Below are 72,089 nucleotides of genomic sequence, written 5' to 3'. Positions count from 1 at the left end.
TAACCAAGCAAGAAAGAAGGAAATTGAAGCACATTTCAATCAAGAAAGAAAAGAGCACAATATTCTTCTCTGGTGTGTTCTTGAGTTTTATAAGAGAACAAATTTCTTCTCTTAAAAGTTGATGAGTTTTAGAGTGAATTTTAGTGAGAGCTTGTCATCCAACGACATGTTGCAGCCTCAACTTCCTCGTTTTGAAGGAAAGAACTATAGACGGTGGAGTCAACAAATGAAGGTTCTTTATGGATCTCAAGAGCTTTGAGAAAGTCATCACTTGGAATATTGATGCCTGTGAAGGAAGATTTTAAGAGGTTCATATTCAGGTCAGATGCAAGCTCAAAAGAATATAGCAAGTCATAAAGGTTGCAGAGCTTTGTTTCATCTGCACTTGAGAAAATAAGGATATCATCAGCAAATAAAAGGTGGGAGGCATGAAAGTTACCTAGCCGAATATGGAATGCTTCGATGAGGCCTTTATCATACGCTTTATCTAACAGGCGACTAAGATAATCCATGGCCAAGACAAAAAGAAACAGCGATAATGGATCGCCCTGTCAAGGGCCTCTCAAGGCACTGATTTTGCCTCTCGACTTGCCATTTAGGAGTATGGAGTATGTAACCGAGGTAATGCAGCCTTTGATCCACCGGATCCACTTTTTAGGATAGCCTTTCTGTTTGAGCACCATGAAGAGGTAGTTCCAAGTCAATTTGTCAAAAGCCTTTTCGAGATCCAATTTTATAAGAATGCCAGCCATTTTCGAACATCTCCAATGGTCCATCATTTCATTGGCCATAATAATAGCATCGGTAATTTGTCTGCAATAAAAAAAAGCAGATTGTTGGTGAGCAATGGTGGAAGGAAGAGTTTGTTTAAAGCGATCTGCAAGGACTCCAGATCTGTGAATGGTTGCACTAGCCTGTTAGATTGATCCAAAGTTATAGGCGCCCATTCAAGATTTGTGATAAAAGAACCCACATCATTATTCACGTGATAAATTCCTTTGAAGTGTCTAATTGCTTCAGCCTTAATAGAAGAGTCAGAACCAAGCTTACTCCAAATTGATCAGTAATCTCTGATATAAAACTACGCCTCCTTCGAGCAGTGCAAATTTTGTGGAAAAAAACTGAGTTTTCGTCCCCCTCGAGTAACCATAGCTTCTTTTATTTTTGGCTCCATAGTCTTGTCTCGGCTAGAGCTAACGACTGCAAATCATTTTTTAAGGATGTTCGTAGATGGCAGTCAGCTTCATCAATTTGACCGGATTCCTCTTTTTGATCAATTAGAGAGATTCTTTTGTGATGCGAGCCTTTTCTATAGGGAAATTTGGGCCGCAAGTCTTTTTCCACCTTTTTATGTTCTGAGCCAAAATATAAAGCTTTTTAATAATGGCATGACCAGGATATCCATGGGAGGTGATTGAACTCCACTGAGTAGATATGAGCTGCTGGAAATTTTTATCTTGAATCCATAGATTTTCTAATCGAAATGGGCAAGGTCTCCATTTATGAGTCGGAGATTCAAGGAGAAGAGGGTAGTGATCCGAACAAATTCGTGGGAAGTGTCTGGTGTTATGGAAGGAGGGCTTTTCAGACCAGCTTTGTGAGAAGAGAAAATGGTCAATGCGCGAGAGAACTAGTCTATGGCGGAGATTTGACCATGTATAAGGCCCATTTTCGAGACTAGGATCGATAAGCCCTGCAAAATCAGTAAACTTGTTAAAATGTCTCATACCAGCTCGATGGGGGTTTGCCGAGGATGTTTCATGGCTCCATCTATAGATATTGAAATCGCCCCCTAATAACCACAAAGGACTACATAGCCCGTTTCGAGCATAAAGCTCTTGCCATAAAAGTTCTCGTTTCCTTCGTCGAACAGGCCCGTAGACCCCTGTTAACCACCAATGTGTGTTGTCAGCAAGTTTGAAAAGGACAGAAATCGTGTATGTGCCACAAATGACTTCCTCAGCCTCAATAGAGAGTCTTTCCCAAAGGATTATAATGCCACCAGATGAACCCGATGCATCAAGAGAGGCCCAAGCTATGCTTATGGAGCTCCATATAGATTTAATAAAGCGACTAGAGATACAGGAAGCTTTCGATTTCGATAAGATAACAATGTCGGGGCAGATAGTAGAAATAGTATCCTTTATGGCGCCTCGTTTAAAGGCCGAACCCAGCCCTCTAACATTCCAAGCCAAAATCTTCATTGCATGTCGTATTGACCTCTGGAAGAAGAAGGCGTTGTAGTATCCCCCTGATTAAATCCCTTTTCTTGTCTGCTATGAATGGGAAGTGGTTGGGCGTTGGAGATGGGCATTATACAGAAGGCATTTTCAATCAGCCATTCGTTTAACTGTTTTTTGAAACTCTCTTTCCCTGTGTCATTTTGAGGATTTTTGTCTTTCTGTGCTTCATTAAATAATGTTAGAAGGCTGCCGTCCAAGATTTCTTCTGTGGCAATGAGGTTTGTATGGTTTTTCTGCTTGAGGTTTGAGTTTGGTGGGCTATCTTGATATGAATTCGGGATAGACACAACGGTATTAGAGATGGGCGATAATGGGCCAAGGTCCACCGTGAGATAGAAATCTAGAGAATGGTTAGCTGTTTGGTGTATGGTTATGGGTCTAAAGTTTGTGGTTTGGATGGGTGTGGGATGGTGGGCTTTGGTAACTGTGGGCTTGTTTTGGGTGATGAAGGTGGTCTTTTGGGTGGGTTTGTGGGCTTCAACAGCTTTATTTGTGGTGGCCTCTTTTTGGGTGATAGGGCTGGCTTGTATTGGAGTGGACTGTTGGGGGGCGGTGGTTTTGTATGGTCGAGGAGTTGTGTCAGGATTGAAATGATAGGAGCATTTTTTTGGGATGGGAAAATGACTTTCTTTGATTTAGGTAAAATTGGGTTCGGATGAGACGCTTTCCTTTCTTTGCAGATTTCCTTCCCTTTGGTTCTTATTTGGGTTTGTTCAGATTGGACTGGATGGATGCTGCTGTTTCCAATGTGAGAAGATGAAATAAAAACGGAAGTATTCGAGATCTGCATTTGATTTGATATAGCAGGTATGGGAGGAGGGATGGCAGAGTTACCTTGAAAATAGTAATTTTCTGACGAAGGATCGAATTCATCGAATTGAGCAGCTGCCTCTCTCGTGAAAGTTCCATGAATTTGTGGGTGTATGATAATTAGTCATTTCTCCTTCGCCGAAGCTACAGTATTCACGATGAAAATTTTCTCGGTGGCATCTTTGATTTCAATGGAGGCTGGGATGAAACCAAAAAAATTATCTTTGACTTTAATGGCGGCTTCCATGATATCTATTTTTCTCAGGGTGTTTATTCCAGCAAGCTCAAATCCCCCACATGCATCCCCAATATGTTTCGAAGTTTTTAGGTTCCATAAATGAAGGGGGATACCTCTAAATCTCAACCATCCACCATAGCTTGGAATAAATTTAGGGGTTGAGTGTTGTTCTGAAACCCAGTGTTCGAATTTGACATAGAAGGGACCTACTGTTACCCATCCCTTATTCATGCACATTAGTCTTGCTTGTTCTGGGTCCCGAACATGGAGTATAGCTTTGTCGGCTTGGAATGGGTTGAAAGTTGCCACAGATTCGTTTATCTCCTACAAAGCTTCTATTATTTTAGTCCAGTCATAGTGAAAACACCAACAGGTGAGAACTACCGTGTTTTCCCATGATATGGGGGTGTCTTCTTCTCCTTGATTAATCACAGAACGTTGAGAATGAGAGTTACCCAAGGTGAATTGAGAGTCTAAGTGCGGGATGATGTGTCACTCACCGAGGAGCTTGATGGGGCCTTGCTTTGTGGCTTTTTGGGGGGTTGCATGATCTGTTTTGGTTTCACATCATTAAAAGTAATCATATTATGAAAATCTTTCCAGCCACTTTTGTCGTAACCTTCTGGAACTATAATACAACATTTGTGGCCTTTTTCGTCTACTCGATAAATTTCTGCTATGCAACCTCTTCGGTTCGACGTTTTTTCAATCCATATACAGTAGTCACTGTATCTCCCCTCTTGGAAGAAGCGGTTTGTTCTCGGGGTAGCTATGAGTGTTCGGAAAGATCCTTGAAGCCATGTTATGGTGTCCAATAGCAACAACATGGAAAAAGATTTGTAGGATCCGATTTCTGAGAGGAGGACATTATGGCCATGGGTTCTCTCGTCGGTTTGAAGCTGGAACTCTTTCTTCTCTATGATGCATGAACGGGGAAGATGTCGTTGTTGGGACATTCCCTCGGAGGTAGAGAGAATCTCTCTCTACTTTCTCTCTCTTTAATTGTTAATCAAATGTAATTGTGGAAATTTCTAAAATTGTTTTCATATTTAATTTGAAACCTTAAAAGACAATTATATTTAAAAAAAATAAAAACAAACTCATTTCACTTTCATCCAAATTAAAACAGGTAAAATATATTAAAATTAAAACAGGTAAAATATATTATTTTAGTAGAATCATAATTAATCGGACACTAACTCCACTTAAAATCAAGGTTAAAAATGTCGATATCGATAGAAATGTCGAGATCCCGATTTTACGGACATGTCGATGTCGACGAATATTTCTAAAAAAATCACAGAAATTGTGGATATCAATGCAAATTTTTTGAATGAGTAAATAAGTAGCTGAATTAGCCTATCACTCTTTTAACCATAATATGTAAAATGTATGAATAATTTATCTTAGAAATATCGACGGAACAAGATAATCAATTGATGGAAATTATTTGAATTAGTAAATTAATTTTCAATATTGCTTAATTATGTTTTATTAATAGTTTATAATCAAATCTAGTAGTTACATACTTGAACAAGATATAAAATATCTATATATATAGGATGAAATCATGGTAAGATATTTGAAATATAAAATTTTGTTATATAATTACCAATTATATATTATTTGAAATATAAAATAAAATCTGACTTTTTGAATTTTGATATCCTGATGGCTGCTGCTATCAAATAGTTTTAAAAAATATTAAAAGAAAAAAAGAAAAAAAAAATTTAAACACCTAAGGTTTCTGATTTACTTTCTTCTTTTCCTTTTTTTTCTCATGCTGCTCATAACTTCCCTCTCTCTCATTATTTCTGTTATCTCTCATTATTTCAGTCACATAACAGAGCAGCCCAACCTTCCTTCTCCAACTACCTTCGCCGCATCGGCTCTCCACGACTCCGGTAAGTTCGACAGAACCAAAATCACCATCTCCAACTCTCCTCCTTCATTTCATTCCCTCGTCAATATGTCAAGACATAACTTCATCTGCTCTACTTTGTGTACTTATAGTTACGGTAGAAGTCAGTAAAGAATAGTTAACCTACTCCTTGTTAAATCTTTTCATTCCTTTATTTCTTTCCTCCTCATTGGAGTGTATTTATTCTCCTCTGCCTCTTCTTGTCTTTCAATGTAATTGGGAACAACTTTTCCTAAACCTCTCTCTGCTCTTTCTCTCATGAACTTCAACTTGGTATCAGAGCACCAATGGCTGACACCATCAAAAAGACCAACCCCACTCCTAATCCAAAAATTAATCCCACCAATGTTCAAGTTCAATTTCCCAAACCACAGGGAGTGGTAGAAGTTCGATCTGGAACAACACTTGTCCATACCCCTGCATTTGTTAATCTTCTAAACCAAGCCACATCGATCAAGCTGGACCGCAACAACTTCAAGCTATGGCAGAATATTATACTGCCGATTCTAAGGAGCTACAAACTTGAAGTCGATCTCACAGGGAAGAGTGTTGCCCCTGAAATGTCCATTGTGATTCCTCCATCTAAAGAAGAACCCCAAGGTTTGCTAATGCCCAACCCTGAATATGATGTTTGGAGCACTGCAGATCAATTTTTTCTCGGCTGGCTTTATAACTCGATGACCCCTGAGGTTGCATCTCAAGTCACAATCTGTGAAACCGCTCATGAGCTCTAGACAGCGCTTCAAGACTTCTATGGCATTCAAGCTACCTCTCAAAAGGACTATATCAAGAGCATGATGCAACAAACTCGTAAAGGAGGTATGAAAATGGCCGATTATCTAAGCTTAATGAAAGGATATGCTGATAGTTTGCATTTGGCAGGTTCTCCGATGGACATCAAAGATCTCATTTCATGTGTTATTGCTGGACTTGATGAGGAGTATACACCTATTGTGGTGGTTATACAAAATATGAAGATGAATTGGAATGAAGTTCAATCACAACTCTTAACCTTTGAAATGCGCCAAGCCTAGTTCCAAGCCCTAAAGAATGTAGTTTCTATCAACCAACCCTCAGCTCATCTTGTTGCAAACAACTTCCAGATGCATCAGAATCAGTCTCACTTCAAGAATTACAATGGCAACTGCAACTAAAACACTCGTGTTAGCAACAAGAACACTCGGTTCTCCAATTCCAGCTCCTCTAAGCCTATCTGTCAAGTCTGTGGGAAGGTAGGACACACTGTTGTTGTGTGTTACTATCGTTATGAGAGGAACTTTAACAACAATCAAAGCCACAATAAAGGGGGTGACAACCCTTATCCCAAACAGTCATCAAGAAACCCCACTACCATGATTGCCACACCAGAGAATCTCAATGATACAGCCTGGTATTTAGACAGTGGGGTAAGCAACTATGTCACAACTAATCTTGGCAATCTGTCTATCAAGAGTGACTACACAGGTATGACATGTATTATCGTTTGGAATGGCTGTCAACTCCCTATCCAATCTGTTGGTAGTTCTTTTATACTGTCCAATGCTAAACACTTGATTCTAAAGGATCTTTTGCATGTACCTCAGATTAGAAAAAACTTGATTAGTATTTCCCGTTTAACCTTGTATAATAATGCAGTGGTTGAATTTCATGATTCTTTTTGTGCTATTAAGGACAAAGTCACGGGGAAGGTTCTTCTGGAAGGAATGCTTAAGGATGGACGGTACCAGATTCCTCTTTTTTCAGCCTCCTCTGCTTTTGGTCAAGAGTTCTCAAGGAATAAGTTCACTTTTGTTGCTTTTGTATCCCAAATGACACGGAAATGTCAAAATGAGGCTTTGTTAGTTACCTCCCCTGGCAGTCATCATATTTTGTATTGTACCAAGGATGTTTGGCATAACAGACTTGGTCATCCCTCTTCTCGTACTCTAAATCACATCTTGACTACTTGTAACTTGAAAAGTAAATCTAACGAGAAACTCTCTTTTTGTGAGTCTTGTCAATATGGGAAATCACATAAGTTGCCTTTCTCTATTTCACAATCTCGAGCAACTAAACCTTTGGAACTGATTCATACTGATCTCTGGGGACCCGCCCTTATTGCCTCCTTAGATGGATATCTATATTATATCAGCTTCCTTGATGACTTCTCTCGCTTCACATGGATATTTCCTCTTAAAAGCAAAAGTGATGCTATAGTCATTTTTAAGCAATTCAAGTCCCAAGTTGAGAACTTGTTTGAGACCACAATCAAAACCATTCGATGTGATGAAGGGGGAGAGTTCAAACCTTTGTCTCGATATGCTTCAGATATTGGAATAAAAATTCAGCTTACTTGTCCCTATACCTCCCCTCAAAATGGGAGAGTTGAAAGGAAGCATAGGAAAATTGTTGAAACCGGCTTATCATTGTTAGCTCAAGCCAAGATGACATTAAATTTCTGGTGGGATGCTTTTAACACTGTTGTTTACCTAATAAACCGGCTTCCTACTACTGCACTCGATGGCGAAGTACCCTTTGTAGCTCTTTACAACCAGCAACCTGATTACAACTTCTTACGAGTGTTTGGATCTGCTTGTTACCCCTGCCTACGATCATATCAGAAGCACAAGTTTGACTTTCACACAACCAAGTGTGTCTTTTTGGGATACAACAGCAATCACCGGGGTTATAGGTGCCTCAGTCCCTCAGGGATAATCTATGTGTCTAGGCATGTGTGCTTTAATGAAGATGAATTTCCATTTGCTAATACTTTTATGGAACAACCTACCTCTACTGACCAACCAAGCTATAACACCATTCTATCCTGGCTCCTTGTGCAAGTTACTGCCCCTGTAACCTCATTATCCGACGCTACCCAACCTCAGGCATCCTCACCGAGCCCTGCTGACCATCCTCATCGAGACTTGAACCACCTTCCCCATCTCTATCCCCACCGTCTTCAAATCATCCCAATACCAACTCACCTATTCCTCATCCTCAATCCGAAACCTCACCCTCTCAGTCACCAATTCCCCAATTACCTCCCTCCCTAATTCCCTCATCCACCAGCCTTCATCCAATGCTTACTTGCAGCAAGGCTGGCATCAGCAAACCAAAGCACTTCTATGGCTGCTATACTCATTCTCCATCCAATATTAATTGGTCATTAACTGAGCCTACAAAGTTCTCAGATGCTATCTCTATCACTTCTTGGAAGGATGCAGTGGATGATGAATTTAATGCTCTCCAACGCAATAAAACCTGGGATTTGGTTCCCTCTACCGAAGCATCTCATCTCATAGGTAACAAGTGGATTTACAAGCTCAAACGCCGTGCCGATGGGAGCATTGAGCGTTACAAAGCTCGTCTTGTTGCCAAAGCTTCTCTCAAACCCCCGGCATTGATTTCCATGAGACCTATAGCCCCGTCATTAAGCCTGTTTCAATTCGGCTGGTTTTTACCCTTGCTGCTACATGGAATTGGCCCGTGCGGCAACTAGATGTTAGCAACGCCTTTCTAAATGGTGGCCTTACCGAGACATTATTTATGCCACAACCGCAAGGCTATGTTGATCCTTTGCGTCCTAATCATGTCTGTCGGTTAAGAAAGGCTCTCTATGGCCTCAAGCAGGCTCCACGAGCCTGGTATGATAAGCTCCGTCAAGCTCTTCAAGACTGGAAATTCTGTCAAGCTCAAACTAATCCGTCCTTGTTCTACTGTCGTACTTCAACCAGTCTTCTTATTATTCTTGTTTATGTTGATGATATTCTCATCACTGGTTCAGACAGCAAGCTCATTAACACTATCATCCATCAGCTTAACCGCCAGTTTACTCTTCGGTATCTTGGCCCTATACACTACTTTGTGGGAGTCCAAGTTGCAAGAACATCTACTGGTTTTATGCTTTCTCAAGGTAATTACATTTGTGATATTCTTCACCGTCTACAAATGCAGAAGATCAAGGTTACTCCCACACCTATGATCACAACTTCACTTCCAACTTTGGCTGGAAGTGCAGTATTTCATGATCCTTCTCTATATCGAAGTGTTCTTGGTTCACTGGATTATGTTCTTCTCACTCGTCCAGATATTGCCTTTGCTGTCAACCGGTTGAGTCAGTTCTCACAAGCTCCTACCGTCTCCAATTGGTAGTCCCTTAAGCGAATCCTTCGCTACCTCAGTGGATCTCTGCACATTGGTCTTGCTATCCAACCGGCCTCATCTCTCACTCTCACTGCTTACTCCGATGCAGATTAGACAGCTTGCCCCATTGATCGCAAATATGTGGGCGGTTATTGTATATTTCTTGGCTCTACTTTGATCTCCTAGTCCTCCAAGAAACAGCAAGTTGTAGCTCGATCCAGCACAGAATCTGAGTACCGTTCTCTTGCTCATGCCTCTTGTGAATTGAAGTGGATTCGATCCCTTTTGTCCGAGCTCCATGTTCCTCTTTCGTCCGCACCAATTCTTTGGTGTGACAATGTCTCTGCTGCTGCTATAGCTCGCAATCCCGTTACTCATGCTCGCACCAAACACATTGAGATTGATATCCATTTCATTCGTGATCAAGTGCTCCATCAACAATTAGATGTTCGATATGTCCCTTCTGTTGATCAACTAGCCGACTGCCTAACCAAGCCTCTGCACCTTTCTAGATTCAGTTATCTTCGAGACAAACTTGGCCTCGCTGCTCTCTCGCCGTGTTTGAGGGGGATGTCAAGACATAACTTCATCTGCTCTACTTTGTGTACTTATAGTTACTGTAGAAGTTGGTAAAGAGTAGTTAACCTACTCCTTGTTATTCCTTTATTTCTTTCCTCCTCATTGGAGTGTATTTATTCTCTTTTGCTTCTTCTTGTCTTTCAATGTAATTGAGAACAACTTTTCCTAAACTTCTCTCTGCTCTTTCTCTCGTGAACTTCAACTGGACTAAGTTTTCTAATTGATTTAGGGCCAGCGTACGACATCTCGACGATATGTCATCGACATGTCGACCATCATATATCGTCGACAAGGGAGAAAAGTATTTTTCCTCCTTTGAAATATAGACCCTATCGACGTGTGCTAGATTTTTAGAACCGGTCTTAAAATCAAGCAAGAGCAAAAAGAAAAGCCTCTTGACAGGAGCTAGAGAAATTCAACAAAATTCAATAAAAGTCCACCGAATCGAAAATCAATTAACAATATTCAATTAAACAGAAAATGAAAATCGGATCCTAAATAAATAAATAAAACACTAATTCCACCGAATTGAAAAGAGGATTTAAAGGAAATTCAAACTAAGATCCAAGACCCAAAATAAGTAAAATAAGAAAACAAAAATGAAAACAATATGAAGCTTAACCATCAAGCTAAGGGAACAAACCAATCAGATTATTAATTAAACAAAATTCAAAAACAAAAAGATCAGAAGTTAAACAAGAAGTAAGAAGTCAAAGTGAACTCGAGGTTGTGAATTAAAATCCCCTCACCAACATGTTCTACTTGAACAAGAAACATGCAAAAGGAAAATAAGCTAATGATTTATCATTAAACTTAAAACGTTTTGGTTAAGACATCACAATCCAACCAAATATGGCTTGGGTTCATCTATATATATATGTTGATTACAACTTGAATTCTCACTCTCACAATTACTGTGGATCCGCTTCTGTTATAGGCAAACAAGTCTATATTGACAAAAATATAAATATTTGAGATTTTGTATACTATTTTATAAATTGGTTAATTGTGTATTTAATAATAATAAATTTAACAGCTCTAAGTTTCGGCTAAGAAATATGAAACAGACTATGAGAAAAAGCCTCATTTACTATTTACAGAAATTGTTCTTAGTGGACATTTTAACAAAGACTAATTCATAATTGTCTATTATTAGTAATATTTATACTTTTAGAATTTTATATTTGAAAGAGAGAATTTTGTTACCAAAATACTCTCATTCATGATTTAATTTCTCCTAGTACATTTATTATGAGATTTTAATTTATACTTTTCTAATTTGATTTTCATTTAAGAAAAATAGATTTATTAATAAATAGAAATTCAAATTTTGAATATTTATTAATGAATTATTATAATTACCTAATAAAAGCACTACAATTAATGTCAAAGCAAGCATAACTCTGTGGTAATTGGAATATATCTCCAACCAAGAGTTGTGATTTTCAATTTCTTTGCTTGGTAAACATCAAAAGTAATGCGTAAAAATGTGCATATAGGTTAGTATCAAGTCCTATGCAGGTAGAAACGTAGAAGATGAGAGTCCTTCAGTGATTGATCATAGACACATATCAAATACTAGTTGAACATAAAAGAAGAATAAAAAAATCTCAAAAAAGTAGCATCAATAAATTTGTTATGGGAGTAAAAGTAATAAAAATGATAAAATAATAGAAGATACTATTGGTATGGGCAAATAAAAAAAATAAAACATAAATAGTACATAAATACGGTTGAGAATGAAATATGTAATCAAAACTTATTCCAAGAAACTTGCTCTCTATCAAAGACAGGTCTACGGGATAAAGAAAGTTCCAAGTACTGGAATTTTGATCCCAAACCTCCATAACTGATTGAGTTTTGCAACCTCTAAGTGCGAAGAAACGGGGAAATAATATACATATACATATATATAATGAAAAATGAAATAGACTAATTAAGAGGGAATTGGCTCAAATCCGAGGATGGCCAACCTATCTTAGGAATTAATAATTTTTATGTGTTTCCCGACATCGGACACTCACGAATATCAAAATAAAAATGAAATAGACAAGGAAATAATCAAATAAGATAAGAATGTTGAAGATTTAAAATACAAATATTGAAATGAGTATTCCTAAACCTAGAGAAGATCTCATGGAAAATCTAATATCTCTTAGTTTATTTCATAACTTATAAATAGAAGAAGATGATAAAACCCTAGTGAGTGGGCGGCCATAGTTTGCTTGGATTCAAGAAGATGAATATCAGTAGGAGGAATTCGAAGAGAAAAAACAACATAAATTGGGAGCTACCATTCGATCTGATTCTGGTAGTATTGTCGAAACTCCCCTTATTCAATTTGCCAAATTGTCGGCTGGTGTGTAAAGCATGGAACAATATGGTCTTAAGTGGTATGTTTCATCCTCCAATCTCACCTTCAAATCTACTTTTTGCCCATGTTTCTTCATATTGGGGTAAGCTCCATTGTGTAGACTTTGATCCTAAATATTTGGAAGGGATGAGCAGTGCTGAATTTAGTTTCCATCCTAAGTTTTCCTCCCGTAATACTTATGATATCTCCATTAATAATTCTTGTAATGGATTCCTCTGTTGTTCTTTTTACCATAAAACAACACGAGTTCGTGAAGTTTGCATATTAAATCCCATGACAAATGAATACTTCAAACATTTCGTCTCAAACGCGAATGAGGAGGTTAGAAGAAGGTCCTATTGTTACAAATTTGGGTTTAGTCCTAAAACAAAGCACTACAAATTAGCAAGACTATCACTTGTATGGGATAAATTTGGTAAACCTTGTACCTTGGTGGAGATTTTAAATTTTTGCACAAGTCGTAAATGGACCCCCGTTGGCTCCATCCAGGGAATGGGAAGGCATGGAGTTTACTTTGGTGGAGGCCTCTATTGGGTTGGACTAAGATTTAAGAATCTCATATACCGTTTGGATATAGAAGAGGAGAAACTCCATCAAATTTCTCTTCCCCGAAAGGATGGTTATTCTTATTTTATTGGAGTTTTTAATGGCACACTGTGTCTAACCATGTGCATCTTGGATCGTCTCGAATACCAAGTGTGGAAGATGGAAGAAGATTTTTCATGGACTAAAGCATTCGATGTGCTCGTACCAAAACAATACATGCATATGCATCATCGACAACACCTTCAACTTATTAGAGCATGTGAAGATGGAAAGATCCTGTGCTACATTGGTGGATTCAATTTAATCTTGTATGACCTTAAGACTAAGATGATGGAGTTACTGTTGAGAGGTCTAAACTTGGACTTAACAGTTCATTGGATTGACTCCTTCCATTTTGATTCTCCCTATAAGATTTTAGGAGTGGAGGTATGAAAGTTAGTTTTTATTTATTTATATATCTTTTTTAAGATTAAAGAAAATCTATGTTCTAATTTATCTAGATTGTTCCTTTGTTTCTTTTCTAAATGATTATAAATGAAATGAAAGAATAAATCAGGAATATTTCTATTATTTTGTAGGATTCTCTCTGTTTTTTTTTTTTTTTATATATTAATTTTAAAACATGCTTGGAGTTGGATCATTTATGATATATCATATAAAGATTTTCATCCGAAAAGATATTTCCTAACCGATTAGTCACAATCACGTTTTTAATAATTTTATATTTTCCAGATTGAGTTTTGACTATTTCCTAATGTATTTAATTTTTCATTTACATATTTCTTAATATAATTTTATTTACTTCTTCCTCAAGGTTTCAGTCTTTTCCACATTTGTATTATTTCCATCTTCCTTTTGCCTTTTTTTTTTTTCCAATATCGATGTATACGCATTTTTTAATTTGGAATAATATTTGTCAATATTGAAATACTCATCAATAAATTTGAGACTTTGACGTTTGATATTGAAATTTTCATATTTGCTTTAAACATAAACCAGCGTGACAGTACATTATCTTTTAAGGTGGGTTGGAAACTCGATTCGTTTTCCGAATTTTTTATGTTTTCATTGTTTTCAGATTCAGAATTTGAAATTTTTAAGGTGCAGAATTGATAAAAACTTTGATAAATATATTACTTCATATTATAAACTCATTTTACGTTTGTTAAAATTAAAACATATAAAATATAATGTATTCTAAGTTATATAACCATGTAAAATAATAATTATACAAAATTCATAAAAAAAAATGTTAATAAATTAATTAATATAAGTTGAGTTTGTAACTCCTTTTAATTTTAAAATGAATTCTCTGATTCTCAATTAATTTTTGTTTCTTTCCTCCCCTTGAAAAAAATCTCTTTTTTCTTCAGATTTTTGCTTCAATTGATGAGCTTCGTCAAACAGGCCTATATATTGACAAAAATGTAAATATTTAAGATTTTGTATACTATTTTAAAAATGGGTTAATTGTGTACTTAATAACAATAAATTTAACAGCTCAAGTTTCAGCTGGGAAATAGGAAACACACTACGAGAAAAAGCCTCATTTATAATTTACAGAAATTGTCCTTGGAGGACGTTTTAACAAAGAATAATTCATAATTGTCTATTATTAGTAATATTTACACTTTTAGATTTTTAAATTTTGAAGAAAGATTTTTGTTACTAAAATACTCTCCTTTATGATGTCTCCTAGTATCACATAGTTGTTAGTGTCATAGACACGTCAAATGCTAGTTTTAACAAATAGAATACAACGGCCGTTGGGCATATATGTCAAATATTAATTGGACAAATTGAATATAAATTCACACCGATTTGGCACATATCATTAAACACAATAATTACTTTGAATATTTGATGAAGATTTATTAGACACATGAATTAAAGTAGTCAAACTTTTTATTTATTGATTTTTTTTTTAGTACAACATGTGCGGGTGCGGGTGGGGGATCGTACTCGGAATCTCACGGTCGAAGGAACTTCATGGGATAGTGGTTGATAAAACCTTGGCGAGGACCAATGTTGTTAATGTTGTTAAATGGAACAACCAAAACCAAAAACTAAAGCTTCATTTGCCCTTTTATTCCCCTGATAATCACTTAGAAAAGAGACAAAATAAAAAGTAAAAAAAAAAAAAACAATGTTACAAACTTTCCTAGAGTGATCTAGGTAAGTTAGAAGGTAGATTTTCTCTGATCTTTAAGAAAATATATAAATAAATAAAAACTAACCTTCAAATTGCATCACTCCTGAGAGAATCAAAACGGAAGGAGTCAATCAGATGAAGTTCCCTAATTTTAAATGTTTGATCTGTAAATACCTCACACCTCTTACTCTTACTCTTAGTCTTAGGGTCATACAAGACTAAATGGAATAAAGATACTTGACGTAAGAGTATATATGTCATTTTAAATATGAATAACTTAATTGTTTCAATGGTTTCAAAATGGGAGGAGTCAACCAAATTGTTTCAAAACAATCATTTCATACACTTAAAAATGGAGATGACGTAATATAGTTGGCTATATTTGTTCCCCAACCCCAAACTATATACGTCATTTTAAATATGAATAATCTCAAACTCAAACATCTTTGTACAAGGCTACATGCCCCTCTGGGGATTCTCAAAGAAACATCATCCCTATGCAGTAGGGATCCATGTATATATCTAATCCCTAATTAATGAAGGCTAGGGTCTTGTCTGCAAGTAGCTGAACCCTCATATGCTTGAATTTCCATACTTTGGATTCCTAAGTCCTTGGCCAAGCCACCAGAAGACGACCTACTCCATACTCCAGGGTGTGAACACAAACTTAGGCCCCCAAAGGGAAAAGCCACTCTCTCCCGAGCTACCTTCACTTGACCATTACTACTCCTATTTCGATGTTTGGGCTTTTGGATCGAAGGTCGAAGGCACGAATCCCTCCCTATGTAGGGTGAAAACGTTCAAACCCAACCCACCTTGATATCTCGACCTCGATTTTCGTGTCAGATACAGGGTAAAAGTTCGACCAACGCCAGCCCCCATGTCGAGAGACGGTCTGAGAGTACTGACCTTGGACCTCGCTACCTGTTCTTAGAAGGTGACTCTTAGCTCGCTCACGCTCGTCAATCTCGCTCTCTTCTCAGCTCACTGCATACCTCACCTGGCAACTCTATACTACTGTTGTCGGGAGAATTTGCCCAGAGTTTACTGTATAGTTTACAATAATTTCTCTCAACCTTTCCCTAACGAATTACTCTACACAAGTCTCTTCAAACTCTTCGATGGATATCACGGGACATAAAAAAAATTCTAACTGAGCTCTCAGATTCTCTCTCGGCTCACCCTCACTATTTTTACGAGAAAAAAAAAATACATAAAAAGCCAGTGGCCGAACTAATAAATTATCAAGGGAGCACATACACTATTTTTAATCCAATATATGATAAATAGGGTTTGAGATCAACATTTGTTTTTTACTCTGTGGGAACCTATACTTACTTTTTTTTCCTCAAAGAATAATGTAATTTTAAAAAATATTAATGCAAATTTGAAAGTAATAACAAAATAAATGTAATTTAAATAAAAAAAATTAGATATTCAAACTATTTACAAAAGTAGGTTAAGTGTGTAATTGATGCAATTTAAGTGCCAATGCATCGTATATGAGGATATGGAGAGATAAGTCAGTAGGAGAAATAGCCTACATTTTACGTTGACTTCCATTGTACGCGATTTTCTTAAAATATTTTTTAATATATTTATATTCTATGTCTTTTTTTTATATATTTTACAACCAAAGTATTATTAATTTGCCCAATATTCTTTACCCATGCATAAAAATTCATACTCGAATATAATACTTCTTTGATAGGTTACACTTGAGAAATTAAATAAACTTAGGAATCAAATGAAACAAAAATCATCCTTCACTTCAATCATACCTTTGGTTCGCCCACTAAAATTTTGCGGAGAGAACCAAAATTGAAGGAGTCAATTTGATGAACATTCACTAAATGTTCCTTAATTTCAACATCTTCCTCTGAGTGGCTGAGTCATACAAGATTAAATGAAATCCAGCAACAAGACACAAGATCTTCCCATCTTCACAGAGTTTGATGAGTTGGAAGCCATCAAGAGGAGTACATGTATTTTTCTGGTATAGCAACAACAAATGCTTTAGCCCACGAAGAATCTTACATCTTCCACACATGGTACTCGAACTCCAATTCCATACAACAAGTTAGACAGAAGGTGCCATTAAAGACTTCAATGGCAAAGTGATCAGCATCCTAAGTTGGGGACAAGAAATTTCCTCTAATTTCTCATCTTCTATATCCAAACGTATAATGATATTTGCATCATATTTCCTCTAACCCAATAGAGGCCTCCATTGAAATAAACACCATGATCATCAATTGAGAAAGGCTCAAGGCCGACAGGGGTCCATTCCGGGCTTCGACTTGTACTGCCAAATGCAAAAATCTCTACCAAGGTAGAGCATTTGTTTTTTTGTGCTTCTCCTCCAAGACCAAAAAGAAGGGAAAAAAACATTTTTCTATTGTTTAACATGTAATCCGGACTTCCAAATTCACAAAATTATTTTATTTTATTTTTTGAGAAAATAAGAAGAAAACAACTTAACATAAAACAAATTCCAAAAAAACTAAATTGTCCAGCCGAGGGAGTTTGACAACTCCACTCTTCCCTCAAATCGTTTTGTAGATTTGTTTTTTAAAATTATTTTTAGATTCTATAAATGGGAATGGAGAAAAGGAGCGTTAAATTATATTCTTTTACGACCGTCCCATCCGAATACTAATCGTACTATATTTGGTTGTCAAGGTAATTCGTAGGATATTAAATCCTAGATAAGTAGCTACCATAGTTTGAACCTATTCCCTCTAAGCCCTTTGCTATTTACATTGGCCCTTATTGACCACTAGCTACAACAGGATGGTTTTGTATTTAGGTTTTAATAGTTAGGATTTCCTTGTTCTAATATGTAAGTGTTTTCTTATCCTAATAGGCAAGGATTTCATTTTCTTTTCTTTGTAGCTACTATTTATATTTCTTGCATCAATTCTTGTCACTAGTTTTGCATTTTCATGCGTATCAGTAACTACTACTCCTATAGTCTGTAAAAAAGTTACATTTTCTTCAACAATATAAAATAGAACATTATATTAAAATAAAAACAGATTAGTCCTAAATTTTAGAGTGTGATGCCTAAAGAAATGAGAGATTTACTATGCAAATTACTTGTTTTCTCTCCTCTTGCATCTCTCTCTCCCATAGCCTTGTGTCCAACCTGATCATTCCTTGTAACTATGGTTTATTTTCCCTTTTTCTCCCCTAAAAATTAAAAGTGCATGGTTAAGAGTAAGAAACTAGGATCCTTGGTGAATAATATAGAGGAAATAAATTCATAGATATCTCAAAAAGCAAACTTTTATCCTAGCTGTATTCAGTTGATTTCTTGTCTTGGCTTATTGAGATCTTTGCAAACCTTCTTAGCCTTCTTAGAGTTAGTAAGTTCTTTAAAGAATCCCAATAAAAAGTACCAAGCTCCAAACATGTGCCAGGACAGTTTCGTAAGATATTTAATCCCTAGGTAGGTGGCCACCATGGTTTGAACCTATTCCCTCTAGGTCATTTTCTATTTACATTCGTGCTCAAGGTCATTTTCTATTTACATTCGTGCTCAAGGTCATTTTCTATTTACATTCGTGCTCATTGACCACTAGACCATCCCAAGATGGTTTACTAATCCATACATTTTCTAACATACATATCATATTAAAACATAAAGCAAGGTGCAGTCAGAATGTAGAATAAGCTTTCATTACCTGAGCCATGCAAGTGACAAATTCTGAAGCAAAAAGTTCCTCATCAGGAATAACTGGCCCAAACTTATTATCACCTGGGATGTCCTTGGCCAGGAAGATGCCAGCAAAACCAGCAGATTTCCTAGCTTCCAAGTTCCAAATCATCTATGGAACATATGCACGCATGAGGTTTCTAGCTCAGAATCAAAGCAGCATCCAGACCATGAGGAGATAATTGAAACATGTTATTCTGGAGATATATACCAGATATTAGTTCGTTATACATGTATTTGGTTCATTGCAATATATAAACTGATACATATTTACATACCTGAAGTCTTACAGAAAGATGAACTTCAGAAGAGCCGACAACTGTCCCATGTCTTTTGATTAAATAGTCCTAACTTCCAATGACATGTGGCCATTGAAATGATTTTACGGCAGAGAGAAGTGACAATGATACTCTCTCCAAGGTTATGCCTCTCCATCTCAAGAGAAACCCAAAGATAAAATTTAAAGAAGAATCTTAGAGTCAAAGGTTTGCGGAACTCCACCGTACCTCCTGGAGCATTTTCCTGCAGCGAAATATCTTCTTCTAAGACTTTTAATGCATCCTTGAGTAGCACTCGATCCCAAATTTTCCCAATTAGATATTTTTAGTCTTTTTTGTTGAAAGTAATAATGGAGCAACCCCACCATAAACAATGGATGCATCCGAAACAAACCAATTTTTATCTTCTTCCTTGAGAAAGACACATATACCAGCATTTACATGTCATCGTCTCGCCTGTGAGCCTGTTTAAACTCTTTCACATACTCAAAAATCCTACTCCACGGCAAGAATATAGAGAGTAATAATTTATCATTTGCCAAATCCACTTTACGGTAACCCAGGAAAAAAAATTCAGCCAATGTTGTTTTAATCTTTCCCTTGCAATTAATAATTCTGAACTTTGCTCTTGAAGCTATCGACACAGATTTCCTACAAAGCATTTTTCAATTTGCTCTCCAGTCTTCACTAGGTGGACTTTTACTTGACCTTAATAATGCATATATGGACATGATAAGGCCAGGAGTACAAAATCCACACTGTGAACCATGTCAACTTGCCAATGCCTCCTGCAATGAATTCATTTAGAAAAAGTTGACGGTTTGATTCATAAAACTGCAATTATATGACCATGGCAAGCTTGAAGTCTTCTTTGTTATCCTCTACCCTCTCTAGTGTGACTGAGATATAAGGCTTAGGGTCCTAGTCAACTTTTATATACAGTTTTAAACCCAATAAGATCAAGATTGCCATCAAAAGAGAAAAATAAGATCCAGAATTTCAAATGAAATGGGATAAAAGGATCAGAGTCTTCACAATTTAGTACAACTGAGTTGAAATTTTATCACCAGAATCACAGCCTAATGGGATACTAAATGACAACATAAATAAGTAAAGTACCTGATAATAAAGAATCTGAAAAGTGGCATATATTACATGAATTGGAAGCAATCCACGTTTATGACCACTCAGACCCTCAACTGTTATTGCATACATCTCTTCTACAGAATACACAGGAGCCAAGCAAGCATTAACATCATAGTGCCTGAAATAAGATAGTATATATTCAAGGTTTAGTTTGATAAAACTTCAATTGCAATATATTTCAGAAAATATACATGAAAGAAACCAAGCAGAGACACACGCAGTTATTTAAATTTGGATCATAATTAGAAACCATAACAGTGCATGCTCCACAGCCACCTTTGCCACAATCAAGCTTCGTCCTAGTCAAACCAGAGTAGAAAGAAAGAAAATCCAATTTCAAAATCCTCAGCAAGACTAAAAGTGAGGCTTGACACAGTAAGTTAACTGAAGACCTTGCTCAAGTTTAGGATGACTTTTACTTTTTCAAACGAAGCATTTCTCCAATAACCACTTTTAGAAGAAACAGTAAGAAAAACGACAAAACGTTTTAAGAAAGGGTTTCTTAAATGACGTTTAATAATCATTAATCTATCTAAACTGTATAAAATTATTGAAAAGTGTATTTAATGAGTTAGGCACTCCTCACCTTTCTAACCGTTATTTTAAACTCACCCTACTTCTGGGTGGTTTCTCTAAAATCAAATGCAAAAAAATTGATTACTTTACACTTCTTAACCAACCATAAAAGGAGCTTTTAATCCAATTTTTTATCTGATACCAAATTCAAACTCAAATAGCTATCTTAAAACTAAATTAAAAAATAGTGATAAATTCAAAATGCTGAAGAACGAACATATAATTATAAGCCCAACTCAGAGAGCAAGCTGATCAACAGATTGCATCAAACCAATGTATATAAACAGACACTTGGTGGGCATACAGTACTTAATCCCTTGGAAACGATACATGAGAACCATTGATCGAGCAAATTACTCTACACCGCCAAGACAAAAACTCTACCAAGCTTATTAAGACCAAAAACAAAACAAACGAAAAAAATCCCTTTGCCTCTAAGATATTCAAGAAGAGTCAAATGGGCTAATCCATTAGGAAGGACTCACCCATATTACTCTCTATCTAACCCAGAGGATTCAATGGTCAACCAATTCGATCCAACTACATCCCGCCATTTTCTTCAACCCTCTACTTCTCATGGTGTCTCTCACTTCATTAGCATCCTTCCATCTGTCACAACTTGCATAAGTATTTGACAACAAAGCCAAAGTTCCCACTGTCACCCCCTTGCTTCTAGTTCTAACCAGCCATTCCCTAACCTTCTCATACTTCTTCTCATTCCCATGAATCTGGCAAGCATTCAGCAGAGCTCCCCATACTGGGCCTTCTGCTTCCACAGGCATCTCCTTCATGAATGCCTCTGCTTCATCTAAAAAGTCCAGCCCTTCCATACATGTCCACCATGCAGCCATAATGCCTCATCTGAGGTGCAACATTATAAACATCTTTCATGGCTTTAAACACCATCAAGCCTTGATTGATCAGCCCACCATGGCTGCATCCAGATAACAGGCCAAGAAATGTTATGTCGTCTGGAGAAACGCCATGAACTAGCATGAGTGAGAACAGAACAAAAGCTTGCTTGCCTAGGCCATTCATGGCTAACCCAGTTATGACTGTGCTGCATGATATGATATCCCTGTGTTCAACAGTTTTGAAGATCCTAACTGCCATTTCCATGCTACCACATTTGACATACATGTTTATTAAAGCATTTCCGATATTTCCATTAAGTATCACATCAGGCCTAGAGATGATATAGGAATGAATCCATTGACCCAAATTCAGAGCAGACATGGAAGAACAAGCAGATAATACATTAATGAGAGTGGCCTCATTGGGCTCAGCCTCTCCCTCTTGGACCATGTTTTGGAAGATCCTCACAGCCTCTTCACACAATCCACTCTGAGCATAACCCCCAATTATTGTAGTCCATGACACTACGTCTCTATTAGGCATTTTAACAAACAGGTTCTCTGCACTCCTCAAGGACCCACATTTGACGTAGAAGTCCAGAAGGGCATTGTCCAAACTAACGCTTTCCTCATCCACACTCCGCAATCTCAGCCCATGTATAGCTTTCCCAAGCTTGAGATATCCAAGACTAGAACAAGCAGATAAAGCAGTGACAAGAGTAGCAGAATTAGGCCTCACATTCATAGACAAGAACTTAACTAGAGCTTCCTCCTCAAAACCCAGCTTGGAGAGCCCCGAAATGATGGATGTCCAGGAAACCACATCTGGGTCAGGCATGGACGCGAAGATTCGAGAAGCAGAAGGAACATCGCCATCGACAATGTAGAAATGGAGCAGTGAATTTTGGATGAAGATGTCGGAAAGGTGGCCAGATTTAACTAGATGGCCGTGGATTTCGAGGCCCTTGTGGGTTTGATGGAGCGAGGAACAGGCTTTGAGGGCGTAGGTGAAGGTGTAGTGGTTGTGGGAAGATGAAGATGGGTGGCGAAGCATTTGGTTGTAGAGGAAGAGGCCATTTTCAGGAGCGATGGAAGCTACAAAAGCGCCGAGGAAAGGGTTGAAGTTGAGAGGGTTCGGATTTGTGACGAGTTGGGCGTGGATCTGGGCAAGTTGAGCGATCGAAATTGAGGGTTTTCGAGGTTTTAATAGCATGCTATGATCCTTCCTCGCAAAGGGTTGTCTGCAAACTGTATTTACCAACTATATTGAGCAGTTGAGACAAATTCTGAACATTTGGTGGCGTTGACTGGTCTCAGTCGGTGAGCTTCCACGATTGTCGCCGGATTAAGTTTGACGCCGCCACCGCCTCAGTTGTCGGGAGTTCGCTCGCCGCCGTCGCCTCAGTCGCCGGGAGAAATGGAAGGAAGCAGTTGGAAACTTTTTTTTTTTTTCCTTTTTTTGTATTCTAGGGAAAATTTTCTAGATCCAAACAGTACAGAAATTCTGAACAATAATATTTTTATGTTTTAATTCTTTTCATATTTTGAATTTAAAAATTTTGAAAATGTAAAATTACATTTTTCTTACTACAAAATACAAATGCATAATTACATTAAATAATATAAATATTTTGATAAATGTACTATTTCGGTTACAAACACATTTCATCTTTTTGGAAATTAAAACTATATTTTATAAATTTATATAATATTGTAAAATAATAATTATACACAATATAAATTAATTAATTAATAATATTTTTAAATTGAATTAAACATTTGGTTGGTAAAAAAACACGTTGAATAATTTTTAAAATCCAGATTCAATTTTCAATTAGACTACCAAACACATATTTGTCACTAAAAACATGGAATACAAATCTATTTTTCAAATAGCTTGTCTTTAAATTTATATTTTCATATCACCAACTATTTCATATTATATTATTGGCTAATCTACTTTTCAATTATGATAAATACTTTAAAAACCAATATTTTCAACATGATAACTATTTGGGTAGTAATTTACATATTTTTTTTAATTTGACCACAATTTCTATTCATCAACCTCTAGACATTTCTATTAATATTTTCGTCATAAAGTGGAAGATCTCACATTAACATTAGAGGTCAATTGACAAATCCTATGACATAAACATATCAATGAAGTAATAAAAAAGTCAACGAAAACCAAAAAAAAAAAAGATAACAAATATGAATATAAAAACTAATAATAAGAGTTACAATTTATTTATGAAATAAACTTTCTAAGTTATTCTATGATTTTTCTAAAAATATTCATTAATATTGATAGATACTTCATGGATATTTCCATGAGACCTCAATATTCACATCTTCATCAACATTTTAATCCCCTTTAGTAAATGGAACCTTTTTTCCATTGAAATGAAAAGAATGGGATTGAAGTATTGAACGTGTACAAAGAGGACAAATATTTTATGAATGCTACTTCTACCAATCACTATGGCTATACAAGTAATAAAGTTTTAATTAATACACCTACACACTTGAACCAACCCCAAATGCCTAAATTGGAATGATGCTTCAGACAGAATTTCTATTCTATACTTTGGTGTTGAAAGAGTTGCTAAATTTCACAAAGAATGGAGTGAATGTGAATCCATGATGCATTCTGATAGCCACATGACAGAGGCTTATCTCATTTCTTAAGTAGCCGTTCCTTGGCGGGATCTTGAGACAGTACATTGGCAGGTGTAGATCGCGTCGACTCGGACGAATGAACGAGGAGTTGCATAACAAGGATTATTAGAATCAAGAGGGCAACTGAGAATGCAATGCCCTCCCATGAGGATAGGAGTGCAGACCATTGGAAGAATTTAACAATGCCACAAACCAGGATACTTGACCAACAAATAACAACCTGTTAGAAATATCCAGGTTCAATAAGAACGGCGGAGAATGCATATAGATTATCGCGTGGTTTATTAGTCTTAATGTCAACTATACATACCACCAACGACTTTTTTGGTCGGCCGATGTTCATAGGTTGTTGATCACTGAATGAATCCTTGGTCACATACTTCTCCAATAACGTGTCCTGAAAAGTTTCCCAAGGGAGTAAATAACAAAGAGAGGGAGAGAACACAGAGAGAGTTTAAAGGCAATTGTAATTGGAAATGCACAAAGTTCAAGTTTAACTCTGTCTCATTGGGGAGCAATGACAAAATACAAGTAAAGTTTTAAAAGTACAGAAGAAAACTGAAAGGTATGTTTCTCATTCCTACTATTGGCTTCAACCAAAGCAAACAAATAATTGACTAAATAGTTGCTTATTGATGAATCAAGCTAATAGCTCAGCTGCTTCTATAATTTTATCTATGTCTCAAGACAGGAAGAAAGATTAACAACCTTTTCTATCACCTCTGAGATTCATTATTGATTGAATCTCTTTGGACTTCTTATTTCTGATTTTGTATTAGCCCGAGCTTCAAAGTTGTGTCTAATAGGTCTCTAAACTTTCAATTCTCTGTCCAAGTCCTTGAACTTTAAAAGTGCCTAACACGTCCCTAAACTTTAAATTTTGCGATCGTAGATCCTTTACCTATATATATATATATATATATATATATTTTTTTTTTTTTTTAAGTCATGGACAACCTATTAAAAGGTTAGGGGCCTATTAGATATTTTAAAGTTTAGAGACTTGTCAGACATAAAGTTAAAACTTTAGGGACCTACTAGATACCTTTTAAACTTCAAGAACCTATTAAAAACAATTTTGAAAGTTTCAATAACTAAACTTGTAATTTAACCTATAATATAAATAAGTTAACATTGGTCAAGCCAAACAAAAAAATGAAAATGAAATGAAATTTTTTAACCAAGGATATAAGCTCGTTGATCTAAGTGTTTTGTAGGGTCAATGTGAACATGATTTTGAAACTAACTAGCTTCAGTTATCTCTTAAGCAATTGTTCCCCATACCTTGGTAACAAATAAATCCTTGCACCACTGTGAGATCCCATCTGCAGTTTCCGGTAATTCCTTCATTTCATGTCGCTTGACTTGCAATTTTACCTGTGGAATGGGAACACATTAGGTGCATACCTTCTTTTGTAGAAGATACAAAAACCAATCGGTTTGTTCATACGAATGTAGGGATCAATTCCAATAACAGCATCAAGTTTTAATATGCTCTTATTCTAGCACCAAAGTAATTAGCCTAATCTGGGATCAGTTCATTTCGAGTTAGGATAATATTGCTGACATAACCCATACTTACCTCTGAATCTCTGATTATTATATACTTGATAATGTTTTTTTAATGCATTAGTTCCACAGATCACATAAAACAGTCTACACCTTCCACATAGGGACTGTACTTCTGCCATGTCCAAGAGGAATTTAGTAGAATCATCTATTTGGAAGGAGACCACATCTTAAATAGCGAGCATATATTTTCTTCAAGCAATTTGTGACAGAGAAACACAACTTGACATAACACAGGCCCCAAAGGAGCAAGCAGGATGTTTTTCTAGGAAAAGTAGAGCAGATGCTGTCAATTTTTGTAAATCTTTAAGTTAGGCCGTTGTCGTTTGTAAAGTTTATGGTAGCTTTTTAATATTCGTCTTTTCAAGTTTGTTGGGTTCAAAGTTGTGTAGTTTCTCCAGTTTTCGTACCAATGTACATGTTGGTACTCTCTCATAATTTCATTTCATCAATGGAAATTTCTCTCTCCTTTAAAAATACTCCATCCATGAAGTAGATGAATTTGTAAATAATTGTTGTCTTCATGGACATGGATGGGATAAGAGAAACAATTGAAGCATTCCAGGAATGTTATATGGATTAGTCAATAATTATTATTCTATAGTTTATGTTGGCCTACCACGAACGATTGGCCTCTAAAGATCCTCAACAATGTAGGTGCGCGATCTTTGGGGGAAGTCGCCACAGTACAATTATAAATAGCTGGAACAAATGAACGCATATGGCTCACTGCTGAAACAAAACCCTGCAGAAAAACAAGGTGATTGTAAGGATAGACTTCATGCATTTATCCTCACTTTTGATTGGCAACAGTAGAGGACTATTCAATTCACCTTTGTACGAGGAATCAGAACATTTTTAGGGACAGGCAATCCTCTAGATGCAGCATATTCCTGAGATGCTAGAAGTTTTTGTTGTGTAAAACGAGTTCCCTCGACGAAAAGTGCCAACCAAAATGGCATGGGGAAATCCTCAAGCGACTGAAAACTTGACTGCAGTAAAAATCCTCGGATGTTAGAAAATGGAAGGTAAATGGAGAGACAAAATGCTTATAACTGCATTATAGATCCTCAGGTTCTTTCATTTGTTCTCAACGAAAGTTGTTTCTTCAAAAAGAAAAATGCTTATGTAACTACTGTTGCTAGCGTCTAAGCTCACCTCCAGAGTACTTTCATCCTTCGCCCAGCTTCTTTCTAAAAAAAATATAATCAGAGAACCACATTGACCAGCCAATGACCTGTAAAAGTAGCATGATGTCTTTTGTCAATTAGCAAACGAATCCTTAGGGAAACTCAACCAGTCTAACTGAAAGAGATATATGAACAAACTCAGCGTCTCAACATTGCAACTAAAGACTCCTGAAAATATTGGCCCAAGAGAAAATTTTGTAGCCATTGCTAAAAGTAGGGAAAATGAAGAGAACATTTAAAATAGGGAAAATTAAGAGAATCTGTAGATTATTCATGGAAACTACACCAAAAAAAGACATTCTCAGGCTCACCAAGTAAATAGGCAAAATATACCAACTATTGAATATCATTTAGAATGGTAATTAGATCCTGGAAAGGTTAATTGAGTCAATACTTATGCCTAAAATTCAATAAAAATCACAAATTTGAAAGATAGGTAGGGATAAATTCTATATTTCAAATCTTTCAAATCTAATTATCAATTACAGTGACGGCAGCAAGTCAGCAACTCATGAAATGGGTCAGAGCTGATAGATAATGCAACTTAAAGAAATACATGTATTTTTTACAGTTTCATCTAGCTAAAATGCCATATTGTTAATACTTACTGGGAGGAATTTTGCTTCTTTCTTCATAATGGCTAAGGCACTACCGAGACAACCTGCACGCTGCAATAAGAAGGGTTAATTTTGAAACAGTAATGGAAAAAGAAAAACATTTTAGCATGTCTTGCACAAGTTATAAATATATGGTCCAAGTTAAGTTCCATACCTCAGAGGTAAGAACAAAGAAAAGAATTGAATTAATGAAATAACCCACTATTGTCTTAAGCAATTCACCCCACTCCTCAATAATGTAGATTGGGCTAATCTATTTAAATTGACTATTCAAGAAAATCCTGTGAAGAAACAATATGATCATAACATAATCTACCAAGCATAATGGTAATGAAAGAAATGTCTCAAAACTATAGCACAAACCAATACCCATATGCAAGGGTGGAGCCAATTATATATAAAATACTCAAAACTTTTAGATTATGTATATAAAAAGTTAGGATGTAAAAATTTTTCCCGTCCAAGAAAATTTATGGCCCTGCCCTGCTAACTCTAGATGCAACAAATTTAAAGTACCTGGGCTAGGACCCATCCGACAAGCCAATCAATGTCACTTCGGTGGTTGCACATAACGAGTGCATGCTCTTTACCTGTAATTTTGTATGCATAAGATTGTGTTCTAGTTGCATTCATATACGTTTTCAACATTTAATTTATAATAATAAAGAAAGAGAGAGGATAGAGCTCTAGTAATTAAACATAATATCATACCCATTAATTTAAAGGTTTCTTGATCTGTATACACTTCGACCTGCAATAAGAACAAATTACCTAAGCAAACTCAAGTCACAAGAAATGGGATGCCTGATTAGAGAAATGCTCATCTATCTATGTTAATTTTAGTTGTTCAATGTTCTAAATGCATATTTCATTTACTTAATAGAAAAAGATTCATCACAAAAGAGTAACTATTTGCAAATATAGCATTAGCAAAGAGATGCATATTAAGAACCAAAACATATTTTAAAGAAACCATGAGACCTTGGCACCTGCCCACCAATCGATTAGCCAAATGAGCTCTAACCATAGCAATTCAGCAACTACTTTGTTGATTCTCCTGTATACACCCTTTGAAATGGGACGAACAAGAACAAATACAAGTGCCTGAAAGTTCAATTAAGATAAAAGAGTTTCAAATAACAAATAAGAATATAGGAAATATTAGATTCAGAATAATTGATTAATGCCAGTAGCTCGTATATCTTTAGCTTTTAGGAGTCAAATACTGTTTGAATCACTACGATCTCATCACCAAATTATCAAAAATAATAATAATAATATTAATAACAAACCATACAACAGACTTCATTAAAATTATAATTTATAGCCCTGCGAACCAGATACAAACTTCCATTCATCTTCGTGCTTAACTACAGATTCAAACAATCTATAGTTCTACGTAGTTTGCAATTAAATCAGGATTTTGATATGATCTACGGCCCACCCGAACACAGAATCAGATAGAACGCCATTCCGAGAATGATTCAACCCTTCTAATTGCAAATACGCAAATGAAAAAATCGATTCCAACCACAATAAATAATCAGGAGAAGAAACAACAAAAAGGGAATCTCCAAAAACCTGAATAAAATTGACGATGAGGCCGGAAAGGATGAAAAGAACGCCGAGAGGAACAATAACGAGCACGGCAGGGATCGCCATGGCAAAGATGAAAAAAAAAAAAGAAATAAAAAAGAGAGAAAATTGGGTTGAATAATAGAAAATGGGAGATTTTAAGGAGTTAGAAGTGCGATGGGTGCCCTTGGAAGAAGCTCCAAATTATGAACATAGTGATGGTGATCGCAGATTTTTAACTGAAACTTGCTGGCCATGGCCTGGCCTTCCTGTTTTCTGTCTTCGGTTTGCGAGAGGAAAAATATAGAAAAATTTTGATTGGTGTAATCATTTCCTTAAATATCTATAAATATTCTGCCATCAAATTACAAATTTTTTCCACACGATTTTGGCATAATTTCACTTTGCTTATGGGGAATTTTAGAAGTTTTAATTTAGTATTTAGTTTTGGACTTAGTTTCAATGGGATATTTTTGGATTTTAGAATAAATCTATACTATCTAAATTTATATTATTATTATTATGTTAAAAAGAGAGGATTTTGAAAAATTATTTTTAGATAATTATGTCTTTCATCAAATTTTATATTTACAAATATGTCACTAGTTAGTAACCAATAGTTAGTAGGTTATATATTTAATTTAAATCCAATGGTTAGAATATTAAAAGACTTTTTAAGTATCATTTACTTTATTAAAAATAATAATATGAAAATATCAATTTTTTTTTAAGTTTGACAAAATAAAAATTAGCTTCAGTATTTATTGAAATTTGTAATAAATAAAATATATATGGATATAAATTTAGCTGGGAGTAAATAAAAATTTAAGTGCATTATATAATTTATGAATGCATTAGAGTCTAAAATACTTAAATACGAAAAGTTTTACAGTTTCATTTTATAATTTGTCTAGCAATTATGAAGAAGTGAGATGTAAATTTATTAATTTAAGAAAGTTATGCATAGACACATCTTGATTTTTTTTCTTATTCTTTTGTAGTTTAGTTTCTCTCATTTTCATTATATGAAGTTATAATATAGTGGCATTTGTCTATCAAGTGAAAAATAAATCTATTTTAAGAAAATTATGAATAGACACGTCTTGATTTTCTTCTGCTATTTTTTTTCTTTTCTTTTTTTTGTTTGCTCTTTGCAATTAATTTTTTTAATAAGAAAAGTAACACGTTTATTAAATTACAATATTATATAAGGTAAATTTATATTTGTTGAATTGTTAATTCACTACTCAGCTTCACAAATATATTTCACCATAATCATTTTATGGAGAAGATTACCGACACACTCTCGAAAGTTCACTTCGATTGTGATCTACTGATGTCAAGGTTTAACCAAATTGTCCGATTCAACTATTTTAGTAATTTTATTAATGTGGAAAAATGTGCAATTCGCAACCACAAGATAATGTATTGAAAAGTTGTTTCGAAAAAGATTTATAATTTAGGGAATGAATTGGAGGTGTAGATTGTATATTACTAGTGTTACACTGCATTTAACAATTTATTTTATTAAGAATGTAATTAGTTTTATTTTAACATTTAATGAAACATAAAATAATTAGAAACCATCCACGTGGTGTAATAAAACTTGTTGATGGTTTTATCAAATTTTTACCTATTCGCTCAAATCAGCAGATGTCTTCACCAAAGTCCTTCATTCTACCCTTTTATTTTCTTTCCTGACCAATATAAGATTTGTAAATATCTATGCTTCATCTCCAGGGGAGTATTAAGAGTAGTAAAGTTGTTCCTTAAATATGTTTTTCTGTGTTATTGTACCGTACGAATTACTCAAATATTTGTATATATAAGTGTATGTTATTCTTTTTGTCGATCAAGATCGGATTTGTAAATATCTATGCTCCATCTTGAAGGAGAGTATTAAGAGTAGTTAAGTTGTTGCTTAAATATATTTTTCTATTATTCTACGAGTTACTCAAATATTTGTATATATAAGTGTTATTATTCACAGAATAATATAGAAGAGATTTTATTTTTCTCCTCTAAGTCAAGTTCAATTACTTTACCAAAATAACTCCTTGTTATTGATAATATGACAAAATTTCCTGTTGATGATAAAAATTTTCCATATCTTTTGTTGGTTGAAGGAGAAGGTGAAGCTTTTGTATGTGCTGATACATTCTTCTTTTTTATGGTCTGTACAAGTTGAGTGAGTTAGATAAATGCTGCATTTTTCACTGTTTTTTATGGTGAAGCAAGTTATTTATTTATTTAATTATAATTTATCATTTCAATTAGCCATTAATTATTTCTTTTTTAGTACAATTAGCCATTAATTTGAACAATCATGAGACTGTGGTCGATAAAACCTTGAAAGGGACAATATATGATCGTTGAATGAAAACTATGTGAACCCAAAAAGAAAAAAAAAACCTAAATTAGCTGAGTTATCCTTTTATTTCCTTTATAATCATTTAGAAAAAAATCAATGTTAAAAACTCCATTAGAGTGATCTAGGTAAAGTTGGAACATAGATTTTCTCTGATCTTAAAAAATATATAAATAAATAATAACCATTCTTCAAGCATCCCGATTAAAATCTTGAGAAGAGAATCAAAATTGAAGGAGAGTCAATCAAATAAACTTTCATAATTCTCTTAATTTTATTACGTTGGTGTGTCAATAACTTCATCAACTCTGTCTTAGGATTATACAAGATAAAATTAAATCCAACAAAAAGACACAAGATCTTTTCATCTCCACAGACCTTAATAGATAAAAGGTTAAATGTCGATGACGCAAATCTAATACTGGCCTATCAACAACATCAAATGCTTTAGTCCATGAAAAATCTTCTTCCATCATCCACACATAGTTCAGATCCTTGAAGTCCAAGTTGGTCAGACTTAAAGTCAAACAACTGAGTGAAATTAAATACTCCAATGGAACAACAATAACGGCTATGTTGGGAAAAAGAAATTTCCTGCAATTCCTCCTTTTCTATGTCCAAGCGGTATATGACATATGTATTAGGTAGCCGTAGGTGAGTTCCAACCCAATAGAGGTCTCCATTAAAGTAAACCCGCCATGACTTTCTATTATCATGGATGGAGGCAGAAAGCCAACATGGGTCCATTTGAGACTTGTGTCAAATGTGAAAATCTCCACCAAAGTAGCAAGTTTGTCCCAGATGAAGGAGAGTCTTGTTAATTTGTACTGTCTTAGAACTAAACCCAAATCCATATCCATAATAATAATAATGTCATATACCCTTATCCGCATCCGAGATGGGAGGTTTGAAGAACTCATTTGTCATGAGAGTTAATATACAAACTTTACAAGATGGTGTTTTGGTTCTTCCATAGTGAAGATAACAAGAGAGGAGTCGATTGCATGAATTGACAATGTAGATATTAACGGAGGGAAAATTAGGATATAAACTAAAGGTTTACTGCTGAGAATAGTTACACAAACTAGAAAACCCAAAAAAGGGACCCAAGAGATACTGAAAATGGGTGAAAGGAAACATAAGATTTCAGTCAAACCATGAACTGCTCGGTTTGCATCCTTGAGTATGAGTCTGAGTTTGATTTTTTCAATTAAAGCTGTGTTTCGAAAATGCTCCGGACGGGTTGGCGGTGGAAGCACGAGATTTTCGTCCGAGATAGAGACGATGCCGGAGACATCATCGACGTCGGCATCGGCGGGGGAGTGGGCTTGGACGACTCAAGACAGCATCGTCTGTTGTGGGAGGTATTGAGAAAGTCGAGGTGGAGGTTTTAATATAATTATTTTGTTTTTTTTTACCTAATTTTGAACTAACCCAATATTGAACCGTACAGCTGATCATTTTATTGTACACATGGATTTGTCACGTCACACCTTCCGTTAAATCTAACTTAATTTTTAACGGTAACGACTAAATTATAACCAGTTTTAAAGTATAGTAACTAAATCGTTATTTTGAAAGTTTAAGGACTAAATGTTATTTTGTTGGATGAAATAACAGGCGTAGAAGATGGAAAAAGATTCTTCCTGGGTTAAAGTTTTTGTCTTTTAACATTCTAGAATATTTGTTGGATCCTCTCGATGGCTTTCATCTCATCAAAGCCTGCGAAGATGGAAAGATCTTGTGTATTGTTGAATCTTGTGGGGCCCAAAAACTGAGAAGAAGGTGGAGTTATTGGCGAACAAAGATGTTGAAACTGACAAAAACATTTATTGGTTCTTCGGATCGAATCCTTCAATTTCGATTCTCTTCACAACATTTTAGCACAGACTAAAGATGGTTTTTTAGTTAGTATCTTGTAAGATCGGAGAAAATCTTTAATTTAGATATATCACTACAAGAGAGAGTTTGTAACATTGTTTTTTTTTTTGTTTCCTGGATAAATTAGCTTTAATTTTTTGTTTTGGTTGTCACAATAAAGTGGTCATAATATATGCATTATTTGATGTGCTTTTGGTTCCTTAATTTCCTTTATTTTTCTTCTTCTCATGTTTAAATTTGTGTAACTCAGTAAATAATTTTCTTTTAGATTTCTCCCATAGTTCTTGGCGTTTCTCCAGATGACATAAAATTTATTGGCCTGTTATCTGAAATCCATGGTGGGGCTAATCAATGAAGGCTTAATGATGTTGAAGATTTCTAAATTGCATACGCCAAATAGAATGTTTAATTAACTGGTAAACTGTTTTAGTTATGTCTCAAGTATTGTATATTATGATTATCTTTAGTCTATACTATTTTTTTTGTTTTCTAGAATTTGGATGAAGTGAAATTTTTGGATCAGGCTATCAAGAGATAATTATTATTTTAAAAAAAATATATTAATGATATTTTATTCAAAATTGCTTTTTTTTTTCTTTTTACTGTTAATCAACTTTTTAAGTTATTATTATTATATTTTATATTTTATATATTATTTATACTAAATTATGAATGAATTCTTCTAGGCTCGAACACTAGTTGTCTTGTAGATAAGGTGAGTACATATCCACTGTGCCAGAACTGGCTTTTAAATTTATGGATCAGTTATTTAATACATAATATATAATAATATTTTATTTTTCCTAAAAAATCAACGTCGTTATAGTAAGAAACGACCACAAATGCGTGTCAATATATGACTATCTCTTCAAGAGACGACCATGTCATGATTTTTTTTAAAAAATCAAACATGGCGCCAATAGAACGCCACGTCGTTATGGTCGTATCTTGAAGAGACGACTAATTGCTCAAATGGCATGGTCGTCTCTCAGCCAAGTGGCGTACTAATTTTAAAAATATTATTTTTTGCACGAGTTTCAAAAGAAGCATTTTTTCTTTCCTTAATGCAACATTATTTTAAAAGTAAGTTTAAATAAAAACATTATTTAAAAGAAATCCGATTATGAGTTGTAATAAATAAAAATATTAATAGTTTCTCTCCTTTTTACTTTTTTTTGTTATTAGAAATGAAAAATTAAAAATACATTTTGATTAAATAATATTCCCTTTCTTCCCTTAAATAATAGTTTTAATCAAATTTGAAAATCTGAGCCTTTTTATACTTTTCTATTAGAAAAAAAAAAGTATTTTATTCTACACATATATATTTTCTTAAGTACAAGGGGTGTGAGATACGAACTTGGGACCTATTTGTCAGAGACAAGTGTCAATTACGGCTAAACTAAATATTCGGCATTTTACACATATTTGTTATTATAAAAAATAATGATTTATTAATTTAAATAAATTATTTCCAATTTCTATAATCTTTTTTTTATTGATATATGAATATCATAATTATTTTGTTTTTTAATAATTTATTATACCTTAAAAAAATATTTGATCCATGTACTCGTGTACGATCCGTGCGTCGTTTTTCTTCTCTACCATGACGAGAAGACTTTAGGTCAAAAATTAAGATACATTTTGGGAAAATAAAACTTCCGTCGAAGAGAAGAAAATGAAAAGCTTTCTTAAAAATTATCGCAAAATCGAGAATGAAGTTTTCATTCTGTACATGTCAGATCATGAATTAGTAACTGCATCCAATCTCCAAAAAAATCCCAATTGTTTCGAACGGATGACAAATCCTTGGACACACTTAAAGCTCTCTTGACTTTCCCAAACAATGTTCAGGATCTCGATGAGGTATCTTCGTTAGAAGCGCACAAGCATGTCCACCGACATCTTGTCGAAACTCCTTCGCCCCCTAAAGTAAACTTTAAAATTCGTTACAATTTAGTCCTTATCGTTAAAGGGTTTATTAATGGGCCGGTTTATTAGGTTCGGTTCAAATTTAGAACAGTGTAGTACTGCGAAAAAAAAAAGGAAGAAGAATGAAAGATCCCAGCTCACCAAACTGTAGACTGTAGTAGTGTCATAGTCATGGAGTTTTTTTTTCTTCCTCATCAAAATTTGTCGCTAATTCTCGATTCAATTTCAAATTCCTTTTTCATCATCTTCTACGATGACTGCATTGCCATCAAGAGCAGATGACACCAATACGGGATTCGATTTGGAATGCCGATGGAACATCTCCTCATCCACAGACTCACCTTCATCTCCTCGGACAATGCTAGAATTGCCCTCGATCGGTAGCGAAATGTCCAACAAAATCCACAAAGTCAAAAGTCGAGGGGTCACTGTCAGAGCAATATGAGGAAGAAGACGTTGTTGTGTCGTGGGTTCACTGCCTTGAAAGCAAAATTCACCACGACCATGGTGCTAAATCATTAATTGCTAGTTGCTTCCCAAGGTTAACACAACACCCGAATTTAGGCGTGCACTCGCCGAAAAACGGATTGGAATCAGCTCAGAATAAACTTGAAAACAAAAAATGGAAAGGGAATTGAGAGAGAATTAAAAAAAGAGAAGAATGTTATCGAGAATGGTGTGTCCTGTAAATGAAAAGAGTGAGGGTATATATAGGCTTGGATGGAAACCATTTTTTCTCACATTATTATTTTAAATAATAATAAAAGGTAAAATACTCACCACTAACCTTAAAATCGTTCACGAAATGACGAACGATAAGGAGGAAAAGCGTTTACAAAATCAAAATGAAATCCCAACTGTTTTACTAAGTCAAATCTGACTTTGATTTTAATGGGCCTAGTGTGGGTGGATCAAAAATGCCACTGGTATGCTAACAGTCACCAAATTATTATTATTATTAATAATTTTGTAACAAACAGTGGACCACCAAACATATTTGTAACAAAAATTATTATTATTATTTTTTCCTTTTGACATTCCTAACAATCCCCACAAATGAGAAAAGGAGAAAATATAATATAATAAAAATAAAATAAAATTCTGAGTAAATATAGGAATAAAACTTAAGCATTAATATCTTACGATTTGAATTAATGCATAGTGAAGCGAGACAACAACCCAAGTAGTGAAAATGTGTTATCTCTTGAACTTTCAATAATTATGTTTGAGACCCCACAACACATTTAAATCCTTCTTTTCGATTTCGCGATATACAACAAGTGCTTTTAATGACCATGCACACAAAACCTTGGGTCACGTGAAAGCTCTAGAAAAAAAGTGTAAACTCTTCCATAGAAGGCGGCCTCACCCTCACAATCACGTTAGTGCTTCATAAAGTTTATCAAAGATAAACCATTCAAAACTGAGCTATGAAGACTTTGTAACTAATCCATCAAGTCTATGAATAGACCACCCAAAGACTAGGGCTATAAACTCACAATTGATGTATAAGAGGTTTTAGTCCTGTACATGCCGAGGGCTCAAGAATTACACTCCTTGTTAGGCCTTTTGTGAGAGGATCTACCAAGTATCTCTCGATCCTTACATACTCCAAGGATATTACCCCGCCTTTTAGCAACTATTTTACAGCTCCATGTATCAGGCGTATATGCCTCATCATGCCATTATACACACTGTTTTTGACAATCCCTACGACAGCTTCGGAGTCGTAGTGTAGGGACACTGGCACAGATGCCCCCCACAATGGCAGGTCTCCAAGAAGACTTCTGAGTCATTCAGCCTCTTACCCTGCTAGTTCGAGTGCTATGAACTCAGACTCCATGGTGGAACGTGATATGTACGTCTGTTTTACTGACTTCCACGATATAGCTCCTCCACCTAAAATAAACACATATCCACTAGTGGAGCTTACCTCATCGTTATCTGTAACCCAGTTTACATCACAATATCCTTCTAACATAGTAGGAAATTTGTTAAAATACAAACTATAATCAATTGTTCCTCTTGAATACCTTAATAAACGATGAAGAGCATTCCAATGTTCCTTACTAAATTTATGTGTATATCTACTCAATCTACTAACTACATATGCAATATCAAGTCTAGTGTAGTTCATTAAAAATATAACACTACATATGATCTTTGCGTATTCAGATTGAGATACACTTTCACTCTTATTTTTCTTAAAACTTATGCTCGCATCATAAGGTGTTCTAACATGTGGTTTATTAAAGCAGTTAAATTTCTTCAGCATTTTTTCAATATAATGTAATTGACATAAAGAGAAACCTTTATCATTTTTCTTTATTTTCACATAAAGTATTACATCGGTCTCTCTTAATGTGAAGACAACAATAACTTGGTATTATTAATGACATCTAAGTTTGTACAAAAAATAAGCACGTCATCAACATATAAGCAAATAATCACACATTCAGCTCCAAAACTGTTTGAATAAACACATGTATCACAACAATTTACTTTATAGCAATTGTTTACTAAAGTACTATTAAACTCTTCATACCACAAAGGGAGCTTGTTTTAGACCATAGAGTGATTTTTGAAGCTTGCATACTTTATTTTCTTGACCAACTACTACAAGACCTTCAGGTTGAGTCATATAGATCTCTTTTTCTAAATCTCCATTAAAAAATGCTGTTTTTACATCCATTTGATGTATTAACAGACCATGAATAGCAACAAGAGCAATTAGAGATTTAATAGTGACTATTTTGGTTACAGGAGAATATGTATAAAAATAATCAATACCAAATTTCTGTGTGTAACCTACAACCACTAATTTAGCCTTGTATTTGTCTATTGAACCATCTGGTCTCGTTTTCTTTTTGTAGATCCATTTGCTCCTAATAGGTTTATTTCCTACAGGTGGATCTATCAAGTCCCAAGTTTGATTCAAAACTATGGAATCTAACTCACTTTTAATTGCATCCTTCCATAAGCTAGAATCTATTAAATTGATTGCTTCTTGGTAGTTTTTAGGATCTTCGTCTATTAGATACATGCAAGCAAAATGATCATCTATCTTATCACAATTTTCAACTAAAAAGGTAGTTAAAAAATCAGGTCTAAAACTTTTGCTAGTACTCTGCCTTTTACTTTTCCTAGGTTTAGGATTCTTAACATCAGTCATAGATTCTATCATAGAATCACAGATATAAGGAACATGCATAGGCACTAGTTCTAAGTCTCCACTAGATTCACCAACAGATTTTATCATGAGAAATATATTTTCAAAGAACACAACATTTCTATATTCACAAATTGAATAGTCATTTAAGTTCATGAATCTATAAGCATAACTATTTTGAGCATAGCCAATAAATACGCAATCAAGGTTTTAGATCCCCACACTCTTAAGTAGCTTAGGTTAGGTGGATATCCTTTCCAAAGCTCGTATGGTGTCTTATCTAACCTTTTGTGAGGAACTTTGTTAAGAATGAAACAAACAGAGAGAACAACTTCCCCCCACATATTATCAGATAAACCGGAGCTCAAAAGCATAGCATTAATCATTTCTTTTAGAGTTCTATTCTTACGTTCAACTATTCCATTTTGTTGAGGTGAATAAGGAGAAGTAACTTCATGTGTACAATACCATGAAATTCACAAAAATCTTTAAGAGAGTTGTGAATATATTCACCACCCCTATTAGATCTTAACCTTTTTATCTTTTTATCAATTTGGTTTTCTACCCCAGCTTTGAATTTAAAAAACATGTTGCTTACTTCATCTTTAGATTTTAGAAGATACATTTTAGTGTATCTGGAGAAATCATCAACAAATGAAATGTATTATTTTTTACCCCCTCTACTAGTGGTGCTCTTGAAGTCAGCTAGATATGAATGAATTAATTCTAACAGTTCAGTACTCCTAGTATTGATAGGTTTAATCGGTTTTTTTAGCAAATTTTGCCTCTACACATATAGAACATTTTCCAGTTTCATGCAGTTCAGAAGCATTGATTAAATTTAAACTTTTAAGCCTTTTAATCGACACAACATTCACATGACGTAGTCTACCATGCCACAAATCAATGAATTCAACGATATAAGCAGAACGAGAATTACTTTCATTCATTGTACCAGAAGCAATCAGAGTGTTAAGGACAAATAAACCATCAGCCAGATACCCCTTACCAACAAAATCATCATTCTTTGTGATGACAACCTTGTCGGCCTAAAAAACAATCCTATGTCCCACCCTATTTAGTAAACTTCCAAATATCAAGTTCCTACGTAGAGAAGGAACATACAAAACATCACTTAAATATAAAGTTTTGCCAGATGTAAGTTTTAGAATAATCTTTCTTTTTCCAAGGACTCCAGCCATAGCTAAGTTACTCATGAAGACAAATTCGCCGTTAGTGGAATCATGAAACTCGTGAAAGAGGTTTCGGTTTGAGCAGAAGTGCAGGGAAGCTCCAGTGTCTAGAACCCAGTCAGACTTGTTTTCAACTAAGTTTGCTTCCACAACTACAACAGCAATGATGTCGTCCGTCTCAGCAATGTTGGCTTGTGGAACATGCTTTTGTTCTGGCTTTCCTTTTCTCTGGTTGCACTTGTATGACTTGTGTCCAGGTTTCCCGCACACAAAACATACTATCTTTGATTTTTCAATTCTTCCACCGGGACTTTTGAATTGAAACCCCCCTTCTTCTTTTGGACTTGTTCCTCGGCAACCTGTTTTCCTTTACTTTTGAACCTGTCTTTATTAGGGGTGTAAACGGCTCGGTTCGATCGGGTTTATCGCAGAACCAAAAGTCTAACCGAACAATATAGAATAAATAATAAAAAATTGAGCCGACCGATAATTTGTTCGAAAACCGCACCGAACCGGTCAAAGAATCGTCGGGTTCGTCGGTTTAGCTTGGCGGGTAAATCGCATGCATGCACAACAGGCGGATGCACGCGGGTTCCGGTCGGGGCGGGCGGGTTTGCACGTGTTTGCTTGTTTGGGGCTTAGGGCAAGTGGGCTGGCGATGCGGGCTGTGGGCCTTTCAACTTCTTTTTTTTCTAATTTGAAATTTGCTTTGGTTCTAGTGGACTTGATTGTCTAGTCGAAGACAAAAAATAACTTCTTTATGAGAGCATAATTTAATAACAATTAACATTTAACAAGAACGCCACTTAGTCTTACACATTGCAATTGAAACTTGAAAGTCTGGGTATTAAAATTTTAAAAATTTATCATAAAAATTAAAAAGTATCCTTAATCCAAGTGCTGCAATCTCAAAAATTAAAGAGAAAAAAAATAATGTTATTTGCTAACGAAAATACAAATCATAATTCATAAATAAAAGTGAATAACTATCAAGTATTCAGTAGCAATAAGTCCAAATTTTAAAATAAACAATAAAATTTAAGATACACGATAAAGTTTTAAATTGTAAATAAAATATAAACCTAAACATGAAAGTTTAAAGTTTAAACAATAATATTTCATGAAACATTATCATTTTCTCTCGTAGTCTTGTCCATGTTATTATTTGTTGCTTCATCTAATGTAAATTTGTTGAAATCTGCAAAAATAAAAAGAATTTATATTTAGCTTATTAATATTACAAAACATAAAATAATTCTTTAATGAAGTTTCATACCTTCTTCAACGCGACAAACTTCTTCCAAATGCGGTCGAAGGTCAATAGTAATAGCATTTGAGCGTAGCCAATTTTGTGCACAAATAAGTGCCTCAACTGTAGCTGGAGCCAACGTGGAGCGAAAAGGATCAATTACTCTCCCACTAGTACTAAATGCAGACTCAGAAGCAACAGTAGATACTGGAATTGCTAAAACATCTCTTGCAACCTTGCTAAGAACCCTATATTTAGAAGAGTTAACTTTCCACCAGTCTAAGATGTTAAAATTCTCATCATCTTCTGTATTATGCTCTAACAAGTAACGTTCCACCTCTGAATCCACATCAACATTATTTTTATAATTTGTCATATTACTGACTTGAAAGCGGAAAGACTGTACAACACTATCACTAGTAGAAGCAACAATAGATTGACTCATTCGACCCTTCGAAGTAGAAGAAACATTCTTAGGCATAGACAAATTATATTCAGTAAATAGTTGTCTCAAAACATCTTCCACTTTCTTTCCTATTTCCTTTGCAACATTAGCTTCGAATAGTTGAGTGAAACAATACATAAGAAAGTTCATCTTATAACGAGGGTCGAGAACAAATGCAACATATAATAAATAATTCGCCTTTTCAGTATTCCCCCAATCCTTATCATATTTCAGCTGCATTTTGGTCACTACGCTAGCAAGAATGGGATTACTGCTATCACAAGAATAGTTTCTTATACAATTTTGGATAGTAGAAATCTCATGGAAGACCATATTGGAAGTACTATAAAGAGAACCAGAAATTCAAATGGTCACTTCATAAAATACTGATAAAAATTTAGTAAATGTACGAGCAATCTCCCAATCAGTACTTTTTGGATTCTGATCATCTTTCATATTAAAATAGGCTAAGTCGTGGTCTTCTAATCGTTCAAATGCCTTCTCAAATTTTCTGCAGCATCAAGCATTAAATATGTCGAGTTCCACCTAGTTGGAACATCAAGACATAAAAGACTATTACTAGATATATTCTCCTCTTCAATACACTTCTTAAATTTACCAAATCTAGCAGGAGAAGATCTAACAAATCTTACAGCATTTCGAATCCTACTAACTGACTCATGCACGTCTTTCAAACCATCACTCACAATCAAATTCAGAATATGTGCACAACACCTAACATGCAAAAATTCACCATTAAGCACCAATCCTTGTTTGAATCGCTTAACTAGATAAGCAATAGCAATATCATTTGATGAAGCATTATCAACAGTCAATGTCAACACCTTTTCTATCCCCCATTGTTTCAAACATCTTTCAACTTCTCTACCTATAGTCTCCCCTTTGTGATTATCAATTTGAGAAAAGTTGATGATCCTCTTATGCAACTTCCAGTTACAATCAATAAAATGTGCAGTCAAGACCATATAATTGATATTTTGACAAGATGTCCAAGTATTGTAAGTGAAATTCTATACCCTTCATTCACCAAAAGTTCTTTAATTTCTTGTTTTTTACTAGCATATATTGCTAAAATATCCTTAGCAATTGTAGTTCGAGAAGGGAGAACAAACTTCGGTTCTAATAAACTGATGGTCCCCTCTATGAATCTCTTAGAACCTTCACTCTCCACAAATTTAAAAGACAATTCATCAATAATGATCATCTCAGCAATGAGCTTTCTTGCATTCTCTACACTAAAAGCTACGCATTTTAGTGAGATGTTTACTCCTACATTCTCACTATTTTTAAACACCAGTTTTTGTTGAGACGCATCTTTCTTCTTCACATAGGGGCTCTTTTTACAATAACTCTCAATATGTAATCTCATCGTTCCTGTCCCGTTTCTTTTTGCATGACATGCATATATGGTATCACAATAATTACATTTGGCTTGTGGTTTATTCTCAGTACAATCAGGCAATCTAGTAAAGTGATCCCATACCATTGAAGTTCTTTTCCGCCTTTTTTCGAGAGGTGGAGGTGGCATCTCACCAATTTCATCCATATCGTCATTCTCATCCTCGCAACAATCACGTCTACTTTCTTCGTTCCGTATTGATTTTGACATGATATATACTCTATTTTTCTATCACCTGTGACAATTGACAATTTGGGAAAAAAAATCAAGTAAGTTTTTATTCTAATTAGTAACTTCTAACTAAGTTTAGAAGTTAAAATTTAAAACATCAAAATTTAAAACCCAATTTCTATTTTATATCCTTCATCAAAATTTAGAAGTTTTAGGCTTTAGCAATATTATTTTCTTACCCAAGTCAAGTGCTGATTGTTTGTGATTGTTGAATGCTGAGTGTCGACCCAAGGTGAACAGCATAATGAGAAGTCGGAAGGAAGTTTAGAATGGAGAAGATTTCACTAAGCAGTACAATGCACAACGTACAATGCACTACCCTTACCCTACCAACACGTAGAAGTTCATAACGGCACTATGGCAGAAGGAAGTTCGAGGCTTTGAGCGACGGAATGAGAAGTCGAGAATGATAAGGATGGAAGATTTGATTTCATGAGGGATAATTGATATTAGAAAATAAAATAAAAGTCAAATAAATAATATCTTTTCAATTTAGATTAAAATGTGTATTTTCCTTCTCAGTTTTCAAATTGAAATCTTTGAAATCTTCACTGGCTATTTTGTAATTTTGTTTCGCTGAAATCGGGTAAGGTAAGTAATATAATACGTAATAGGAAATTAGGAATAGGATTGTTTAAATTTAAATTGAATTAGAAAACAGAATCTCCACTCCACCACGGATTCACCTATTCACCGCTGACGACACAGGCACAGGGCGGCCCACCAAGCGGAATTGCAGACTCGTGGAATGGAACGGAAACAGAGCAGGAGAATTAAAAAAAAAACATAAAAGAGACGAGTCGGTTCGGGTGTGGACAGTTTTGTACTGCCAAACCTGCACCCGAATCGAAGATCATCGGTTTACTGCAAAAGCAAGCGAACCCGACAAACCGACCCGAACAGAAACCGAGCAGACTTCGATTTCGGGCGGTTTAAGAGGTTTGGGCGGTTTAGTCGGTTTTTTGTTGCACCCCTAGTCTTTATTTACACCAGAAGATTCAATTAAGTTAGCTTTAACTGAATTGACAAGTTTAGAGATAGCTTATCATTTTGTCTATTGACTTCTTCTGTGCGCATATGACAAATCAATTCTTGTAAGGTCAGATCTTTCTTCTTGTATATCAGATGATGGCGATAATCACTCCAGGAAGGTGGAAAATTTTCAAGCAGCACATTTGCCTAGACGATTTCACACATTTTCATGCCCTTAGATAAAACATTAGCTACCAAATTCTCGTACTCGTGAACTTAATCGATAATTGATTTGCCATCTGCCATTTGAAACTGCAGCCATTTGCCAACCACATACTTCTTTCTCCCAGCATCGTCTACACCATATCTTGACTCTAGAGTGTCCCAAATAATCTTTGCAGATTTTTGAGCAACGAAAAGATAAAATAATGAGTCATTTATATGGTTGAGGAGATGCTCGCGGACAGTCTTGTTATCCTTCTCGAATTTATTGGCGGCATCAACAGCGGCAGTGTCCGATGACAGCTCCGACGACATTTCCCGTGGCTCCAGCGACAGTTCCAGCGGCGGCAGCGACGACGACTGTGACGTTGGTGACTGCGATGGTCAGGACGTAGTCTACCTCCAATTGCTCGAAGAAGATGAGCAGCTTCTGAGACCAGCAACGATAATTTGATCCATCCAATGATTCGAGTTCGGACAAGTCGGGGAGTACCTTGCCGAATCTTATTAAAGCCATAAATTTTGCTTTCAAATTGTCAGAGCTATATGAGGAAGAAGACGTTGTTGTGTCGTGGAACCCACTGCCTTGAAAGCAAAATTCGGCACGACCATTGTGCTAAATCGTTAATTGTCAGTTGCTTCCCAAGGTTAACACAACATCTGAATTCAGGCGTGGACTCGCTGAAAGACGGATAGAAATTAGCTCAGAACAAACTTGAAAACAAAAAATGGAAAGGGAATTGAGAGAGAATTAAAAAGAGAGAAGAATGTTATTGACAATGGTGTGTCTGGTAAATGAAAAGAGTGCGGGTATATATAAGCTTGGATGGAAACCATTTTTCCTCACATTATTATTTTAAATAATAATAAAAGGTAAAATACTCACCACTAATGTTAAAATCGCTCACGAAATGACCGGCCATAAGGAGGAAAAGCGTTTACAAAATCAAAATGAAATCCCAACTATTTTACTAAGTCGAATTTGAATTTGATTTTAATGGGCATAGTGTGGGTGGATCAAAGTGGCCCAAATGCCACCGCTATGCCACCGCTATTCTAACAGTCACCAAATTATTATTATTATTATTAATTTTGTAAAAAGTAGTGGACCACCAAACATATTTTGTAACAAAAATTATTATTATTATTTTTTTTCCTTTTTACATTCCTAACAATCATTGTCACACTCAATCGCCGTCCAGATCGATACCGCACGTGTTCCTCTTGAAAAAGGTGTAAGGTACGATTGGTTGGTGATTAGAAAACAAAAATCTGAAAAGCTTGTTAGCTCAGAAATCATTTTTTAAATTAAGTACATCAAGAAAATCATTTTTTAAACATTTTTTTTCTATTTAATTAAGAAAATTTCAGGCTTGAATGCAAATAAAGAATAGCAGAGACGTTGATGATTGATGAAGGGTTTGTTTGAGAGAAGAATGTTTTTCTTTTTAGAAAAGTTTGATGCTTTTGTTTTCAGAACTCTCTTTAATAACTATGATTAGGTTTCTTGTAAAAATTAAGGTCACTTTCCACTAAAATCACCACTCATAAGGCCATGCTTTCTATAGGAAGAACAACTTTTGTTGTTGTAAAAAATCAACCTTTTAGCTATCTGAATGTGTTTTTGTTTCAAAGAAAGATACCTAAACTCAAACAAGTATATTATAGAGTCCTCATTATATATAAATTTAGAAAAATGTCAAATTTTGGATAATAATGAATAATAGAGAGTGAAAGATGGAATAGGCCTGGTAAAGATCAGTAAAAAAGTTGTTAGAACTAAAATTTGGGTACATGACAAAAGTTACAAACCTGATTTATCTAATCATTTTGGGGAAAAAAAACAAGGTTACAAACTCTCTCTCTCCGAGTGATGTAGGAAACTTAAACATAGATTTTCTCTACATAAATAATTAAAACTATCCTTTAAGCATTCCCGGCTAAAATCTTGGTGAGAGAGTTGAAATTGAAAGAGTCAATCCGATGAACTTTCTTAACTTCAGCGTCTTGATTTGTCAATAACTCTGTCCTCTTAGTCTCAGGATTATACAAGATTAAATAGAGTCCAGCAAGAAGACACAAGATCTTTCCATCTTCACAAGCTCTGATAAGTTGAAGGTGACATGGACGATGATGCTCTGGTAGGAGCACATCAAATGCTTTAATCCATGAAAAATCTTCTTCCATCTTCCACACATATGGTAACCGACATCTGGGATGGACAGAGTTAGATAGAGAGTGTCATTAAAGACTCCAATTATACAAGAACCCTCGCCATAATGGGGAATAAAAATTTCTTGGAATTTGAATTCCTCATCTTCTATATCCAAACGGTATATGACCTTCGTATCAGGTTGTCGTAGGCCATTTCCAACCCAATAGAGACCTCCATCGAAGTAAACACCATGGTCTTCCCATCTTATTAAAGGAGGCACAAAACCAACATGGGTCCATTTTCCATTTGTGCCAAATGCAAAAATTTCCACTAAGATAGCAAATTTATCATAGGCAAAGGAGAGTCTTGCTAATTTGTAGTGTTTTGTTTTAGGACTAAACCCAAATCCATAATGATATAGACGTATAACCCTATCCGCGTTCGAGATGGGAGGTTTGAAGTACTCATTTGTCATGGGATTTAATATGAAAACTTCACCTTCACAAGGTAGTAGTGTTTTGGTGGGTCGTCCACGGTCAAAATAACAACAGAGGAGTCCATTGCAAAAATTGATGATTGAGATATCAGCAGAGGACAAATCAGGATGGAAACTAAATGAGGCAACACTGCTCATCCCTTGTTTAGGATCCAAGTCCACACAATGGAGCTTGCGAAAAGGAGAAATATGGGCAAAAAACAGACTGGAAATTGAGATTGGAAGATCAAACTTACAAGTTAAGACGAGATTGTTCCATACTTTACACACGAGCCGACAACTGGGCAAATTCCCGGAGGGAAGTTTCAACAATATTAGCTTTATCAACTCAGGTTGGAGTGGAAGCTCCGAATTTATGTTGCTTTTCCTCTTCTTCTCCATCTTCGAATTCATCATCTTACTTCTTCAACAAAAGTCCAGTGGCTGCCGGCACTGTTTAGGGCTTCATCTTTTTTTCTATTTATAACTAAAAAAAACAAGACATAGATCAAGAGAAAATATCATCTGGTCCCTCAATAGAGTGCAAACCAAAAGACAAAAGGCTTTGAACTGCCCACTTTTTTTTGTTCCCCACTTTCTCCATCATCCACGCCAAAAGTTTGTTCACGATTCAATCTCTCAAAATATTATAATATTATTCACTATCTTTCGATCTATAGACTACGATCTCTAAACATAGTTCAACTGAAGGTATATATTATCGACTAAAAAATTATAGGTTCGAGATCCTACTTCCACACATGTTGTTGTATTAAAGGAAAAATCTTAATAATTCTCGATGCCAGTTAAGGTAGAATTCATTTTCCCCTCTCTATTTGTTATAACTAATGTTTTTTCAACGTAGAAGTTAGATGAAGAAGCTTTTATACAATCAAGTAAAAGATACAAAGTTATACAAAGTTTCATTCTTTTGTCTTCTTATGTTATAAGAAATTCAATATATTTTTTTTGAGTAAAAGAAATTCAATATTTTGAAATATATAATATTAGTTTTGGTGATATATTTTTCTTTTCCAGAAAAAGAAAAAGATTGGGAATATGAATATAAAGGAACTTCTTTGTCTTGAAAAAGAAATGATAATACCCATGTGCCAATTCTTATGTTAATGCATGAAAATGTGAAGTTTTGCTTAACCCATAGTTGTATGTCTTTCGCTCTCTTTTTTAGACAGCTCATTCACATCATGCACCCCTCTGCACATGGCCCTCATTAATTACTCAAATTCAATTAAGAAATAAAATGTAAATTTACCATTCTAAATCTCTCTTTCTTCATTCTTAAAAAAAAAAAAAAATCTATCTTTCTTCTATTATTTTAATATAATTTATTTCTGACATTAAATAAAATCGAGTATAGCTCAACGATAATTGACATATATCTCAAATCAAGAGAGTGTGAATTCGATCTCAGATCTCAGACATCTCCACATGTTGTACCAAAAAATAACTATTCAACTAAATAATTTGGTGTTTATTGAATATTTTTGTTACTGTATATTTAATTATAAAATTAGTAAATGGAATAAATTAAGTCATAAAGTACAATAACTCCCAGCATACTTTAATATAATGGTTTGTTATATATATATATATATAACAGTTAGATACGTTGGGAATCACATTGTAAAACCTAAGAATGATGGGTGGCAAGGATGGAGAGATTGGTAGTAGTCAAGGACACATGGAAGATCTTAAATTTTTTGAATTTTTTATTTTTACAAATTAAATTTCTATTATGGGCCTATCCATCACTATAAATTAGTGTTTCCCTCCACTCTTTCATCATCTCATTTTCTTCTCTCCCTCTCTATTCAATTTGTGTTTTCCTAAAGGATTTTCTGAGCGAGTTTGATTCTACTCCGTTCTGACGAATGCATGTCTGAGTCGGAGGTTGTGTTAATCTTAGAGAACATTCCGACAATACAACAATTTAGCACCGAGGTCGTGCCGTTTTTGCTTTCAAGGTAGTGGTCCTGTCCACGGCACAATGAAATTATTTGCTTACATTCCATTTTTGTCCTTCTATTCCAACAAGTTGAAAGTAAAAATCTCACCTACCCATGGCTGCTATCCGATCTGGGAAGGTCCTGTCGGACTTGCCAAAATTGGAACGACTCAACGGATCCAACCACCACCGATGGTCACAAAAGTGTTGGGTTTAGTGCATTGAGCCCGTGAGTTTGTAATTTATAAATATATTATTTATTATTAATAAAAGTGATTTTATTATTTCTTTGCATTCCTCGTATTCTAATAAACTAAGATCCAAGGTTATTTAATGTAATTGGAAGAATATATATTTGATATACCGTATATATCTAATATACAATGTATATATTTAATATATAGTATATATACAGTACATATTCCATATACAAGTGGTTTATGTTCCAATAATAACCTAAATGGTCTATAGTACATGGATAAGGTTGGGTACCTTATCCTAGTAACATTATAGATAGACCCGCTTTGTAATAGTTACAAACGACTTTATCCAAGTCGTTCATGTAGAGACATGTGAGTGGGGGTATCCTATACAATGAGTTTGTATAAGATTGGACTGCGAAATAATTAATCATTGGCTCTCTAGCATCGTTAGTTAATAAATTGTTATCTTATAGGATAACTAGGTAACTCGATCTTAATCCTGAGTGAGTTATAGACTCCTGCCTATTAGGGATCGTCCTTTGATTTGTATGGGTAAGAGTTGTTCAGATTTCCAACTCAATAATCCTACCATTTTGGAGACGAGACCGAGTGGGGAGCTGGGAATATAATTACGCAAGATGAGATTTACTCCTTCCCGACTTTAGGGAAGTAGATGAGTGTTCCCTTACATGCTGACTCCGAGACATGAACAAGGGGCCCCACATTCTCATTGGCCTGGGAAGGACTTCCGGTTATTGGTCGGACAATAACCAGATTGTTCACTCGAGGAGCAGTGGTATTTAAGGAGCAAGATGTAACTCAAGGGTAAAACGATAATTTGATCTAACTAGAGTTACGAGCACTCGTGAAGGATTGACTTGTCGTTAATGGTCGTACATCCGTGAACACGGAAATATTCTGCAATGAGAAGAGTGCAGCTGCGGATCTTTAGTAGAGTGAGTTTGACTGATTAATCTCGCATCTTTAGAGCTTTTGATCTGTAGGCCTATTAGGTCTCATTGCTAACTCATAATGGGTAAAACGAGGATCAATAATTAGAAAATAATTTGAAATGTTCAAATTAATAAGGGAATGTATATAACGTATATTGATACATTATATAAATATATGTTAATTTTGGATAAAGATTCAAAATTAATACTATGTATTTTGAGAGTGGAGGCTAGTTTTATGAAAGAGAAAAATCCTTATTTTCTACCTTTTGAATTCTTTATCCTGATGGCCTTGGGATTTCCCCTAGATTCAAGAGAAGATATCGTATATCTAAAAGGATAAGATATCTTGATGGTCTTAGAATTTTCCCTCTATAAACATAACAGTAAGCTAAACCCTAAAGTAACGCTAAAAAAATCTCTCAACTCTCTTACTCTCTCAATCCCTTGCAATTGGATCCCACAATCCGGATTCTCAACCAAGAGACTTAGCGAGGAAGATCAAGTGGTGTTGTCTCTTTGGGATCACATGAAGAAGAGTCTTCAAAGGTAAAATCCAACGTTCTTCCCTGTTTTATATTTTTCTATGTTTTAAATTTCAAAAGAAATTCAAGAACGCGTTATACTACTTCCATTCTGGGATTCACATCCCTTAAAAAAGTTACTAATTTTCTGTAAGTAGTTCGAGATCGACTACATCCTCACTATTGTTCAACTCGCCGCTGTTGCTACCGTTGCCACCACTACCACTGTCGCTGCTACTACTACTGCCACTACCGCTTCATCACTGCAGCCGTCATTGATCCGCTTGTCATTGCTGCTACCACCATTTTAGTTGTTGCTGCTGATCTTGGGACGTCTATTGCCGCTATCGTTGAAGCTGAAAAATTCGAGAAAGACAACAAAACGGTCCGTGGGCATCTTCTCAACCATATTAACAACTCTCTCTTTGATCTCTTTGTAGTCCAAAAACATGCAAAGATCATTTGAGACACAAGAGGAAGTACGTCGTCGGTAAATGGCTACAATTTCAAATGTCGAACGACAAACTAGTGATGGATCAGGTTCATGAGTACGAGAACCTGGTGGCAAGTGTGTTGTTTGAAGGCATGAAGATGTGCGAGATTCTTCAGGCCAATGTGTTGCTCGAGAAATTCCCTGGAGTGATTATCACAACCACCTGAAACATAAGAAGAACAAAAACAAAGGGAAGCAAATTGCAAGGTATAGAGCTCAAAAGAACAAATGTCTCCAACCAAAAAATACTGGTAGAAGAATCGAGAAATCCAAATTGGTATGATATGTTGTGGAAAATCCGGGCACAAATCCTATCAGTGCACCCAGAGGAAAGATAGGAAATATCAAAGGGCTACTCCACAAGCCAACCTTACAGAGATGGACGACATCATTGCCACTATGGTTGTAGAAGCAAATCTGGTAGAGAACAAATCCAACTAGATTTTTCATACAGGAGCGTCCAAACATTTCTGCTCGAACCGTGATCTCTTCCACGACTTTTAGGACTTCGTTGATGGTAAATATGTTTTTATGGGGAACTCTGCCATAGCTAGAGTACTTGGGAAAAGGAAGGTTGTCTTGAAAGTCACATTTGGCAAAACTTTATCATTAAGTAATGTGCTGTATGTTCCTTCCCTGCGTAGAAATTTGGTGTTAGGAAGTATACTGAACCGAGCCGGACTTAGGATTGTGTTTGAGGCTGACAAGGCTATTATCACAAAAAATGGTGACATTGTTGGTAAGGGTTATTTAACAGATGGTTTGTTTGTTCTCAACACTACTTCTTCAAATGAAATTAATTATAGTTCTGCTTACATCGTTGAGTCTCTTGATGTGATGTGTGGCATGGTAGATTAGGGCATGTGAACATTGTATTGATTAAAAAGTTTGGAACTTTAAATTTAATTAATGCTTATGATTTTCCTGAAACTACAAAATGTCTTATCTGAGTAGAAGCAAAATTCACTAAAAAAAACCTTTTAAACCTGTCGCTGCAAGGTATACTGAACTCTTAGAATTAATTCATTTTGATTTAGCTGATTTAAAATAAACCGCTAGCAGTGGTAGAAAAAATTAATATATTTCTTTTGTTGATGATTTTTCTAGATATACGAAAATATATCTCCTAAAATCTAAAGATGAAGCTGGTAGTATATTTTTGAAATTCAAAGCTGAAGTAGAAAAACAATTGACATAAAGATAAAAATGATAAGATCAAATAGGGGTGGTGAATATAATGATAATTTGCTTAGAGATTTTTGTGAATCAAGTAGAATTATACATGAATTTGCTGCTCCATATTCACCTCAACAGAACGGAAAAAATATAACTTTAAAAGAAATGATAAATGTCATGCTCTTAAGTTCTGGTTTATCTAATGATATGTGAGGGAAGCTGCACTTTCTGCCTGTTTTATTCTTAACAGGGCCCTCACAAAAAGCTGAATATGACACCATACGAGCTCTGGAAAGATATTCACCAATTCTGAGCTACTTGAAGATGTGGGGGTTCTTAAAGGTGGCATATCCAGCATTGAAAAAACCTACGGTTGGATCTAAAACTTTTGATTGTGTTTTCATTGGTTATGCTCAAAATAGTTTTGCATATAAGTTCATGAGCTTGAATGATAAATTAATATGTGAATATAGAGATGCTATATTTTTTGAAAATATCTTCCATATGATTAGAACTGATGGTGAATCTGGTGGTATTTCAAAAACTGCATGCATGTCGTTGCCCTCCACTTCTATTGGTATGATAGACCGTGACCCTAGATCTAATGATGCAATGGATTCTGAACCTAAGATAAGTAAAAGGCAACAAATTAGTAAAAGCTTCGGACCTAACTTCCTAACTTCCTATCTAGTAGAAAACTTTGACAAGATAGATGATCAGTTCGCTTGCATGTATTTGATAGACGAAGATCCTAAAACCTACCAACGAAGCTATAAATTCTTTAGATTCTAGCTTGTGGAAGAAGCAATTAAAAGTGAACTAGACTCCATAGTTATGAATCAAACTTATGAATTGGTAGACTTACCTGTAGGAAATAAACCTATTAGGTGCAAATAGATCTTTAAAAGGAAAATTAGACCAGATAATACAATAGAAAAATACAAGGCTAGACTAGTGGTTGTGGGTTACACACAAAAATATGATATTGATTACTTTGATACGTACTCTCCTATAACCAAGATTGCTACAATGAGATCTTTGATAACTTTGGCTGCTATTCAAGGCTTAATAATACATCATATAGATGTAAAAACGGCTTTCCTTAATGGTGATTTAGAAGAGGAGATTTACATGACACAACCTGAAGGTTTTCTAGCTACTGGTCAAGAAAATAAAGTATGCAAGCTTAAAAAATCTCTCTATGGCCTAAAACAAACTCCTAAACAATGGTATAAAAAATTTAATGGCACTTTGGTAAACAATGGTTATAAAGTAAATTACTCTGATACTTGTGTTTCTCAAAGTTGTTTCGAGCTGATTATGTGATAACATGCTTGTATGTTGATGACATGCTCATTTTTTGTTCAAACTTAGATATCATTAATGAGACCAAGTTACTCCTTTCTTCGCATTTTGAAATGAAAGATTTAGGAGAAGCTGATGTAATACTTGCTGTAAAAATAAGGAAAAATTATAATGGGTATTCCTTATGCCAATCACACTACATTGAGAAAATGCTAGAAAAATTTGATCACTTTGATAAGTTACCTGTATGAACAACTTATGATGCTAGCATGAGTCTTAAAAAATCAGGGCGATAGTGTATCTCAATCCGAATATGCAAAGATCATAAGTATGAACTGCTTTATATCAGTTTCAGTGGGTCATCTTATTTGAACAATTCTAACTTCTTGAGTTGAAATATTTGAAGTATTTATCAAAAAATTAAGAATAGGAAATTATATTTAAGTTGTGGATATTTAAATTTTTTATTAACTGATCCTTTTGAAAAGAGATAAGAGCTGGTGAATCAGAAAAATTAATTAGGAATTAAATATACTTTTTTTATGGAATATATGTATCAATATTCATGGATCATACCTTTCATCTCACTTCAAATTCCTATCTTAATAGGAGTCGGACTTCTACTTTTTCCGACGGCAACAAAAAACCTTCGACGTATGTGGTCTTTTCCGAGTGTTTTATTGTTAAGTATAGTTATGATTTTTTCAGTTTATCTGTCTATTGATCAAATAAATAGTAATTATATCTATCAATATGTATGGTCTTGGACTATCAATAATGATTTTTCTTTAGATTTGGGCTACTTGATCGATCCACTTACTTGTATTATGGCAATATTAAACTCACGAACTAAGTACATACACTCGTAACCCTGGTAAAGATCATTTTACTGCTCTACATCGGTTGTTAAGGTATCATAAGGGTACAATATGGACTATTGTTTGCATTTTAACAAGTTTCCTACTGTGCTAGAAGGATATTGTGATGCAAATTGGGTTCAGATAATGATGAAGTGAGCTCCACTAGCGGGTATGTGTTTACTTTTGGTGGTGGAGCTATCTCATTGAAATCAGTAAAACAGATCTGCATTGTTCGCTCTACCATGGAATCTGAGTTCATAGCATTTGAACTGGCAAGTAAAGAGGCTGAATGGCTGAGAAGTCTTCTTGGAGACATGCCACTGTGGGGGAAATATGTACCTGTATCCATACATTGTGACTCACAAGCTGCTATAGGGATTGCCAAAAACAGTGTGTACAATGGCAAGAGATGCTACATACATCTAAGACATGAATCTGTGAAGCAGTTACTGAAAGATGGAATTAAAAATCCTTGGATTATGTGAGGTTTGGGAGGAATTTAGCGAGTCCTCTCATCAAAGGCCAAACAAGGAGAGTAATTCTGGAGTCCTCAGGATGTATGAGACTCAAGTCATGAAGCTTACTCAGTGGCATGAATCCATAGCCCTTTCTTTTGGGTGGTCCACGTATGGACTTGATGGATGTAGTGAAACATATGTGAATCCATAGCCCTTCTTTTGGTGGTCCATGAATGGACTCGATGGATATGGTGAAACGCTGTGAATCCATAGCCCTTTTTTGGTGGTCCATGCATGGACTTGATGGATAATATTCAAAGTCTTCGTAGCTCAATTTTTGAGTGGTTTATCTATAATAAACTTGATGAAGCGACAATGTGACTGTGTTGGTGAGGCTGCCTTCTATGAAAGAGTTGAGGAGCCTCTTTCTAGAGCTTTCAGATGCCCAAGGTGTATGTGCATGACCATGAATAGCACTTGATGAATATCAGTGGAATCAAAATCAAGGATCTAAACGTGTTGTGGGGGTCTCAACCATAATTACTGGAACTTCAAAAGGTAACTCACTTTCACTATTCTTGTTATTGCCCTACTTCACTATGCATTAATTCAAATAGAAGGATATTAATGCTTAAGTTTAATTTCCTTTTGCTTAGAAATTTTTTTTTTCTCTATTCTCTTATTTTACTATTTGTCATTCGTGACAGATTATTGGGAATGACATTGTAAAATAATTCTTTAGCCACAAATTGTCCCACATGGAAAGATTATCCCTTGGGAAGAGACTTTATAAGCTAAAGCCCTATAGTGAACTTGTAAATATGATTTGGGGTAAGCTTAAATCATGGGCCACCCACTAGGGCTTGTGCTTACTTAGAGGGAAACAAGCTTGGTAAAACCTACAAATGATAGGTGGCAAAGATGGAGAGATTTGTGGTAGTCAAAAGACACATGGAAGACCTTAAAGTTATTGAGGTTTTTATTTTTACAAATTAAATTTCTATTATGGGTCTATCCATCACTATAAATTTAGTGTTCCCCTCCACTCTTTCATCATCCCATTCTCTTCTCTCCCTCTCTATTAAATTTTTGTTTTCCTTAAAAAGATTTTCTTAGAGAGTTTGATTCCACTCCGTCCCAACGAGTACACGTCTGAGTCGAAGGTTTTGTTAACCTTGGAGAGCATTCCGGCAATACAACGATTTAGCATTGAAGTTGTGCCCATTTTGCTTTCAAGGTAATGGTATTGTCCACGACATAACAAAATTATTTGCTTACGGTTCCATTTTGTCCTATTCCAACAAAATATAAAATTAGAACCACGATTCCACAAATTAAATTTTCCTCACCTTACTCGCCGGAGTTGTGGGTCTGGTTAGCACCACCACCGTATCTACTCGCCATCGTTGGTTGTCGAGGTTTTACGAGTGACACCATCGGAAGAAAAATAAAATATAAAAAACTTGTTGGGGTCTATTGTTCGTCGCGGGAGAGGGACATAGGGCTGTGAATGGGTTGCGGTTGCCGCTAGGTCTATCATCGTACGTGGAGGCTAAAATCCCCATAAAAATTTTTCGTCCCGTGCGGCCTAAGGACACTGCCTTTGTACAACCTAACACCTTTTAATTCCCATATCCAGACACAATAGAAGATTGTGGAATAAATCAAAGCATGACAAAACACACAAAGTTGGATTTCTTACCTTACTTTAGTAAGCTTCCACGACAAAGAGATACAATGTGTAAAAATGGAATGGGTTCTCAAGGATGCTTGAACACTCCCTCAAGCTATCCTTTCATACATGCAACGACCTGCCTATTTTTAAACATTTCAAGTTTAGCTTACTTGGGATGCACTACAAGTAGTTAAATAACCTCCCACTAAGTGGATGTTAGAGTAGAACGTGGAGCACAACTCCACCCCTCCTCCTAAATATAGGGTTGCTAAATTCTAAATTTAGCACCTATGACTTGATAGGAAGTGTTAAGTCCATCCAACTTGTATAAAAACATGCCGCTGCCTCATGTCCGCCTACACGAGGCTTGCGCCCTCCTGCGCGTGAGCGCGCACATTCCTCCTAGCCACCTGCTTGCCTAGGGCGCGCACTCGCTCTTGCGGGTGCTTGCCATGCTGCGCTTGCGGGGCGTGCGCCCACCTGCATCAGCGTTCAAGGTCCAGATATGAGGGGTCGGTGATGTCCAAGTTCTTGATCACGGGATAACTCTGATGTCCTTTATTCGCCCACCTACTGCTTAGTGTTGATTGGTCGGCTTGTCATTATTTTCAACAATGAACTTTGTGATTTAGTTAGGCTACCCCTGGTTGAAAATCATATTATTTTTTATGATTATAATAAAGGAAATAAAAGGGAAGGAACTTGCTTTTTTTTGCCATTTGTTTGTGCGACGTTTAAAACTCTCCATCTCGTGGGTGCTGAATCATGTTTTGGTTGGCTACTATCTTCTTTTCCATCTAATTAGAATTTTTTTATGTAACTTCTCCGGATCAGTTTCTATAATTTTTGTAATTTCATCCGTAAACTCTTCTTTTCAGCTTGTCTTAATTTGAAAAAAACTATATTAAAGAAAATTATTTTATAGTATTTTTTTTATTTAATTTATATATATATATATATATTTAATTTTTTAAAATTAGTTCAATTTTCCATTTAGATTGAGTTATATAACATATTTGGGTTCTTAATATATTTTTATTTAATTTCTCCCTACCTTGTTTCCATATTTGTATAATTTCCTTACTATTTTTAATTTGTTTCTCTTACCTGTGAGATATCAATATTTTTGTTCTCAAAACATATATATTACATATGCTTCATGCTCTTAAAAAAAGAACTCATGCCAAGCTGTAAATACTTAATAATAAGATTTATAATTTAACTAGTCCATATGAGGCCTATTAATCTTTTTATTTTTTTTCCTAAAAAAAAAGTCTTTTTTATTTTTAGTTATGATAAATTTGTTATTTTATTTTTTTTTCTTATACCCTCTGCTTCATGCTCGCGACAAAAAAACGAGTTAAAAAAATAATTCAAGCCAAGAATCTAATAATAATTCATAATTAACTAGTCCAAATCAGACATATTAATTACTAGTATTTTAACACGTGCATTGCACGTGGTATCGTAATATTTATATTCAATTTATCTCTATGTTATAGAGATTTTTATATATTTACTATAAATTAATCTTATAATTTTTTCTACTAATTTAAAGTGTTAAATACTTAATTTTATATTAAAAAACAAATATCAATAAAAATGGTTTTTAGATGTAGTCAAGTCATTTTAAAATGGTACAAATATTAATAATTTTATAACATATATTCTTTTACATAATAATTATATAATATAATGACATTTTAAATAAAAACCTATTTTTCATTAGAAAATAACATTTTAAGTTAAAATTATCAGATTTATCTAAACATTTTACTATAAATATAATTTGATTATTGAAGTAAGAATGATTTATTTTATTCTATATTTTAAATAAATATAATACATTAAAATCAAAATATTTAATGTTTAAATTATATCAATTAATTAAATAATTTTTTTTAAATTATGGCATTAGTGTTCACTATTTTAAAAACCAATATTGTTTAATTATTAAAACACTATAACATTACTTTTACTTGTTTAAATATTGTTTAATTATCAAACCACTTTAACTTTTCAAATTTCATTATTAAATTTTAAATTTTATGACTTTATTAAAAGTAAAAAATGAAAAAAACATAAATCATAAATTTCAAAGTCAATGTTTTGGATAAATAACGTAAGAAGGTTTATTTGATATTGAAAATTTTATGAATGCCATCTGATTATTAATTTTAATATATTTTTATATTCTTATTTTTTTAAAATATTGTTTAACTATTAAAACACGGTAACTTTTCAAATTCGATTATAATAGTTAGAGATGAAGTTTTAAATTTTAAATTTAAAATTTATGAATAAATTGATAAAATGTATATTCAAACTTTTCCCATCATTTTCATGGTTAATTTTATGAATCTATTTAGATTATTAATTTCAATGTGTATTTGTACTTTTATTTTATAATTTATTTAATTATTAAAAGTGAAAAAATGAAGAATCCCTATAAGTGAATATTTTAAATAAAGAACATAGAGATTTATTTAGTTCAAAATTAGATGTGTATGGAATAAAAAATAAATGTTAAATGATTTATTTGGGTGGATTATTATGTATCTACTCAAATCAATGTTGTTTGGGGAGAGAATACCCTGGACACGTGGAGGACCCCTATTGGTGCTCCACGATGACTCATGAGTCATGCCCAGCTCGGACGCCCGAGATCACCACCGCTAGCGTTGACAGATGCTGAGTATGAGGGCCGAGGTGAACCTGGCCGAGGTCCGACCTACCGGGAAGCTCGGTGGGGGCCGATGTGAACTACTGTCAGCGGCGTGATTATCGGGTGTAACCGTCGGTCCCGAGATTACCGGGTGTAACCGACGGTCCCGAGATTACCGGGTGTAACCGTCGCGGGATTAGCGGGACTACCACCCATAAGTAGAGGACCTCACTCCGCGATCAGGTACGATGATTTCTGACCTCGAACTAAACTGGGAATCCGACCTATACTGACTTGATCGTCGGAGTGCTCACCTTTTTGTGCAGGTCCGCCCAAGTATTCAGATCGGTCCGGAGGCCGAGTTCGAGCTGCAATCTGAAATACACTGTTGTGCATATCCTTGCATAAACATTTGGCGCCGTCTGTGGGGACGACAATCTAAGTCATCCCAATCCTTTTAAACCAATACGCGAGCGAAAATGGTTCAACCAGCAAACTCGACCAATACGGCAGATCGAAGGACTTTAGCTGCCAGCGATGCCCATCAGAGGGAGGTTGGAGCAGCAGTGGTAGAGGGGCAAGGTCACGACAGCCTAGCAACAGAACCCCACCGCAGGTCGGCACGAATCACCGCGTCTGTCCTACCACCTGCGCACCCAAGGACATCCAAGGCCACCCGTGGCCGAGGTGGGACCTCTAAGAAGGGCGCCCGGGGTTCAGCCCCGGCTCCACCAAGTGAGAACTTTGACGCACTCCAGAGAGAAATGGCGGCAATGCGCACACAAATGCGGTCCATGGAGGAAATGTATAACGAGATGATACTAGCTGCAGGCGCAGGGTCCCGATCTGAAAATCGAATGACGCGCATTGACATACGCGAGCAAAGGGGTTCCCACCTCGACCCAGTCGAGGAGAAACATCCCGAAGACAACGGGAGCGAGGGACACACTCGCCAGAGAGGAGACCTTCGTGAACACCTCAACAGAAAGAGAGGCTCATCTCTCCGAAAAGGACAGTCACCATCCCGCTCACACAGGAGCTCCAACCAGCAGGCTGAATCCTCTCACAACCCAGCAACTCCCGCAGGGGTGATCACAAGGGCGGAGTTCGACCAGCTGAGGGGCAAGCTCGACGCTCAGGTGGAGGCCTTAAAGGCCAAATGTGAGCAGAAAGAAGGTTCACTAAACGATGGCGACTTGGGAGGATCGTCCTTCACCTCGGACGTTTTGGAAGCACCGATCCCTCCGTAGTTCAAAGCTCCTACCGTGAAGCCTTATGATGGGTCGAAGGACCCCAAGGATTATGTTGAGGTCTTTGAAGGCCTCATGGATTTCCAAGCGGCATCAGACGCAATCAAATGCCACGCCTTTCAGATCGCGCTTATTGGCAGCGCGCGATTGTGGTATCGGAGACTGCCAGCCAGGTCGATCTCGACCTACTCTCAGCTGAGAAGGGAGTTCCTCACCCAGTTCTCTTCTCGGCATTATGACAAAAAGACAGCGACCCATCTCGCCACCATCAGACAGAAGGAGGGTGAGACGCTGCGAGAATATGCACCAGATTCCAGGAGGAGCAGTTGAAGGTCGCACACTGCTCCGATGACTCGGCCATGTGCTATTTTCTCACCGGTCTAGCCGACAAAGCCCTCACGGTGAAACTTAGAGAGGAGGCCCCGGCCACCTTCGCCGAGGTGCTTCAGAAGGCAAAGAAAGTCATCGATGGACAGGAGCTCCTCCGAACCAAAACCAGCCGACCAGAACGAAAGATCGGCCGCGGCAGAAGTGGAAAAGATATAGAAAAGGCAGATCCCAAGTCCAAGGATAAGGGATCCTTTTCCAGCGGCCGAGCTGAGTATCGAAGGGCGGAGAACGGACCTACCAGAAGCCGACCTTACGAACGCTTCACCCCGACCACGATTCCAATTTCCGAGATCCTAACGAACATCGAGGAGTCTGGAATAGAAAAACTACTCAAGCGTCCTGAGAAGCTTCGGGGAGCCCCGGAAAGGCGCAGCAAGGACAAGTATTGCCGCTTCCATCTGGAGCACGGCCATAACACGTCGGACTGCTGGGAGTTGAAGCGCCAAATTGAGGATCTAATTCAAGATGGCTATTTCAAGAAATTTGTGGGAAAGCTCAAGACCAGCTCGGCAGAGAAAAAGGAAGAGCGGAAGCGTTCGAGGACGCCGCCCCGGCGCACTGACCGACCTGCGGTCATCAATACCATTTTCGGAGGGCCAAGCGGGGGTCAGTCCGGACATAAAAGAAAGGAGCTAGCTCGTGCAGCCAGGCGCGAGGTGTGCATCATCAGGGAGCAAAGGCCGACCTGCCCAATCACCTTCGACAGTACAGACTTAGAGGAGGTCCACCTGCCCCACAATGATGCACTTGTGATCGCTCCCTTGATTGATCATGTGGTGGTCAGGAGGGTGCTGATAGACGGAGGCGCATCTGCTAACATCATGTCCTTACCGACCTACCTCGACCTGGGTTGGACGAGGTCGCAATTGACGAAAAGCCCGACACCGCTGGTTGGGTTCTCTGGAGAATCGGTCATCCCAGAGGGTTGCATCGACTTGCCGGTCACACTTGGGCAGGACCAAACTCAGGTCACCGAAATGGCCGAGTTCGTGGTAATTGACGGTAGATCGGCCTATAACGCCATCTTTGGGAGACCCATCATCCACTCATGTCGGGCCATTCCCTCGACACTTCATTAAATTTTGAAGTATTCCACCCCCAATGGCGTGGGCACGGTCCGAGGAGAACAGACCGCTTTGAGGGAGTGTTATGCCTCCGCACTCAAAGGCTCATCGGTCTGCGCCCTCGAAACTCTCGCCGGTAGGGATGGGACGCTCGAGTTCGAGGCCGACCTGCCGAGGAGGGAGTTTGCCGCACCTGCCGAGGAGGGAGTTTGCCGCACCCACTGGGGGCCACCGACAGAGAGGAGCTAATCCACTTCCTCAGATCCAACTCGGATGTCTTTGCATGGTCCCATGAGACATGCCTGGCATTGACCCGAAAATTATGACGCATCGCCTCAGCATAGATCCGTCATTCCGACCTGTAAAGCAAAAAAGAATACCTATAAACAAGGAGCGGAGTGATGTAATTGTTGAGGAAGTTAGCAAACTTTTGAAAGCTGAATACATAAGAGAAATTTCGTATCCCGAGTGGCTCTCCAATGTTGTATTACTTAAAAAATCTAACGGAAAGTGGAGAATGTGCGTAGATTTTACGAACTTAAATAAGGCATGCCCGAAAGATTGCTTCCCACTGCCAAGGATTGATCAGCTCGTGGACGCCACAGCCGGGCACGAACTGCTCACCTTCATGGACGCCTACTCTGGGTACAACCAAATCAAGATGCATGTCCCAGATCAAGGTCATACCGCATTCATAACAGACCAAGGTCTGTACTGTTACAAGGTCATGCCCTTCGGGTTAAAGAACGCAGGAGCGACCTACCAGAGAATGGTGAACAAAATGTTCGCCAAGCAGATTGGCCGGAATATGGAAGTGTATGTGGACGACATGCTTGTCAAGAGCAAGCAGTCTAAGTCGCATCTCTCCGATCTGACCGAAGCCTTCGAGGTTCTGAGGACATATCAAATGAAGCTCAACCCAGCTAAATGTGCCTTGGAGTCTCTTCGGGAAAATTCCTTGGCTTCATGGTGAACAACCGGGGAATCGAGGCCAACCCCGAAAAGATTAAAGTCGTGCTCGAGATGGAGGCACCTAAGACGCTGAAGCAGCTTCAGTGCCTCAATGGCAGGATTGCGGCCCTGAACCGGTTTGTTTCAAGATCAACAGATAAATGCCTTCCTTTCTTCAAAGTCCTACGGAGGAAAGGGCCGTTTGAATGGACAGCGGAGTGCGAGCAAGCATTTCAGCAGTTGAAAAGCTACCTCTGTTCGGCACCTTTGCTTGCCAAGCCCATGCCGGGGGACAAGCTCCAATTGTACTTAGCAGTGTCTGACAGCGCCGTTAGCTCGACCCTAATCAGGCAAGAGGAAGCGCGGCAAAACCCGGTCTACTACACAAGCAAGGCTATGACCGAAGCCGAGACCAGATACCCTCAAATGGAAAAATTGGCTCTTGCTTTAGTCACCTCGGCTCGACGGCTTAGACCATACTTCCAAGCCCATACTGTGGTGGTGCTCACTAACTTGCCCCTAAAAAACATCTTCCATAAGCCAGAAGCTTCTAGACGCCTGATGAAGTGGGCAATGGAGCTAAATGAGTACGACATCCAGTTCGAACCCAGAACTGCGTTGAAAGGACAAGCAGCGGCAGATTTCATAGCCGAGCTCACACCACCTTCCGAGCTGAGCGAGTCCGACCTACCGTGGACAATCTATGTCGACGGATCCTCCAATGAGAAGGGGTGCGAGGCCGGGGTCCTCTTGCTCGGACCAGGAGGCGAGCGATTTGAGTATGCCTTGCGGTTCGGCTTCCAGACTTCTAACAACGAGGCTGAGTATGAAGCATTTATTGCCGGCCTGCGAATCGCTAGAGCATTGGGGGCCTCTTGTGTTAAGGTCTTCAGCGACTCCCAGCTGGTTGTGAGCCAAATCAAGGAAGAGTACCAAGCCAAAGACTCCCGAATGGAGAAGTATTTGGGCAAGGTCAGATCGTACCTCGCCCAGTTTCGAACTTACGAAGTAAACCGGGTTCCCCGAGCAGAAAATTCTAATGCTGACGCCTTGGCCAAGTTAGCATCAGCGTACGAGACCGACCTGGCCAGGTCGGTCCCTGTCGAGATCTTAGATAATCCCTCGATCTCAGAGCCAGATCTGATGGAGATCGGCGCTCCAGAGTCCTCATGGATGGACCCGATTGCGGACTTCATTAGGGGCAATTCACCACAAGACCCCAAGGAGCGCAGAAAGTTAGCAAGGCGAGCAGCTCGGTTCGTGGTCCGAGGTGGAGCATTTTACCGACGCGGCTTTTCCCTGCCTCTATTGAGATGCCTAACCCCTGAAGAGGGTCTGTACGTCCTCAGAGAAATCCACGAAGGAGTGTGCGGCAATCACTCAGGCGCCCGGTCGCTGTCAGCCAAAGTGATCCGACAAGGATACTATTGGCCGACCCTCAGCCAGGACGCCAAGAAGTTCGTTAGAACTTGCGACAATTGCCAACGCTACGGAACCATAATCCACCAACCTCCCGAGCTGCTCACCCCCATCTCGGCCCCGTGGCCATTCGCGCAGTGGGGGGTAGATATCATTGGTCCTTTCCCTTTGGGCAAGGGCCAGACCAAGTTCGCTGTGGTTGCTGTGGATTACTTCACAAAGTGGGCCGAGGCCGATGCGCTCTCCCACATAACGGAATCCAGAGTCACGTCCTTCGTATGGACAAATATCATATGTCGCTTTGGTATACCGCAGGCCATTGTGACAGACAATGGGAAGCAGTTTGACAACGCCAAGTTCAAAGACTTTTGCAGCAAGCTTGGCATAAGTCACCTTAGCTCGTCCCCCGCACATCCGCAAGCAAATGGGCAGGTGGAGGCAGTGAATAAGATCATCAAGCGAGGCATCAAACTTAGACTGGACTCCAAGAAAGGCAGGTGGGCCGAGGAGCTACCAGAGGTTCTATGGTCGTACCGGACCACCCAAAGAAAATCAACGGGTGAGACCCCGTTCTCCCTGGCCTTCGGTTCCGAAGCTGTAATCCCGGTTGAGATCGGCATGCCATCTGACAGAGTAGAGCATTACGAGCCTACGGCAAATGAGGAAGAGCTGCTCCTCAACCTCGACTTGTTGGAAGAAAGAAGAGCAATGGCCCAGCTACGCCTGGCGGAATATCAGGGCAGAATGGTCAGACATTACAACGCCCGCGTTCGACCTCGGACCTTCCAGGTCGGACATCTGGTCTTAAGAAGGGTCCAAACCCATGTGGGTGCCCTTGATCCGACTTGGGAGGGCCCGTTTGAGGTCAAGGGCATAGTCCGACCTGGGACGTACATATTGGCCGATCTGAAAGGAGACGTCCTCACACACCCGTGGAACGCGGAGCACCTGAAGCGTTATTATCCTTGAAATGTCAAAAGGGTTTTCAATGGATCTATAAAAACTGTTTCAAAAGAATTATGATCGGAATAAATGTGATGATTTAATTTCATGATTCCGAGTTCGACCAGAAATTAAATGGGGGCCACGGACTCCCACGCGATCACATTCCAGCAGTCGGTTAAAATTCAATCCTCCAAAACCTAAGGGTACGAGGTGCGATGCCAAAACCTAAGGGTACGAGGTGCGATGCCAAAACCACTGATGAACTTAAAATTCAAACCTCCAAGGTAAAGGGACGATGTGAAAAGTTCAAAATGATCAAGCCTCTGAACCTGAGGGTACGATGTACGATATGAAGAACAGCTACGGACTTAGGATTTTAGCCTTTTAACGTTTTTAAGTTAAGGGTGCGATGTTAAAAAATCCAGAGTTGGTGCAATGCATTGAACACTAGACAGAGATACAAATTCAAAGATGTTGCCAACACCAAAGTAAAAACGAACAAAGCTTCTTCATTAAATGGAGAGCAGAGCCAAGGCTTATAGACCTTGCAGCTCTGCCCTGACACTTACAAACAAAGAAGAAGAGAAGAAAGACAGAGAAAGGCCTCATGAAGGATGATCGCCTAAGAGCCTGCCTGAGGAGCGCCCTCATGAGTGGTGCCGACCTGGTCCTCTTCGAGATCGGAGTAGTCAGAGTCCAGATCTCTGACATACTTATCCACCAACGCTTGGGGCCCAGGGGTGCCGCCAGGCCCAGACGCCCACTGCTCGGCATACCTCTTTTTCAGACCACTAAGATCGATCTGAAGGTCAGGCATGTCGGAAGCAATGCCCTTCATGAGAAACTTGAAGCCCGCGTCAGAAAAGTCTTTGGCAAATCCATCGAAGTCAGGATGTTGCCTAAACGATTCCTCCAATAGGGCTTCATTGCTAAGACGCTCCTTCACCGTCTCCAGCTCGGCAGTCGCATGCTTCAGCTCCTCCTCCTTCGCTTCAAGCGCCTGGAGCATGTCGTCCTTCTCCTTGAGGAGTTGGAACTTCTCCTTCTCCAAGCCCTTGGTGATAGCATGGGCAGCTCGGAGCTTGGCCTTGCGTCTGTCTTCTTCCTTCTTCAACAGCTCGACCTTGGTCTCCACCTCGGCCTTCAAAATTTCCACCTCAGAGTGAGCCTTCAGCAGCTCATCCTTCATGGTGGAGGAAGCAGCCTCTAAGGCAGCAGAGAACTCCTCTTTCTCCCTCGCTGCCAGAACTTCCCTCCCATCCAGCTCGGCCTTCACGGTCAGAGCCGATTGAATGGAAGCAACAAACGCCTGAGAAAAGGTACAAATAAGAAGTTAGACTGAGCTACATGTTAGGTAAATTGAGCAAAAACACCAATCTTACCTCAGCGGCGTAGTCGATGGTCCTCTGCAGAACGGACCCTGGGTCACTTACAAATTTGGACGCCCTCCTTAGGCAGCAGTCCAAACTTGTGGCCGAGATGCGGGACACCTGGTCCCTCACCCCAGAACTTGACGGCTCAACTCTGAACCGTGCCGTCACATCGAACGTCCCGCTCATCCTGGCCTCAGGATCGTCCACCCGATCTGTGAAGCTCGCAGGCAAGACCCCACGAGCTCCGACCTCCAAGGGGGAGGTGGTCTTCTTCTTCTTCCTCCTTCGCTTCAGAGGGACTTCCTCCATCACCTCCTCGCCCAAGGGCGAGACGTCCACCGCCTCGGTCTGATCCCTGGGGCGCTTCTCCCTCGAAGGACCCCCAGAAGACTCCAGCTCGATCATTGGGGCTGGATCTTCCGAGGCTGGCCCTACCACAGCAGGGGTGGCAGGTTTCGAACTCTGGGCGGCCTCAAGAGCATGGGCTCGGCCCTTGGACTTGCGCTTCACGTTGCTTGCAAATCTGCAAACCATGGCTGCAAAATAAAAACAGGGGTCAACACAAGGTTAGAGGAAAAATGGGGGAAGCAAGCTCGGCATACCAAGTTCGGAGTTCGACCTTGAGGATTCAATGGGACGAACTGCAGGGTTGTAATCTAGCAGCCCGGACTCAAGTAGCAGCTTGTCGGTCACCAAGGTTCCGACCTTCCTACCCCTCTGAAAACGCTCCCTGTAATATTTCAACGTGTCGAAGGAGGCTTGCGTAAGCTCGGAGACTGGTCGGATTGAAACTGCACGAAGACAAAATATGAGTTAGACCTGAATGACAGAAAAGAAAATCACAAAAAGTAAGAACTACTCCGTACCTAGGTTCCCAAACCTAGTGGGGACGTCAAAGAAGGAACGACCTGACTCGTCCTTTGCAAGTCATTCCCCAGAAGCGTAGAACCACTTCCTCACCCATCCCTTGATGGAGGTCGGCCCCTTAACTATACCGCCTGCGCCTTTCTTTGCGCACATATAGAACCGACCAGGCTTCTTAGCTATCCTTTTCGCTTCGAAGCACGCGAGGAGCTGGTCTACGTCCAACAACTCGACCTCTTCACTATCCCGAGCTCGTAGCCAAAAAAGGATGGCCAAAGCGAAAATGACACCCCACCCATTGGGGGCCACTTGAGCCGGAGCCAACCCAGTCCGGAAGAGAATTTCTTGGACAAAAGGGTGAAGGGGAAGTCTGAGGCCGTACTCAAACATTTTGAAGTAGAGAGTGACCCATCCCTCTGGAGGATTGTCAGCTCTCTCCCCCTCCTCCGGAATCCTGAGGAGGATGTTCTCAGGGATAGCGAACCCCCTACGAAGGGATCCGAGGTAGTGCTCAGGTATCCTAGAAGGGTATTCCAAACCCTGACCCGAGGTGGAGGCATCACTATCCTCCCCATCATCGGAGAACCTAAAGTTTTCTATCTCCTCGAGCTCGGACTCTAACCTACGAGCTAAATCCTCATCAGATCCTAAGTTGCTGCTAAAAGAGGACGACATGGCAACTACGTTCGAAAGAGAGAGTGAGGGAAGAGACCAACCTACCAAGGGTTCGAGCTGCCTTCAGATCGAACTCCAAGAATTCAGGGAACATAAGGTATGACCTGAAGGATTGGGGGCATTTATAGCCCGTCGGAAAAATTTCCCCACCGTACACGTGTAATCAACGAGCGGCCAGGATCCTCCCTGAGATCCGAAGCGTCGGAATATTTGAATATTCCGACGATAAATTCACCGCAACGGTTATATTTTCCCATGAATAGGAAGTCGCCACACGTCCAAAGCAAGTCGAATGAACTTCTCTGCCAGGTCGAGATCGGACCGGACAGAGAGGGGGCCAATGTTTGGGGAGAGAATACCCTGGACACGTGAATGACCCCTATTGGTGCTCCACGATGACTCATGAGTCATGCCCAGCTCGGACGCCCGAGATCACCACCGCTAGCGTTGACAAATGCTGAGTATGAGGGCCGAGGTGAACCTGGCCGAGGTCCGACCTACCGGGAAGCTCGGTGGGGGCCGATGTGAACTACTGTCAGCGGCGTGATTATCGGGTGTAACCGTCGGTCCCGAGATTACCGGGTGTAACCGACGGTCCCGAGATTACCGGGTGTAACCGTCGCGGGATTAGCGGGACTACCACCCATAAGTAGAGGACCTCACTCCGCGATCAGGTACGATGATTTCTGACCTCGAATTAAACTGGAAATCCGACCTATACTGACTTGATCGTCGGAGTGCTCACCTTTTTGTGCAAGTCCGCCCAAGTATTCAGATCGGTCCGGAGGCCGAGTTCGAGCTGCAATCTGAAATACACTGTTGTGCATATCCTTGCTTAAACAAATGTATTAATAATGAAATTTAGATGAAGATATTTAAAAAGACAAAAAAAAATCCATCAAATATAGGAGAATAACGAGTGAGATGAGGAGTGGTTAAAAAATAATTCAATAAAGACAATTTTTTTTAAATAGTTAAAATAAATAAAATTAAAGTAACTCAGTTACCTCAAGACTTATAGTCCTAGCAACTTGCATCATCTTCGTCAAAATTTTCACAGATGTAAGTTGCATCAGCTCCCTCAAAATTTTTGCAGGTGTCTCCTCTGGTCATAGTCCCTCAACTACAGAATGGATCGTCATCTTTGCAGCCACGTGAGTTGCTTCATCGCTACCTCTCTTACAATTACAGAAGGTAGCCTCTCTTGTCTGTCTTTGTCACAATTTAAGTATTATGTTTTCGATGATTTTTTATATGCTCTAAAAAATTAGAATGTTATATCCACCTACTTAAGAAATCTTAAAAATAAGAAATAGCGAGAGAGAAAATAAAAACAAAAGTAGGAGAATAAGAAAGAAAGAAACAAGTATGAAATTGTTGTTGAAAATGAGTGAAAAACAGTTATTTTATAGTTGTAAGGAAGAGGTTGCAAAACTGTTGAGATTCTACCACTTTTAATATTCTTTATAATTAAACACTGTTAAAGATGATAAAAACTTTCGTATTCTAATCCTTCCACTGAAATAGAATTTAAAAGACAAGCAAATTAAATATATTAAACTGTTGAGATTCTACAACTTTTAATATTCTATATAATTAAACACTAATAAATCCTAGATTCAAAAGCAACCACACAGATAAGTTCACATTTTTCATTCATTATTTATGGACAGAATAAACATATTTAATTAATAACTTTTTAACCAAACATCCAAATAAAATCAACTGATTCTTTTTTCTAAATTTAATACTTAATTAAAGTTTTTTGTTTCGCTAACTCTTGACCTTTCTAGACATGAGTTTGAATTCTCCCGCTCAATCTTTATACTTAAAAAAGAAAAAAAAATATTATCTATTTTCCTCCATTAATTTCTTTTTTTAATGAAGTCTCCACTAAAATGTTAATTTTTTTTTAAGTTAAGGTATCTTTTTTCAAATTTATTGTATCTTTTTTTACTGTATCTTTTCAATACCACATATTTGTGTTTCGAAGAACAATATTTTTATTCTGATGAATGATAAAATAGATGGTATTATTTTATTTATATTTTTTGTTGTAAATTTGTTATTAAAAGAAAAAAAAATGAAATATATCATTATTAAAAGCAAACTCAAACAACTATATACATATATACAGAGAGAGTGTTCATTAAATATAAATTTAAAAAAGATGTCCAAGTATGAATAGTAATAGAGAGGGAATGATGAAAAGGGATGAACTAAATGTAAATAATGTGTCAATGAAAGATGTAAAAATTGCTTGGTAAAGATCAGTAAAAAAGTTGAGAGAGTTAAATTTGGGTACATGATTAAATTATAAATTATATTTTGCTGATAACAGGATTAAAAAATTAAAAAAAAAAACAATGGAGATATGTCAAATAAATAAATAAAATAAATAAACACCATACTTCAAGCATCCCCTCCTAAAATCTTGTGGAGAGTCAATCTGATAAACTTTCTTAATTTTGACATGGTGATATGTCAGTATCTCCAACATCTCCAGCGTAAAATAAAATAGAGTTCATCAAGAAGACACAAGATCTTTCCATCTTCACCAGCTTTAATAGGTTGAAGATGAAATGGTCGATTATGCACACACAAAGACAATAGCGATACATTGTTAACCTCAAATGCTTTAGTCCATGAAAAATCTTCTTTCATCATCCACACATGGTTCGCATAACCAAAATCTGAGGTACACACGGTTAAACAGAGAGTGTCGTTAAAGACTCCAACGAAACAACAACAACACCCACGGGCCACGTTGGGGAAAAGAAATTTCCAGCAATTCCTCATCTTCTATATCTAAACGGTACATGACATTGGTACGGCCAAATGGTTGATTTGCAACCCAATAAAGGCCTCCATTGAAGTAAACACCATCGTCTTGCATTGTCATGTCTGGAGGCAGAAAGCCAACGGGGTTCCATTTGCTGCGACTTGTGCCAAGTGTGAAAATCTCCACCAAGGTAGCATGTTTCTCCCAAGCAAAGGAGAGTCTTGTTAATTTGTACTGCTTTGTCTTAAGACTAAACCCAAATCCGAAACAATAATACCAAACATCTGCATTCGAGAAGGGAGGTTTAAAGTACTCATTTGTCATGGGATTCAATATGAAAGGTTCACGAGGTGGCCTTGCGGTTCTTTCATGGACAAGATAACAACAGAGGAGTCCATTACATGAATCGATAATAGAGATACTGGCAAAGGGGAAATTAGAATGGAAGCTAAACGAGGCAACACTGCTCCTCCCTCCCATGTCTATGCCTTGGAGATTGCTATCCTGCGGAGAAATATGGATAAAAAAGAGGCTGGAACTTGAGATGGGAGGATGGGAGTTACAAGTTAAAACCAGATTGTTCCATGCTTTACAAACGAGCCTGCAACTGGGTAAGTTCACAAAGGAAAGTTTCGAGAATATCAACTGAATCAGTTCTGGTAAAACCTCCGAATTGATGTTCTTCATCGTCTTCGAATTCATCATCTTACTCTTCCGTAACAATTCAACAAAACGGTGGCTGCCGGCACTCTTTAGCCTAAGGCTTCATCTTTTTCTATTTATAACTAAAAACCTACACATATTAGGTTTTCAATATTTATCCATAAAATTTATTGGAATTTTTATTTTTTTAAACAAATTTATTAGGATTTTTCGAATTTAAGATTTTAGTGCTTAAGCTCTTGTCTTTAAATTTAATATATATGTCTCATAACTTTAAAAAATACTTATTAACTCCCTACCTTCGATTTTGAGCTTGAATGGATCCCTTAAATTTAAAAAGTATTTAATAGGTCTTTACAAACTTTCAATTTTGTGGTTAATAATTTAATTTTAAAAAAAAATATGAAATCCATCAAAAATTAATTAAACACAAAACTAGTCCTATTAAACACTTTTAAAAATTTCAAGACATATTAGACTTTTCTTTTTCAATAAGAATATACAAAATTGAAAGTTTATATATTTATTAT

General features: G+C 37.1%; 2 protein-coding genes and 1 pseudogene across 2 annotated transcripts; all 3 read right to left on the bottom strand.

The window, feature by feature from the left end:
- Positions 1-20,926: 20,926 nt before the first annotated feature.
- On the bottom strand, positions 20,927-22,813 carry LOC111021620 (pentatricopeptide repeat-containing protein At1g08070, chloroplastic). The gene is given in 3 exon segments (XM_022298643.2): positions 20,927-21,227; positions 21,230-21,515; positions 21,517-22,813. Coding segments are annotated over 3 exon segments (1,563 nt in total). The 5' UTR covers positions 22,771-22,813; the 3' UTR covers positions 20,927-21,204.
- A 965-nt stretch (positions 22,814-23,778) lies between these two features.
- LPAT3 (lysophosphatidyl acyltransferase 3) lies at positions 23,779-29,494 on the bottom strand. The gene is given in 12 exon segments (XM_022298617.2): positions 23,779-24,459; positions 24,550-24,636; positions 25,524-25,616; positions 26,428-26,553; positions 26,642-26,800; positions 26,967-27,008; positions 27,010-27,045; positions 27,607-27,666; positions 28,132-28,205; positions 28,327-28,366; positions 28,597-28,719; positions 29,197-29,494. Coding segments are annotated over 12 exon segments (1,143 nt in total). The 5' UTR covers positions 29,278-29,494; the 3' UTR covers positions 23,779-24,237.
- A 16,537-nt stretch (positions 29,495-46,031) lies between these two features.
- Positions 46,032-47,394, bottom strand: LOC148210639 (F-box/kelch-repeat protein At3g06240-like; annotated as a pseudogene).
- Between the last annotated feature and the right edge of the window lie 24,695 nt (positions 47,395-72,089).

The sequence above is a fragment of the Momordica charantia genome, assembly GCF_013281855.1.
Source record: "Momordica charantia cultivar OHB3-1 chromosome 6 unlocalized genomic scaffold, Mcharantia_2.0 BLBB01000006.1, whole genome shotgun sequence".
Classification (NCBI taxonomy): domain Eukaryota; kingdom Viridiplantae; phylum Streptophyta; class Magnoliopsida; order Cucurbitales; family Cucurbitaceae; genus Momordica; species Momordica charantia.
This window is presented reverse-complemented; position numbering and strand designations above follow the sequence as displayed.